The sequence below is a fragment of the Hyperolius riggenbachi genome, chromosome 10 (genome assembly GCF_040937935.1).
Source record: "Hyperolius riggenbachi isolate aHypRig1 chromosome 10, aHypRig1.pri, whole genome shotgun sequence".
NCBI classification, from domain to species: Eukaryota; Metazoa; Chordata; class Amphibia; order Anura; family Hyperoliidae; genus Hyperolius; species Hyperolius riggenbachi.
The window spans coordinates 280479060-280551148 of NC_090655.1; the positions used below are offsets into that span (position 1 = coordinate 280479060).

At 45.8% G+C, this 72089-nt stretch overlaps 1 protein-coding gene and 2 pseudogenes across 2 annotated transcripts; 1 reads left to right on the forward strand and 2 right to left on the reverse strand.

The window, feature by feature from the left end:
* Positions 1–3876: 3876 nt before the first annotated feature.
* On the forward strand, positions 3877–53873 carry LOC137535511 (zinc finger protein 585A-like). 2 transcript variants are annotated; one of them, XM_068257353.1, is made up of 8 exons: positions 3877–3948; positions 4091–4196; positions 4286–4408; positions 4813–4910; positions 5022–5913; positions 17633–19553; positions 47988–47996; positions 51681–53873. In XM_068257353.1, the coding sequence occupies exons 1-8, from the start codon at positions 3904–3906 to the stop codon at positions 53398–53400; spliced, it is 4914 nt and encodes a 1637-aa protein (XP_068113454.1). In that variant the 5' UTR covers positions 3877–3903; the 3' UTR covers positions 53401–53873. The 2 variants fall into 2 exon arrangements, with proteins under 2 accessions (XP_068113454.1, XP_068113453.1); XM_068257352.1 differs by lacking the exons at positions 3877–3948; positions 4091–4196; positions 4286–4408; ... (2 more) ...; positions 17633–19553; positions 47988–47996 and adding exons at positions 36700–36743; positions 36835–36941; positions 37031–37153; positions 37289–37386; positions 37498–37864 and having other exon boundaries at positions 51431–53873.
* On the reverse strand, positions 22511–22623 carry LOC137537374 (U2 spliceosomal RNA; annotated as a pseudogene).
* Positions 53874–63191: 9318 nt separating the features above from the next.
* LOC137537370 (U2 spliceosomal RNA) lies at positions 63192–63308 on the reverse strand (annotated as a pseudogene).
* Positions 63309–72089: the final 8781 nt, after the last annotated feature.

A 72089-nucleotide genomic window follows, 5' to 3' on the forward strand; every position in this document is an offset into this window, starting at 1 on the left:
CAGCCTCCATATAACTCTCTCTTCAGTTGTCCTTTAAATCTTAAACACTCTGGGTCACTATTGTGAAAAAGGACAAAGTGTGTTCCAACTTCCCAGTGGGCTTTTTTCGTTTCAAGGGTATTTATTGAAGTAAACGAATATACAGCATATAAAATAATCATAAAGAGGCCCCACGCAGGGGGATGCTTCTGAAAACTCAAACAAATATTCAAGAAAAATATAGAAATGTTGTTTCCATATAAAATGCCAGGTAGTTAGAGTAAATATATATCACCACATTTTAGTTTTTATGTATAGGGTCTAGAAAGGAAATAGAAATAGAAAAAAGAAGAGGAGATAGTGGGAAGATATAGGGAGAAAGAGGAAGCTGTAATACAAGGAAGGACCATGGGTGGGAGCACCACTTCCTGCCAATGAAACCTACCAGGGGAGAGAAATAGAGGGGGAAAGAATAAGAGAGGAGAAATTAGGGGGGAAAGGGATGACAAGACAGTCAGCAGTTTGAATTACCAGATTACACTCGTCCAGAACATTGTGGCCCCATCACGAAAGCATTAGGTTACAGCCCATAATACTTAAACCATGCCAGTATTTTAGATAAATAGTGTACATCAACGCCTAGAGGTAGTTAAAAGGTATAGAGTGTATATGACAGACCTTCGTGTTGTTGCCACTCTATCCAAGGTGACCAGGTATCATTGAAGGGCTCCAGCCTATCCATTATATGTTCATATAGCATGGTCTCATTCAGATTTTTGAACACCATCTCATGGGACAAAGTAGAGGATCTCCAGTTAGCTGCTAAATGTCTTCTAGCTAAAACCATTGTGTGTTGAATAAGGTTTTTTTTTTCATCTGCTGTGTTGATATTTGTTATGTGTTCTCCTATTCGTTCCTTTAGGACTCTTTTGGTTTTGCCTATGGATTTTAGACCAGAGTTCCCCAACCCTGTCCTGAAAGCCAACCCCCAACCCTGTCCAGAAAACCACAAACCTGCACAGGTAAGGTAATTAGTGTCTCAGCAGAGCTGAGTAACTACCTCTGTGGATTTCCACAAAACATGCACTGTTGGTTGGCCTTGAGGACAGGGTTGGGGAACACTGTTTTAGACCACAGGGACAATAATCATGTATATAACGCCCTCTGAATTGCAATTCACAAAACTTCTGATTTCAAATTGTCTATTGCCCTTGGCTTTTTCAAACTTCTTTGACTTCTCTACCAGTCTACAGTATCTGCATGACCCACATGGGTACATGCCTGTAGGGAAAGGGCCCAAGAAGCCCCTACCTGCATTTTTATCCTGTGTCTTTGAATACACTTCTGCTCTCACTAGTGAGTCTCTCAGATTCGGTGCTCTTCCTGGTGTCATTAATGGATATGGACCAACTATATCCAATAATTCTGGGTCCAATCTCAGAACATGCCAATGACGTTCAAGCACCTCCCTGAGTTGGGACCAGTGAGAACCGTACGTCGTGATGAGTCTCACTTTTCCGTTAACTTTTTTCTTTTTGACTTGCAAACACGTTTCACGTTCTAAACCCGATACTCGCTCCATCACCTCTAGCGATGTGTGGCTAGGTCCCCCATCCCGCTACCCCTCCAGCTAGTTTTGGAAAACTTGTTACAATGTACAGCAGGGAGCCAGGAGCTTACCTTCTACTTCAGTTCACGATCCGTTTTTTTTAATGAATCGATTCAAATGAATTGATTCATTGAAAAGAGCCAAACTTTACATCACTATGTGTCACTTTCTGCAATGCCACCCTCTATACTTCAGAGGGCGGCATTGCAGGCAGTGGCTCCTAGTGATGGGAAGTTTGGCTCTTTTCAATGAATCGATTCATTCGAATCGATTCATTAAAAAGAACCGGATCGTGAACCGAAGGAGTAGTTAAGTAGGTAAGCTCCCGGCTCCCTGCTACAAGGGGGATGACTCTGCTCCCCGCTGACTGCTGCCATCCCCGTCCTGCCTGCTATCACCCTCCAGCATGGCGGCCTCCTCTCCTACCCCTAGGCTGTGACACAGATTTTCCTGTGTATAGGGAAATCCGTTTTCCTAATGCCTGCCATTACCTCTCCGTGTATCCGGGTCCAGATCCGTTGAGTCAGGAATACTTGATAGGAGGGAGTTGGGGGCTGAGAAGTACACTTGTGTGTTATTGGCGGATGAGTGGTATTGAGAACCAAATTAATTTGTTAGGTTGTTGAGACTGTGGATGCAAAAGAGGAGGGGTCCAAGGACAGAGCCCAGGGATATCCCCACAGACAGCAGGTGTACAGAGGAGATAAGGGTCTGAATGAAGGGGGCCATACACTAGCCAACCAACCAACCAATCCACCATCCAATTCAATCATTATAATAGAATTAGATGAAAATTGGTGCTGCCAAGTGCATGTCCGACCGACAAAGCGACCAAGTTCGGGACAGAAATTGGCCGCACAGTCGATCGCGCATGTTGGAAAATGTCAGGCCGAAGTTGGTTGGTCAGGTGCGTGGCGGTACGGCGTTCGAGTTACGAACGAGCGACGAGACGATGAAATCCCCGCTGCTGCCGCCGCCGCAATGTATACATGTATGTACTGTGTGCATTTATACATTACCTGTCCGTTGTCAGCCTCCACGTGGTTTCCGTCCACCTCGCCAGGTTCCGCATACACGACGGCGGCACTATGTCTGACGTCAGACGCTATGCGCCGCCGGCGTATATGCGGCTTACCCGGCGAGATGGACGGACACCGTGCGGAAGCTGCTACAGGACAGGTAATGTATAAATGCACACACTACATACATTTATACATTTTGGGGACAGGGGCGAGGGGGACGCGGCAGCTCAGCCGATTCCCTGATGATTTCATGCTGAAATCGGATAGGAATCGGCCTGTAGTGTATGGGCAGATTTGACTAGACAAATTTATCTCTAATCAGATTCGATTAGAGATAAATTTGTCTCTTGGTCCAATCTGCCCATATTCGTTCTAATGTATGGCCACCTTAAGAGATAGTGAAAGACCTACCAGAGAGATAGGTAGATATCTGCGGTCACACATCTCTCAGTCTACCCCACTATGCTCTGATATGACTCAGAATTGTATTATTCAGCCTTTACGAGGAATATGAATTGGCAATTGTTTAATGGACACAGACAATATGATACGAGGACAGACAGAATAGATACAGTAGAATCCCATTATGGTAAACCTCTGACTATAGTGATCTCTGTCCTCAGCTCTCAACCATGCAGCCGCACCAATATACAATGTATGACCTATTCTGATCAAGGACAGGATAAGTGGAGGAATGAGGAAGCCATGAGACTGATCTACAGGTTCTATATGGACAGGAATATATGAGGACAGAGATGTAAGTCTGCACAGGGATCATCAGATGTGTGAGATGATCGGCTATCCCCCGCTGACGGTTAATTGAGGGGCAACTCCTGGTGATTTTCAGCTCTGGCCCCGCATATTCCAGTCCCTGTAGCCGCACCATTTCCTTATTATTAGTTCGTCATTGAAAAGCCTGTGTACAGTTTTGCAGCATTATCAATTTAGCTGCAGTACCTATATCTGACCACAAGATGGCGGGCTCGCCTCTGCCAGAAACCATAGAGGAGCCGGGCGGAAGTCAGGAAGAGCCACAGACCGGAAGTGGGGCTCCTTGCAGCACGGTAAGGGAAAGAGGAGGCTGGAGTGGGGGGTGATGGGAGAGATTTACCTTTATCCCTCATCCATTATTACCATGTGATCAGTGTGAGCATGTAGCAGCCAGCAGAGACAGTACTGGGGGAGGAGGGGGGATGGGCATTCCTGCTAACTGTCACTATCTGCTTAGGTTTGTCCAGGTGATCCTACAGACCCCAGGAGCACATAGTGGAGGAGGGGAGGGCAGGCATTGGGATGAAGCAGGAGCACATAGTGCAGGAGGGGAGGATTGATATTGGGGTGAGTAAGGAGTCTTTTCACACTATGTGGATATATTATGCCACTTTCTTCTGTCATAGCGATTTAGGGCACAGACCTCACTGGAGAGGTGAGGAGGATTCTGGGAGAGTCACATGACCTTACCTTCAGTCTCTCCATACAGAGTCTCCCTTCTGTGAAGTCTGGTGACCATCACGGTGCCCCCACCTCCCCCCTGATATCTGAGAGACACGAGAAGCCCACAACATCCTCACTGATCTGCTGTCGGGGTGAGTTGAGCATTGCCAGGAATTATGGGGCAGTATCCAGTGACAGCTAGTGATTTGTATGGTGGTGACTGTATCATTCTGTGTGTCAGGTTCCTATAAGGAGGCTCATTGTCTCATCTATTTCTCCATGGAGGAGGGGCAGTATATAGAAGGACAGCAGGACCTCTACAAGGACGCCATGATGGAGAATCAGCCGACCCTCACATCACCGGGTAAGAGGGGACTTTCATTACACCTACAGGAGAGAGCAGTACTTGGGGTACACCTAGATACAGCCCCCCCCCCCCCCCCACATCATCTGATAAACACATAGAGACAATGTATTCAGTCAGTGTGTGTGTTTCCTACAGATGTATCCAGTAACAGAAACCCACCAGAGAGATGTACAGGTCCTCTTTATTCCCGGGATTGTCCATCTAGATCCCCATCATCTGATAAACACATAGAGACAATGTATTCAGTCAGTGTGTATGTTTCCTACAGATGTATCCAGTAACAGAAACCCACCAGAGAGATGTACAGGTCCTCTTTATTCCCAGGATTGCCCACCTAGATCCCCATCATCTGATAAGCACATAGAGACAATGTATTCAGTCTGTGTGTGTGTTTCCTACAGATGTATCCAGTAACAGAAACCCACCACAGAGATGTACAGGTCCTCTTTATTCCCAGGATTGTCCACAAGGAAATGCTACCATCCCCCACCATTATCAGGTAGGTGGGACTGAAGGTCTCCAGAGACTCCAGACTGTGTGAGTTTCCTGTGTAACTTTTAAATATTATTCCTTACTTTGAACATTATTTGCTGTCATTTTGCGCATTTAGGATGAAGATCTGATTGATGTAAAAGTTGAAATTAAAGAGGAAGAAGAAGAGACGTATGTGAGGAGTGATCAGCAGTCTATGGAGGAGGGTGACATGATGAGGACAAGTAAAGAGGAGGAAGAAGAGACGTATGTGAGGAGTGATCAGCAGTCTATGGAGGAGGGTGACATGATGAGGACAAGTAAAGAGGAAGAAGAAGAGATGTATGTGAGGAGTGATCAGCAGTCTATGGAGAAGGGTGACATGATGGGAACATATAAAGAGGAAGAAGAAGAGACGTATGTGAGGAGTGATCAGCAGTCTATGGAGGAGGGAGACATGATGGGGACAAGTAAAGAGGAAGAAGAAGAGACATATGTGAGGAGTGATCAGCAGTCTATGGAGGAGGGTGACATGATGGGGACAAGTAAAGAGGAAGAAGAAGAGACGTATGTGAGGAGTGATCAGCAGTCTATGGAGGAGGGTGACATGATGAGGACAAGTAAAGAGGAAGAAGAAGAGACGTATGTGAGGAGTGATCAGCAGTCTATGGAGGAGGGTGACATGATGAGGACAAGTAAAGAGGAAGAAGAAGAGACATATGTGAAGAGTGATCAGCAGTCTATGGAGGAGGGAGACGTGATGAGGACAAGTAAAGAGGAAGAAGAAGAGACGTATGTGAGGAGTGATCAGCAGTCTATGGAGGAGGGTGACATGATGAGGACAAGTAAAGAGGAAGAAGAAGAGACATATGTGAAGAGTGATCAGCAGTCTATGGAGAAGGGTTACATGATGAGGACATGTAAAGAGGAAGAAGAAGAGATGTATGTGAGGAGTGATCAGCAGTCTATGGATAAGGGTGACATGATGAGGACAAGTAAAGAGGAGGACAATGTTACAGAGGGCAGAACAGGTGAGTAATCAGCAGTAATATAGAATAAATGTGTATGTATATTGCTGGTGTGGCTGGCACTGCTCACAGACTAGGTTGATTCAGGGTTGTGCGATGTACTCATTAGATCTTAACCACTTTACCACCAGCGGTGCGGATATCTGCGTCCCTTTTTCCACCCTGTCAACACCAGGGACAGAGATATCCGCACCTCCCGCTGCTTTCCGCGCTCCCGCTCACTTGTGCACGCCCACGCCTGCTCGCCCGGAGATCAATGAACGGGAAAAACGTTTCTGTTCGTTGATCTAAGCCCCCGCAATGATCGGCTGCTACTATGAGAAGCAGCGCGGTTATTGTAAAAAAAAAAAAGTTTCCCAGCCTCATAACACTTCCTGCAAGCGTACTTCCTACGCTTGCAGGTCGCATAAACGAGTTACTGTGGCCAAATAGTAAAACTACACCCTAAAGCATTTTTCATATACAAATACATCAGTTTTACACTAAAAATTAACTCATTACCTCCCACACTCCTCCAGTGGGGGGACAAAAAAATACAATTAAAAAAAAAACATAAATAGTTACCTTAGGGACTGAACTTTTTAAATATTTATGTCAAGAGGGTATAACACGGCTACTTTATAAACTATGGGCTTGTAATTAGGGATGGACGCAAAACTGAAAAAAATGCATCTTTATTTCCAAATAAAATATTGGCGCCAAACATTGTGATCGGGACATAATTTAAACGGTTTTATAACCGGGACAAATGGGCAAATACATTTCATGGGTTTTAATAACAGTAGCATGCATTATTTAAAGACTAAAATGGCCGAAAACTGAAAAATAATGAATTTTTCCCACATTTTTTCCTATTTTCTCATTAAAACACATTTAGAATAAAATAATTCTTAGCATTATGTCCCACCTAAAGAAAGCCTAATTGGCGGTGAAAAAAAACAAGATATAGTTCATTTCATTGTGATAAGTAATGATAAAGTTATAGACGAATGAATGGAAGGAGCGCTGAAAGGTGAAAATTGCTCTGGTGCTCAAGGGGTAAAACCCCTCAGTTGTGAAGTGGTTAAACTATCATTCTTGGTTGTGAAACAAGGGAGATCTGCACTGATACCCATGCATTGTGCAATGGGCTGACATTTATACAACTGTGATTTTTCCCAAAAGAAAAAGGTCAGAAAGAGCAACTCTGAACATTATTGCAAACGTTATTATGTACACATTGTAAAAACTATATAATACTAGCTGATGGCCCAGCGTTGCCCAGGTATGTATTTGGCTGCTGTTGGCTCCGTCCACGTTTTCTACCCCCCCCAACACACAGTTATTCAACTACTCAATGACCTAGTACCAGATTTGAGGCTTGTGCCATTAACAGTGCAAGAATGGCAGCAATGAAATAGTCCCCTTTGAAAATCAACAGGTGAATTTGGATTGGCTTTTGTAGGCTTCACCCACTTTTCTGAATATTAATCTGTCACCCAGTGACCAACTGTGCAAAGTTTGAGAACCCTGTTATTAACAGTGTAAGAATGGGTGCAGTTTACATTTTCCCAGTGAAATTTGTATTTGTCTCCGCCCACTTTTTTGTTGTGGGGATAAAAAGTATCCTATATGTTATTCCAGGTAATGTACTATGTGTGTGCCAAATTTCATTCAAATGCATTCAGCCATTGTTGCGTGATAACAAACATACACACTTTTGCATTTATAATATTAGTGAGATAATGTATGACTATAATAAGAACACCTAAAAATGCAGTCATTTTATTTAAGATGATGACTATTAGTGTCTGAAGTGTCAGAGAAGTGTTTACATTCCTCACTTGATACAATTAAGTAAACACAAGATAACATTATCTTCAGTTCAGATGCGTCCAGCTTTCCCCGCGGGAAGATAGTATGTCCTGTGTTTAACCCTTTGAATGCTGTTCTAGTAAAACAGTAAATACCACCAACATTCATATGCAGTGTGACAAACAAACATTCCTATATGGAGCAGCTGCTGGAGGAGGTGCAGATGTGGCGGCATACAGGGAAACAACAATACTAAAAATTACACTGCGCTTAGGAATATTAAAACCACACCCTGTAAGACGTGGGTCGCGTTCACACTATTGCTGTGATAAACAATAAATAGATGATCTCTTTACAAATGTCCGCGCTCACAGTTAAAGGTACACAGGTGCTAAAACAACGTCAATTAGACAGACCAAGACAGTCCACAGTTCCTGAAGTGGAATCCAAACTATACTGAAGCCGTCACTCCTTGTGGCCAAAACTGTCACGTCAGGTACATGGAAAAACACAGAGAGAGGGAACATAGCGTAAAACTGCAGACACAGCTGTTGTTTCCAACACCACCTCCCTGTGTATCACTCTCCGTCACCTTAAACCAACTCACAAGTGCCAGGACACCCCCATTGAATGACGAAACGCATAGGGCGGAGCTACGGCGCACGTGACTGCTGAGACGATTACGGAGGACGGAACAAGATAGTGTGGATAACGTGGACTTGTAACGGCGTCTTGCAGAGAGGTTACCCGGGCACCACGTCTGTTTAAGATACGCTTGTTAACCACCTATACTTGTGAGTACAATACTTTTTAATATATTAAATTTGTACGGGTTTACACTACATCAGCGCTCTCTAGTTTCAGTGTTTGCCAATTGGTGGATTCCAAGACAGGTCTGTCTTATGAGTCTTAACCCCCCAATGCTGATATACCTACCTCCGGGATATAGGAGGTTCAGAGGGTGAGTGTGAGCACGTGGGGGGGGGGTGTCCTGGCTCTTGTGAGCTGGTTTAAGGTGGCGGAGAGTGATACACTGTGGCCAATAGTGAGGGGAAAATTTTCCAAATGGAGAGAAAGAAAATTACTCCGGGCACCTTCCGTCCTGTGCTTTATTGCAGATGATGGCAGACACTGTCTGCCATCATCTGCAGTAAAGCACAGGACGGAAGGTGCCCAGAGTCATTTTCTTTTTCTACATTTGGAAAATTGGGACTACACTTTTTATTCACTTACGCAAAAGGTGGATCAGCGCAACACCAGGCCGCCTCCGAATGGCCTCCATCAGAGATGCGCTGAGCCCCCCCAGGAACTACAAACGCACCTTGAACCCAAACAGAAGCTCTGCATATACACCAAAAGCATGGCTGTTAAGTGGGAGCAGCTGACAAAAACGCTTGCTATGTACTTTCTTCACTTAGATCCGTAGAGCACAGGTCCCAGCGGAAGACAGAGGGAAACTACAGATGGTATGGTGAGAATATAGTGCTTTCATTCACTCTGTATATGCTCATATACTGGGGTGTGCCACTCTCCCAAATCCCCCTTTTTCTACCAATTGGCCAATAGTGAGGGGAACCCTAGGATTTTCAGCGCCAGCTGGGAAACCTCGGCAGCTGCCCTGCGCCTATTGCGTCATGACGCATTTTGCCGTTCCTCGCCTTTTTCCGGTTGCCCAGAAACAGTCACCTGTACTAAGAGGCGGCCGCGCTGGGTCAGAAGGGATGGGAGTGTAAGCACGCACGGATTGGCAGCAAGTGTGGGAGGAGTCAGCCTGATGGTGTCGCGTGGAACACCACCGGGAAGATCTATAGTAGCTGTAATGGGGGGTTGCTTGAAAATATTTCATCATATATAGATCATTATTTGCAGCCATGTGTGGTGAGCATGGAGGCCTACACTAGGGATTCCCAGCATGTGCTTGATTTACTTTCTGATTACAGGTGGGAGGATAGCTATTGCTGGGCATCCCTCGATGTGACATCATTATACACGTGTATACGGAGGCGGCAGGTTATTTCCTTGGGGTCTATCAAGACCTCTTACCAGAGCAGATCCATTTTGTTATTGACCTGCTCAGGTTTGCTCTAGCTCACAATTATTTTTCTTTTATGAATTCCATTTATTTACAGACCTGTGGCACGTCCATGGGGGCAGGATTTGCCCCAAGTTTTGCCAATTTATATATGGCATTCTGGGAGAAAACGTATATTTGGGGTGATAATCCGTTCGAAAAGCATGTCGTATTTTACAGGGCTGTGGAATCGGAGTCGGGGCAATTTTGGGCACGCGGAGTCGGAGTCGTTGGTTTCATAAACTGAGGAGTCTGAGTCAGATGATTTTTGTACAAATTCCACAGTCCTGTTAAGTATTATACTAAGGAGTCGGAGTCGGAGCCATTTTGGGTACCCAGAGTCGAAGTTGGAGTCGGAGTCGTGGTTTCATAAACTGAGGAGTCGGAAGATTTTTGTACCGACTCCACAGCCCTGGTATTTTATACTAGATTTATCGACGATATATTGATTATTTGGGATGGTAAGAAGGAAGAGTTCAACAGCTTTGCAGAATACTATAATAATAATAGTTTCAATCTGTTGTTTACCCACATAATAGATAATGGAAATATTGTATTTTTGGATCTTACCTTAATGGCTGATAACTTAAATAAATGTATACAGTCTCTAAGACACACTTTAAGCCAACAGCTGGGAACTCTTACTTGCATGTGTCAAGCTGTCACCATCCGAGATGGATTTATAATGTACCGAAAAGCCAGTTTTGTCGACTGAGAGGAATTGTTCACTGAACAAGGATTTTGACGAACAAAGCAGGGTTCTTGCTAATACGTTTTTGCAGAAGGGATATGAAGGGAAATTTTATTCCAGCGTGATAGATGAGTTTAGGAGTGGAGGTAAAGATAAGAGTCAGGGCTCGTTTCCACTATTGCGGTGTGGAATCGCCTGGATTCCACCGCTGAGGAAATCGCATGCGGATGCGATTCCGCATGCGTTTTTTGCCGCGAATTCGCATGCGAATTCGCATAGGTGAGGGTATATGCGATTTTAACCATGTCACTGCCTGTGTGAATTTACATTGGTACCTATGCGAATTCGCGGCGAAAAACGCATGGGGAAAACGCATGCGATTTCCCTATTAAATACATTGTGTGCGATTCGCCTGCATTCCACACGCAGGCGAATTCTGCAGGGTGTTCCGTGCAGATTTTCTCCGCACAATAAAACGCTCCCGCAGACGCATAAGTGGAAACAGGCCCATTCACTTATATTGTCTATGCCAGTGGTTCCCAACCCATGTGCCGCGACACATACATGTGTCGTGGCTCTCTCGGAGGGGAGCAGCGCAGTGGAGGGAGAGCTGTGGGCAGCGGCGGAGAAGGGGGCCATCTCCCCACCTTCTCTCACCTTAGGGTGCTCTGCCTCCCTCGCTCTCCCCTCCGATACTGAGTGTGGCGGCGCTTGGCCGGAAGTTCTGGTTCTGCAGCCGCTGCTCTGGTCTGGATCAGGCCAGAGTAGTGGCAAATCATCCCGCGGCGGCGACGAGACCAGACGGAGACACGGAAGGTAAGTTCCGCCCCTCTGCCAGCCACCGCACTTCGTTCCGGAGGAGAGAGCGAGGGAGGGAGAGCACCCTGAGGTGCCGCTCTCCTTCCCTCGCTCTCTTCTCCTGGGGGGGGGCACCTGGCTACATATATTGGGCACATATATCCCTGGCTACATATACTGGGCACATATACCTCTGGCTACATATACTGGGGACATATACCGGGGACATATACACCTGCCTACATATACTGGGGACATATACCCCTGCCTACATATACTGGGGACATATACTCCTGCCTACATATACTGGGCACATATACCCCAGCTACATATACTGGGGACATATACCGGGGACATATACACCTGCCTACATATACTGGGGACATATACCCCTGGCTACATATACTGGGCACATATATCCCTGGCTACATATACTGGGCACATATACCCCTGGCTACATATACTGGGCACATATACCTCTGGCTACATATACTGGGCACATATACCTCTGGCTACATATACTGGGAACATATACCCCTTGATACTTAAACTGGGCACATATACCCCTGGCTACATATACTGGGCACATATACCCCTGGCTACATATACTGGGCACATATACCCCTGGCTACATATACTGGGCACATATACCCCTGGCTACATATACTGGGCACATATACCTCTGGCTACATATACTGGGCACATATGCCCCTGGCTACATATAATGGGGACATATACCCCTGGCTACATATACTGGGCACATATACCCCTGGCTACATATACTGGGCACATATACCTCTGGCTACATATACTGGGCACATATACCTCTGGCTACATATACTGGGTACATATACCTCTGGCTACATATACTGGGCACATATACCTCTGGCTACATATACTGGGCTCATATACCCCTGGCTACATATACTGGGGACATATACCCCTGGCTACATATACTGGGGACATATACCCCTGGCTACATATACCCCTGGCTACATATACTGGGCACATATACCTCTGGCTACATATACTGGGCACATATACCCCTGGCTACATATACTGGGCACATATACCCCTGGCTACATATACTGGGCACATATACCCCTGGCTACATATACTGGGCACATATACCCCTGGCTACATATACAGGGCACATATATCCCTGGCTACATATACTGGGGACAACTGGCTGTTTGTCATTATGTGCATTTACTGGTGAAAAGCTGTCTCTTATTATGTGCATTTACTGGTGAAAAGAGGTCTCTTATGTGCATTTACTGGTGAAAAGCTGTCTCTTATTATGTGCATTTACTGGTGAAAAGCTGTCTCTTATTATGTGCATTTACTGGGGAAACGCTGTCTCTCATTACGTGCATTTACTGGTGAAAGGCTGTCTGTCATTACCTGCATTTACAGGTGAAACGCTGTCTCTTATGTGCATTTAGTGGGGAAATGCTGTCTCTCATTACATGCATTTAGTCTACGTTTCACGGAGATCTGAACGTTTGGTTTGATGTGTCACGACTCCAAAAAGGTTGGGAACCACTGGTCTATGCGAATCCGCATACGCAAGACGCATGCGGATTCGCGATAGTGGAAACGAGGCCTAAAGAAAAAAAAAGAATACCTGTCATCTAGTAAGCTCAAAACGTGGAAATAATAAGAGGTCCTTCATTTGTCACTACTTATTACAAAAGTGGAATTAAAATTAAAAATATTGTAAAGAAAAACTGGCATATTGTACTGCAGGACTCATTTTTGAAAGAGGAGCTACCTGACAACCCAGAAGTTATTTTTAAAACGTCTAGATCGATCAAAAATAAACTTGCACCAAGTAATATTAGTAATCGCCAACAAGAAGGATCTACTCTATCTAATCTTTCTTCCTTTTTTCCCACAGTTAGTGGGAAATTTTAGATGTAATAAAAAGCGATGTGGGTGTTGTAGATACATTCAGCGTCGTATCCCAGAAATCTGTGACGGTAATGGAGATACAGTGAAGGTGAAAGAATTTATTAACTGCGGCTCCTCTTCTGTTGTCTATTGTCATGTGGATGTCCGAACAAATTTATGTGGGTAGAACTACAAGGCCCCTGCGGCAAAGACTGGGGGAGCATAGAAGAGAAATAGAGGATGGATGTGTGAAACATACAGTCTCCAGACACTTTCAGGAGGCCCATGAGGGACAGGCTGATAGTCTGAGGGCCCGTTTCCACTTGTGCGGTGCGAATTGCCGCGGTAAAAATTTGCATGCAGATGCGAACTTCGCGTGCGGTTGTATGCGAATTTTCACGCGAATTCTCATGAATGACGTGGTATGCAAATTTAACCATGGCAGTGCCTGTGTGCTTTTTCATTGATTCCATGCGCATGAAAATTCACATACACCCGCATAGCGGTATGCGGTATGCGAATACTGATGGCTCTGCCATGCGAATTTTTACCGCGGACGAAAACGCTCAGAAATCCTGACAAGTGGAAACAGTCCATGCGAATGGACGTATTGGCTATGCGAATTCGCGATAGTGGAAATGGGCCCTGAGATGGGAATAGAGGTGATCCCAAAAAAACCTTAAAGGGCTAAGATTTAAGAAGCTGTGTGAACGTGAATCCTTTGGGATTTTTAAATTTAATTCTCTAACCCCAGTCGGATTGAATGAAGGGCTAGGGGTTGCCACATACATCTAATAGTGAGGCCATACAACATCCAGTCCCTTTCCCCCCCCCCCCCCTTTCCCCCCCTTCCATTTGAGGGCCATATAGTAAGTGCCGCAGTTACAGCCACAGCAGATCCCCTCTCCTCCTTCTTGTTCTGTCCCTTTGGTGACACCCAAATGGGTTCTTGCTGATGGTTGCCACAGATCCTCTGTACCTCCCCTGCTTCTATATTGGTGCCCATATTGTTCCCTGGGCATCAGGAGAGGTGCCCCTTCTGTTTATTGCACCCTGATAGCTCTAGTATAGAGGTTTACCACAAGGGCTTGTGGTTCTCTCCTTTTCCCCAACAATTGCCTGATAGTATACTGATACACCCTCTCTAGCCTTTCCATAGAAGGATGCATTTTAATATAGGTGTTAGAACGCCCCTTTTTTACCTTATTGCAGGAAACTTCTCCAGCAAAGCGTAGAGGTTGTATTGCGTATTTGTACATAAATAAGTGTTTGCTAATTGGATTATCATATTGAATGTATTTTTTTATCTTATTGTTGTTATTTCTTAGTAGTGTTTATTTATTCATGTGTAATAATTTACATGTAAGCTGTGAGCAATAGTACGGGGACCCTGCTTGGCAGTAATGCAGGTCACACATATATACATTTTTATATAATTTTATATATATATTTTTTATATTTTTATACTTGGAGTTATACCACTTTTCCTTTGCCATTCACGGCAGCTACAAGCCTTTATATATATATATATTTTTTGTCCCTTTGCGGCCCTCGTAGTGCTTTTACCCATTGCGCTACTATACGGAACACTACCGCCGCCCTTATAGAAGTGTGGGGAGGACGCTGAAGGTTGCCAAGCGACACCATCGGACTGCCTCCTCCTACACTTGCTGCCAATCCGTGCATGCCTACACTCCCATCCCTTTTGACCTAGCGCAACCGTCTCTTAGTATGGGTGGCTGTTGCTGGGCAACCGGACGCCGATTTATATGCGTCTCCTGCTCCATTGCATCGTCTGACGAAGGCGTGGAATGCCGAAACGCGTCATGACGTAATAGGCACAGGGCAGTTGCCGAGGTTTCCCCGCTGGAGCTGGAAATCCTAGGGTTCCCCTCACTATTGGCCACAATGTGGAGGCGCGCAGAGCGGTGTTAACAACTGAAGTACGCGGTGATGTACACTTTATAGTGTGACGAGCGCACTTTTTTATTTGAACATTGTACGTTTTATTCTACCTTTTAAGAAGAGGCACATTAAAAAGTGAATGCACCAGAGAGCGCTCCTTTTTCAGTTTTCTACAGCGCACTTACTGATATCCCAGAGTAAGATAGGAGCAACACTCTTGGGAAGCTTAACGTGACTTCTATGGAAGGCCCTTTTGATTAGAGCGCAGTGGATTTGGTGTGGAAGGGGGGGGGGGTAATCAGGCTATCTATACGGAAGGGGGGAAAGACTCATCTGGTGGCTTATACTAGAGGGAGGGGGGGGGCATCTATCTAAATTAGAGGGGGGTGATCTGGCCACCTATACTAAAAGGGGGAGGGGCCATCAGGATGCCTATACATGAGGGAAGGGGGATTTTAAGTCTATCTAAACTAGAGGAGAGGGGGGAGGGGTCACCTGGCTATCTATACTGAAGGGAGGGGAGGAGGGTCATCTGGCTACCTATACTGAAGGGAGGGGGTGGGTCATCTGGCTACCTATACTGAAGGGAGGGAGGACATCAGGCTACCTATACTGAAGGGGGAGGGGTCACCTGGTTACCTATATTGAAGGGAGGGGAGGGGTCATCTTGCTACCTATACTGGAGGGGTAATCTGTCTATACTGGAGGGATCATCTGGCTACCTATACTAAAGGGGGAGGGGTCATCTGGCTATCTATACTGGAAGGGTCATCTAGCTATCTATACTGGAGGGTGGGAGGGGTCATCTGGCTATCTATACTGGAAGGGTTATCTGGCTAGCTATTCTGGAGGGGGAGGGGTCATCTGGCTAGTTATAATGGAGGGGGAGGGGTCATCTATCTACCTATACTGGAGGGGGAGGGGTCATCTGGCTACCTATACTGGAGGGGGAGGGGTCATCTGGCTACCTATACTGGAGGGGGGAGGAGTCATCTGGCTAGTTATACTGGAGGGGGAGGGGTCATCTGGCTAGCTATACTGGAGCGGGGAGGGGTCATCTGGCTACCTATACTGGAGGGGGGAGGGGTCATCTGGCTAGTTATACTGGAGGGGGAGGGGTCATCTGGCTAGCTATACTGGAGGGGGAAGGTGTCATCTGGCTACCTATACTGGAGGGGGGAGGAGTCATCTGGCTAGTTATACTGGAGGGGGAGGGGTCATCTTGCTACCTATACTGGAGGGGGAGGGGTCATCTGGCTAGCTATACTGGAGGGGGGAGGAGTCATCTGGGTAGTTATACTGGAGGGGGAGGGGTCATCTGGCTAGCTATACTGGAGGGGGTAGGGGTCATCTGGCTACCTATGCTGGAGGGGGAGGAGTCATCTGGCTAGTTATACTGGAGGGGGAGGGGTTATCTGACTACCTATACTGGAGGGGGAGGGGTCATCTAGCTATCTATACTGGAGGGGGAGGAGTCATCTGGCTACCTATACTGGAGGGGGAGGGGTCATCTGGCTACCTATACTGGAGGGGGGAGGGGTCATCTGGCTACCTATACTGGAGGGGGGAGGAGTCATTTGGCTAGTTATACTGGAGGGGAGGGGTCATCTGACTACCTATACTGGAGGGGAGGGGTCATCTAGCTATCTATACTGGAGGGGGAGGAGTCATCTGGCTACCTATACTGGAGGGGGGAGGGGTCATCTGGCTACCTATACTGGAGGGGGCGGCTGCTGACAGTGGCCTTGGGCTGTAAGGAGTACAATCCGGCCCTGGGCTGGTAACACTTGTTATTTTATCTGACGATGAATGTTAGGATGTCATGAGAAGTGTTTGCACATTGCACGCTGCTATAAGTGACCTGCTTGGCAGGACAGGCACTTCTGTGGAATATTTCCAATCATCAAAACGTTTTTATGCTCAACATTTATGCATGGCACCTTTTTCTCCTATTGTCACTGTAGGGCCCGGGTTTCCTCCTGGTGGTGGGGTGTCTTCCTGGGAATCACTCAGGTGTATCTTTATTCCTGCTCCGCAGTCCATTCACCTGGATATTTATCTAATAGTCATCATCTTAAATAAACTGACTGCATTTTTTAAGTGTTCTTATTATACTCATACATTATATTATATTGTTTTCATGCTGTGTACATAATAACGTTTGCTGTAATGTTCAGTGTCGCTGCTTCTGACCTCTTTCTGTTGGAGAAATCACTGTTGTATCATTCCTGATTGTGTTTGCAGATAATCAGATTTGTCAGGAAATGCATTGGATTGGCTGAATTCCTAGCAGCAGTGAGTTATTGTCCTGTGATTGGCCGCCTGTAATGAGCACAACCTTCTGCAGTTCTCTGTCAGGCTGATAACTAGTGATGGTTAGGGACATGCCAATATCTCAGAGATTGTACAAATTGTATGCTAATTATATGCAAAGCTATGCAACTGCTGTATCTGGTCCATTTCTAATCAGCATTTTTGCATCAACTTTGCATCAACTTGGAATTCTCAGCAGCTCAGTGACCCCCCTCCGAATTCTCTAACAGGAAGTGATGATATTTCTCTATTTGCAGGGCGGAGTCCCGGCATCAGGAACCTCTCAGAGACTCGTCTCTCTGTATCCACAGACTGTACAACGGATGATGATGTCACTGGACAAGAGTCTCCTGCAGATATCCTGGTGACCCCAAATATTCCCCCAGACTCCCTTCACCTCTCTAACCCCGAGGGGCCTCATACCCAGCACAGCTCTCCCCCTGCTGGAGGGCCCTATTCCTGTTCCACGTGTGGGAAATGTTTTGTATGGCAATCACATCTTGTCAGACATGAGAGATCTCACACTGGTGAGAAGCCATATTCATGTGCTGAGTGTGGGAAATGTTTTGGTCTTAAATCAAGTCTTGACGATCATGAAAGATCTCACACTGGTGAGAAGCCCTATTCATGTGCTGAGTGTGGGAAATGTTTTGGTCTTAAATCAAATCTTGTCAGACATGAGAGGTCTCACACTGGTGAGAAGCCCTATTCATGTGCTGAGTGTGGGAAATGTTTTGGTCATAAATCAAGTCTTGACAGTCATGAAAGAACTCACACTGGTGAGAAGCCCTATTCATGTGCTGAGTGTGGGAAATGTTATGTACAGAAATCAAATCTAGTCAGTCATGAGAGATCTCACACTGGTGAGAAGCCCTTTTCATGTGCCGAGTGTGGGAAATGTTTTAGACGGAAAACAGAACTTGTCATGCATGAGAGAGCTCACACTGGTGAGAAGCCCTTTTCATGTGCCGAGTGTGGGAAATGTTTTGGACGGAAAACAGAACTTGTCATACATGAGAGATCTCACACTGGTGAGAAGCCCTATTCGTGTGCTGAGTGTGGGAAATGTTTTGGGTATAAAAAACTGCTTGTCGCACATAAAAAATGTCACACTGGTGAAAAGCCCTATTCATGTGCTGAATGTGGGAAATGTTTTGGGCAAAAAAGAAGCCTGGTCACACATGAGAGATCTCACACTGGTGAGAAGCCCTATGTATGTGCCGAGTGTGGGAAAGGTTTTGTATATAAATCACAGCTTGTCATCCATGAGAGATCTCACACTGGGGAGAAGCCCTATGTATGTGCCGAGTGTGGGAAAGGTTTTGTATATAAATCACAGCTTGTCATCCATGAGAGATCTCACACTGGGGAGAAGCCCTATGTATGTGCCGAGTGTGGGAAATGTTTTGTACAGATAGCACACCTTGTCACTCATAAGAGAACTCACCCTGGTGAGAAGCCCTATTCCTGTGCTGAATGTGGAAAGTGGTTTGTATGGAAATCACATCTTGTTGTTCATGAGAGATCTCACACTGGTGAAAAGCCCTATTCGTGTGCTGAGTGTGGGAAATGTTTTGGGTATAAAAAACTGCTTGTCGCACATAAAAAATGTCACACTGGTGAAAAGCCCTATTCATGTGCTGAGTGTGGGAAATGTTTTGGGCAAAAAAGAAGCCTGGTCATCCATGAGAGATCTCACACTGGTGAGAAGCCCTATGTATGTGCTGACTGTGGGAAAGGTTTTGTATATAAATCACAGCTTGTCATACATGAGAGATCTCACACTGGTGAGAAGCCCTATGTATGTGCCGAGTGTGGGAAATGTTTTGTATGGAAATCACATCTTGTTGTGCATGAGAGATGTCACACTGGTGAGAAGCCCTATTCGTGTGCTGAGTGTGGGAAACGATTTGGAGGGAAAAGAAGCCTTGTCTTACATGAGAGATCTCACACTGGTGAGAAGCCCTATTCATGTGCAGAGTGTGGGAAATGTTTTGGACAGAAAGGAAACCTTGTTGTACATGAGAGGTCTCACAGTGGTGAGAAGCACTATTCCTGTGCTGAGTGTGGGAAATGTTTTCTGTGTAAATCACATCTTGTCAGTCATGAGAGAACTCACACTGGTGAGAAACCCTATTCATGTGCTGAGTGTGGGAAATGTTTCATACAGAAATCACAGCTTGTCGCACATGAAAGATCTCACATTGGTGAGAAGCTCTATTCTTGAGCTGAGTGTGGGAAATGTTTTGAGCATAAATCATAGCTTGTGAGACATTTGTGTTGGGTGTGGGAAATGGTTTAGCCATAGGGATCGTCACTGAGTGCAGTCTTTTTCTGAAACTCCAGATTGTGGTGTTACCTGACGTAGATCTACGGATGTTTGTATACGATGTGCCTCCGAGGAAGCGGCTGCTGCCTGCAAAACACGTGTCAGGCAGTCTATTTATGTGAAGTGGAAGTTTGGTCTTTTTATCTATTTGTCTTGTCCGCGAATTGGAGAGACGACAAAGAAAGAATAAATAGCAAGAATATTGGTTCAAAAAAACGCTGTTCTGTCATTTGCATGCGTTTGTAAGCGTTGGTCCCTAGCGTACGTCAGTCATTTCCCAGGTTGGGGCATTGGCTGGTTGTACGCTCTGCTACCATATAATGGCCTCACTTCACTGAGCTTTATCAAACGTTTGAAAATTTACCTCATGGGTAAAATCTAATTTTGAATTCATTAAAGTGTTATAGATTTATTGAACGTTTTATCGATAAAACATTAGCTAAATCTATAACATCTTAGTGAATTCAAAATTAGATTTTACCCATGAGGTAAATTATCAAACGTTTGGTAAAGTGATAAAGCTTAGTGACATGAGGCCATTGTGTGCCTGTTGGGAGTTTACTTGGCGTTTAATAGAAAGCCAAAGGAACCTTTTTTAACTGTGTTCAGAGTGTGGAGAGTGCTAGAGTGTGTGCTCCTCCCCCCCCCCCCCCTGTAAGCCCCAGACACCATCTCCTCACCTCTGTCATGTTCTTGGCGGGCAGCGATGGTTCTGGCTCCTCCCCCCCCCCCCCCCCCCTGTAAGCCCTAGACACCATCCCCTCACCTCTGTCATGTTCTTGGTGGGCAGTGATGGTTCTGGCTCCTCCCCCCTGTAAGCCCCAGACACCATCTCCTCACCTCTGTCATGTTCTTGGCGGGCAGTGATGGTTCTGGCTCCTCCCCCCCCTGTAAGCCCCAGACACCATCCCCTCACCTCTGTCATGTTCTTGGCGGGCAGCGATGGTTCTGGCTCCTCCCCCCCCTGTAAGCCCCAGACACCATCCCCTCACCCCTGTCATGTTCTTGGCGGGCAGCGATGGTTCTGGCTCCTACCCCCTCCCCCCCCCTGTAAGCCCCAGACACCATCTCCTCACCTCTGTCCTGTTCTTGGCGAGCAGCGATGGTTCTGGCTCCTCCCCCCTGTAAGCCCCAGACACCATCTCCTCACCTCTGTCCTGTTCTTGGCGAGCAGCAATGGTTCTGGCTCCTCCCCCCTGTAAGCCCCAGACACCATCTCCTCACCTCTGTCATGTTCTTGGCGGGCAGCGATGGTTCTGGCTCCTCCCCCCTGTAAGCCCCAGACACCATCCCCTCACCTTTGTCATGTTCTTGGTGGGCAGCGATGGTTCTGGCTCCTCCTCCCTGTAAGCCCCAGACACCATCTCCTCACCTCTGTCATGTTCTTGGCGGGCAGTGATGGTTCTGGCTCCTCCCCCCCCTGTAAGCCCCAGACACTATCCCCTCACCTCTGTCATGTTCTTGGCGGGCAGCGATGGTTCTGGCTCCTCCCCCTCCCCCCTGTAAGTCCCAGACACCATCCCCTCACCCCTGTCATGTTCTTGGCGGGCAGCGATGGTTCTGGCACCCCCCCCCCCCCCTGTAAGCCCCGGACACCATCCACTCACCTCTGTCATGTTCTTGGCGGGAAGCGATGGTTCTGGCTCCTCCCCCCAGGCCCCTGTAAGACCCAGACACCATCCCCTCACCTCTGTCTCTCTATTGGTCCTGTGCTCATAATAATGACTTCTATAGATACTTTGAATAGTAGTAATCATTAACAAGCTGTTCCCCATCCCCTTCTTGCACCTCTGACACTGTAGTTGCCATTGGTAGGTTTTGGTGCACCGTATCAATTGTTATGTATAGAGTGCTTGGGGGGGCCCCATTGTAAAACTTGCATCGGGGCCCCCAGCTCCTTAGCTACACCACAGCAAACATGTGGAACAATTTGACAGTCAGCCTTTGTAGATGGTCAGGGCTGAGGTTTGCAGTGTTCATTACACATATATAGTGAGTGGGAATGCCACATCCTTGCCTGACATGGTGGGAGAGCAGAAAAATGATCATTGAAACTAGAATTATTCTTTAAAGGGAACCAGAGATGAACGATTCACACAAAATAAACATATCCGTTGATAACTTGTAAAGAATAAATGCTCTACCTGATAATTTCGCCACTCTGCTGTGCCTTTTTGACTGTTTTTTATCCATTATTGCTCCAGGAAATATCCAATATGGCCGCCGGCTCATATCTCTTCTGCTTCCAGGTTATAAACTGTTCTGGATGTGCTGCCTAGGCTCTATGAGACTATAGACAAGCAGGGCTGCTGCAGCCTTTCATCTGTCTGCTTTCAACTATTATTCTGGTATGCTGTGTGGCTGCCTGTAGGAAGTGTCTCCCATAGAAATGAAACTGCATACAGTAGATAATGACTGGCTGCACAATGCGCACAGATAAACTTGTCTGTTTCAGAGCTTCTTTCTGGGCAGCAGCAGCCCCTCCCATGTCAACAGCTCTGAGTAGGGGGCCAGAAGGGGGCAGGCTTGGGCTTGAAAAGACTACACAGAAGAGTGACTCAGCTATAATGATTCCAGGTCAAACCTAGACTGAGCCAGTCGGTGGATTCTTATCACAGTTGATAACAGATAGATTAGACTGAGAAGAATAAAACTAAAAGCAGGGTAGGTGTTTACTGTCATGTTCCCACTGATAAATGTAATAAAATACATGAGGGTGCTTCGTCTCTGGTTCTCTTTAACTAGTTTTTTTTTTTTTTTATAAATACATTTGTATTTCTTACTTTGTTATAATAAATAACAAATCTATGCATAACCATAAATAACTTTCAAAATATTTTTTTTCAGTACCCTCCCTTTCACTAAAACTTATCAAAACCGATACTACACTTGATCTCAGCCAAAAAGCCGAGAAGTGTTCCATTGCTTGCGAGTCTCCACTGCGTGGCTCTGCATTGGAGTTGTGTGACTCCACCCCCACCACGAACGGCAAGCAGGACTGCTGCTGCCAGTCTGACACCTGCTCGCTTTCTTTACTTTTTTGAAAATTATCAGTTAGAATTATTTTATTACCTTGAAATCTTTTATAAATAAATTTGTATTTCTTACTTTGTTATAAATAACAAATCTATCCACAAATAACTTTCAAAATATTTTTTTTTTTCAATAACCTACCTTTCCCTGAAACTGATCAAAACAGATACTACAACCTGAGAAGACACAGGTGTTTGTATACAGCACAAGTTCTTTATGGCACCGTACAGGTCCGCTCTCATCAGCAGGTATTAGCTCTGGAATTACCAGTGTTATCAAAGTAACATCAGGAAAAAAAAACTGTAGAATTTTTGATAAATAACTCTTCAATTTTCAATCTATCAAAAAAAAGTATTTTTCAATTTTCATCTTCCTGGCCTGCACTCTCACCGACGTGCGCACGAGCACAGCTATCACTACACAAACATTGCAGCCCAGAGGACTGACATGTTATGTCCTGGGAGTGTCAACTAATGACAATCCTTTGCGAAGGTGCGTTACACAGTGAGTTTGGTCTGTCAGTGTGAAACAGTACACACTTACACTACTTAAGGCTCATACACACATCAGACCATAGTCTTTGGAAAATGAAAGATCACAGACCAATTTGACCCCCTTCCATGTAGTATGAGAGCCATACCTACACAGTCTATTCTATTGAGCTGAACTCCCCATCAGATAAAATCTTTGCAAGATGCTGTACACATTGAAAAGATCAGTATCTGCAAAAGATCCGTTCCTGCAAAAGATCCGTTCCTGCAAAATGCATTCATAGTCTATGAGATCTGCAGATCATCATACACACCTTGTTTAACTGACATTCATCTGCAGATCAGACAATCATCTGCAGATCTGAAAATCCATCCTGGTGGATCTGATCTGCAGATGAATGTCAGTTAAACAAGGTGTGTATGAGGATCTGCAGATCTCATAGACTATGAATGCATTTTGCAGGAACGGATTTTTGGCAGGAACAGATCTTTTGCAGATACTGATCTTTTGTGTCTGTACAGCATCTTTGTGTGCAGCATCTTGCAAAGATTTCTGTCTGATGGGGAGTTCAGCTCCATAGAATAGACTGTGTAGAGTATGGCTCTCATACTACATGGAAGGGGGTAAAATTGGTCTGATATCTTTCATTTTCCAAAGACTATGGTCTGATGTGTGTATGCACCCTTAAAGAGACACTGAAGCGAGAATACATCTCGCTTCAGAGCTCATAGTTAGCGCGTGCTCCTACTAAAACGCAGCTATCCCGCGGCTAAACGGGGGTCCCTTACCCCCGAAATCCGCTCCGTGCAGCCGGGGATCTCTTCCTGATTGAGGCAGGGCTAACCGCCGCTGACCAATTTGGTCGTTGATTTTGCGGGGGGGGGGGGGGGATGAAGGGACCCCCTTTTTAGGGATAGCGGCATTCTATGAGCTCTGAAGCGAGAATTATTCTCGCTTCAGTGTCTCTTTAAACTACCTGCTGATCCATGTCTACACACGCAAGATGTTTTCAAGCACTTTATGCCTCCAATTTAAGGATGCAATGTGATTTCTGCCCTTTAGGGATTATAATCCTACCCTGTGTCAAATCTGTAATTTTCCCCGGGACTTTTGGCGAGTATCCCACTCCGCCATGCCCCCCTCCAGGTGTTAGACCCCTTGAAACATCTTTTCCATCACTTGGCCAAAAACAGTGTTTGTAGTTTTCAAAGTTCGCCTGCCCATTGAAGTCTATTGCGGTTCGCTGGTCCGCAGAATTTTGCGGAAGTTCGTGTCCGTGGTCCGCGAACCCAAAATCTGAGGTTCGAAGCATCTCTAATCACCAGACCTGGCGTTTACTTGGAAACAAAGGCCAGGGGCTCAGGATCAATAGTTTCCTTTAAAGAAAACTTGCTTAACCACTTCTCCTCCATGACGAGTATCTACGCCCCTGAAAAATCCCATAATCCCGCCACGCGTTCACACTCCCTCCGACCCCCCCCCCCCCCCATGTCTTCCCCCCGCACTCATTACCACTGCTAAGTGTTAGCTGGGAGATCAATGAATAGGTTCACACTTCCCAATGATTGATCTAAGTCCCCGTGTGAATGACCACTGCCATCCATGAGACAGCGCCGTCATTCACAAAAGCCAAAACTTGCGTGTCCACGCATTACTTCCTCGTAGTTATATAGTGATTTGCGTAGTGATACTATGCATAGGAAAATTATGCACAAGGACATCTTGTGGCCAAATAGTAAAATTACATCAAAAACTTTTTTTTTTTGCCATTAACAGACTTTTTCTTACATTTAAAATTAACCCCTTACCTCCCACACTCCCCAAAAGTTAAATTTTTTTTGTAAAAAAAAAAATATATATATATATATATATATATATATATATATATATATGTGTGTGTGTGTGTATATATATATATATATATATATATATATATATATATATATATATATATATATATGTATATATATATATATAATAGTTACCTTAGGGCATGAACTCTTTAATATGTTTGGCAAGAGGGTATATTACTGTTACTGTATAAATTATGGGCTTGTAATTAGGGATGGACTCAAAAGTGAAAAAAATGCACCTTTATTTCCAAATAGAAGATTGGCGCCGTACATTGTACTGGGGAATTTTAAACATTGCAATAACTGGGACAAATAAAATGTGTGGGTTTTAATTACAGTAACATTATTTTTAAACTATAATGAATTTTTACCTTTTTTTTCCTAATTTTTCCTTTTAAAACACATTTAGAATAAAATAATTCTTAGCAAAAAGTACCCCCCAAAGAAAGCCTAATTGGTGGTAAAAAAAAAAAGATATAGATTGTTTAGTCGTGATAAGTAGTAATAATGTTATAGGCAAATTAATTAAAGGAGTGAAAATTACTCAATTTTTTTTAAGGACAACCGTAGTGAATGGTATATGGAAGCTGCCATATTTATTTCCTTTATTTCCTTTTAAACAATACCGGTTGCCTGGAAGCCCTGCTGATCTATTTGCCTGCAGCGGGGTCTGAATCACACCTGCAAAGCCCCTCTCATCATTCCAAGATGGGTACTTCAGGCCTCCAGACCCACTTGAGGAGCCACCATGTTAGGGAGTTTGAGAGGCTGAAGGGAGCTGCTGATGGTCAGAGCAGGAGAACCACTGCGCGTCCTTCAGCAGCATCCCGCCCTCCTGCTCATCCAGCAGCAGCACTCAATGCACTGCTCCCTACAGTGCGCCCTCCAGAGCTCCCCCCGAAATTGAGGCTGGTGAGGGCAGCCAGTCCTCAGTGGCCTCCTCTGCTCCCTCCTCAGCTTTCCGTGCAGGAAAGTGGCAGACTCTGCTCAGTGAGAGCTTTCTGGGTGTGACCAAGCCTCTACCTGCTGACCACAGACGCATTTAGATGCTGAACGGGTTGCTTGCCCGGGCCATGTGCTCCCAGCTCCTGCCATACTCCCTTGTGCAGGAGGGGAGTTAAATATGTGCGCTCCTGCAGTATGGGATCCCAGAGTGGCGTATCCACAGCCGCCACTACTTCTGCCGCACGGCACTAGTTTGTGGTGGCAAACGTGACCTGTGCACTTGATCATTAGGTGGGTGAGCAGGTCCATGTCACCATGGACTCTTGAAGCAGCCGGTTTGGGACAGACCACTACCTGTCCTTCACTGCGCACTGGTTCAGCTTGGTGGAAGGGGGTGAGGCCTCAGCAGCAGCATCAAATGGCACAACAGCAGCCCAGTTGGTGATGCCACCCTGCGGGTTCAAGGGAGATGCAGCAGGCTCCTCTGATCCCGTTCCCTCCACTGGCACACCCTGCAAGTGTGCCCGCCTCAGCAGCAGCGCAAAGCCACGCCACTGCCAAGCGCTGCTAGACATGGTCAGCATTGAGAAGCAGAAGCTGATGTCCATCAATGTTCTCTCCACCCTCTGGGAATGGGAGCAGAGGCGGCTGACCCCCTGAGGCCTCAGAGTCAGTGTGGTGGTGTCTGACAATGGTGCAAACCTGCTGACCACCCTCCACAGGGGAGAGTAGACCCACGTCCCCTGTTTGGCCCACATCCTGAACCTGGTGGTGCACCTACTCAGGGATGGAGGATCTTCTGTAAGTAGCATGGAAAACTGCCATTTCTGCTGCTCTGTCACTGCCTCGGTGATCCTGGCTGACCTGAAGCAGCGCGAGGCCACAGCTCCATCTTGTCATTGATGTGCCAACTCGCTGGAACTCCATGTTGGAGTGGCTGTCCCAGCACAGGAGGGCTGTCACCCACTACATCGTTTACAAGAACATCTCCGGCACCACAAACCTGCAGATCATTCCGTCTTCGGGTTGGGGGCAGATGAGGCAGGTGTGCCTGGTGTTGGCTCCCTTCCTCCAGGTAAGCCGGGAGCGAACATCCCTATGCGAGGGGGTGCCCATGGTTTGCCTGCTGGACAGGGCCCTGTTTGGTGTGCTGGAAGCAGCTGGATCAGCTGACAGCTGCACAGTCCACCTCTCAGGAGGAGGAGGAGGAGTACATGCAGGTGGTGGAGGAGGAGTTGGAGGTCCCTAACCTTGCTGCAGAGGGGGAACCGCAGAGTGCTGCTACAGTGATGGGCAGTTGGAGAAGGTCGGATGATACTCAGATTCAGCAGGCAGATGAGGACAGGTCTCAGGGTGGATGACAAAGATGTGGCTAACGTGGCGTACATCTTCCCCATAGCAGCGCACATGCTGCATTATCTGCACAGGCATGGTGATACAGACATCTGGATCACCATGATCCTCGACCCACAGCTGAAAGTGAAGCTGGGGAGTTCATGCAGCGATCATCAGACACTGAAAGTCGAACAAGGGAATTGCAGGAGGCCCTTGTTCAGAGACTAGAGGAAGCCATCCCCAACAATGTCCCTGTCCAGCCAACCCAGCAGCAGGTGATTGCCAGTCGCCCAGGAGATCTGCTGGGTTTCACCAGGCAACTCTACACGGTGGAGCTGCCCAGAGAGGAGTTGCCAGCAGCAGCATCCTCCTCTAGTCACCAATGGTGGTTGACTACATGGGGTCGATTAGTGGCTTGGACACTGTGAGCCCTGAGGACCCCATGGAGTACTTGGTCAAGAGGCTGGACATCTGGAGCGAGCATGCCCAGTACACCCTGGAAGTCCTGTGGTGCCCCCCCTACCTGCGTTCTGTCAGAGAGATGCCTCAATGCTGCCAGTGGCATGGTCACAGAGAAGCTCTCTCGTCTGTCCACCTAGTTGGTGAACAGACTGATGTTCATGAAAATGACAAAATGTCATCAATAACTGGTGCACTGGCCCTTTAAACAGCAAAAGATCACCTCAGGAAACCATTCCTGGGGGAAGGCTGGTTGAAAAACTTCAAATGTGCACACAGATTATGAACAACCCCACTCAACGATCTATTTGCAAAAATACTTTTTATTACTAGAAAAAAGACGTTACCCCCTATCCCACTATAGGACATGAACCCCCTAAAAACAAGATGTGGGCATATTACCTAGGAGTACTCCTGGAATCACGCATGCCAACATTCTCATCACATCCACACTCAGATTATGGTCGGCCGACCTATATACTGCTTGTGTGTGACAAACTGCTGTCAAAGCACCATTTTGCTAAAATCATTGTCACCTCAGGACTAACACAGTCTTAAGGTTTCCAATCGGATTGCAGTGACCAAAAAACAATAGTCCTTGTATTGCTGGTGCAATAAGCACTTTCTTGCGGTTTGTGGGTGGACAGCGTGATCTATATAATCATAGCATTCTGCAGCACAGATTCAACCAGTCTCTTATGCTTCTGCAAACTTTACTGCTCAAAATATCGATTTCCAAATCTTACCAGATGTTTGTATCATTCACCGCGGTGTCCCACGGGTTTAACAGGCTCACCGCCGCCCGGCTCACCACGTGAGTGTTAGCCATGCGTCATGTCTCTGCTCCAGGCCGTTCCTCCAGCTCATCATCTCCAAGCCCCACCCACATACGTTACGCCCACTGTCACGCGGGCTTCCTCAGTGCGATGGTGGCTTGCTGGGATGGGTCTCCCTCCCTTTCAATCTCAGAACCAAGCCTCGTTCTGGGTTCTTTCCACCTTGCTGTGTTTCAGCCTTCTTTGTTTTAGCTCTATCAGAGCCGCGCTGCATATACTTTGTATTTGGGCTTCATTATCTCAAGTTGCTTGCATCTATATCAGTCTTTGTTCCTATTTGTTCCCTCATTCTTTTCAATTTATGTTATTTGACTAAATTCTTAATCTCAACATATATATAAGAGCAGTCCACAGTTTCCAAATGCTTTTCACAGGGGAAGTGTACAGGGAAATCCATTTATTCCAAATAATGATTTTAATTAATTTTGCCCGTTATTTCTTCCACGGTATAAGCTCATAGTAGTCAGGTTTTACTGTAACTTTGCCTCAATTTTGCACTCAATACATTTCAATCTCATGCACCACCATACACACAAGGCCCCATTCACACTAGAGCGTTTTGCCGGCGATTTCAGCAAAACGCGCAAGCGCTAGCACTTTTCAAAGCACTAGTGCTATAATACACTATGCGCCCTTTCTTACTTAGGCAATGTGAGAAAACGCGGAAAAGCCGCCACGTGTGCTGAAAGCAAGGCGGCTGATTCCGCGTGTAACGCGGCGGTTTGCACGCGTAGGCACGCGTCTGGTAGTGTGGCAGAACGCGGAAAAGCCGCCGCATGTTCTAACTGCAGAGCGGCTGTTCCCGCGTCTAAAGTGGCTGGGTCTGTTAGTCTTCATAGATGGATGGAGAGCTACGCGCGCGGGCCAGGAGTCAGAACCTTTATACCAGCAGGGGAAGTGTCAGCTGATCAGGACGATCAGCTGATTCCTGCTGGACACATGATTGGCTGAGTGGCTCGGGCGGGGCAGCTGAGTCCTGCAACTATATATTCTGCTTGCTTGTCAGTTGCTGGTTGTCTGCCATTGCAAACACTTACGTGGAAGCATACAGACCTTAGTCAGATCCTACAGTGTGTTTGAACCAGGAGGACCTGGGAATTCACACTGAGCCAGATTACTTTTGTTTATCACTGTGTTATTCTCTAGCATAGTTCCAGGGTGTTGAGATCACGGCCTCACACCCCAGACTAGGAATACTGTATATCATCTGTGTTATTCTCTAGCATAGTTCCAGGGTGTTGAGATCACGGCCCTCACACCCCAGACTAGGAATACTGTATATCATCTGTGTTATTCTCTAGCATAGTTCCAGGGTGTTGAGATCACGGCCCTCACACCCCAGACTAGGGAACTGTATTATCATTTGTGTTATATTCCAGACTAGTTCCAGGGTGCTGAGAACTCGGACCTTGCACCCAAGACTAGGGAACTGTATTATCATTTGTGTTATATTCCAGACTAGTTCCAGGGTGCTGAGAACACGGACCTCACACCCAAGATTAGGGAACTGTGTTATCATTTGTGTTATACTCCAGACCTGCTTGTGACGCCCATCTTCCAGGGGTCACTATCTACCAGGTCTTCTTGCTATCCAGCTTGGGACTCCGCCCCTTGGACGTCTCAGGCTGCCGCAAGATCTCTGCACTTCCCAAAGGAGGTATTTCTCATACTGCCAAGGACCTCCTGCTCCTCGGGTGGTCCTCTCTCAAAGTATTACTGTTACACCAAACACTCACATATTCAAAGGTGTCCAGAGGTTAGCAATATATCTGATTCTTGGTGATACTGCAGATCACCAATAATCAGATTCTCTCTGCGTGCTGACACCAATCGTTACAGGCAATTTGCGTTATTCACCGGCGATTAACGCAAATCACCAAACGCCTAGCCTGCACCATTTTCAGGCGGTTTCTCGGTGATCGCGTTTCAGTGCTATAGAAGCGCTAAACGCAATCGCGGAAAAATTGCTGTGGTGTCCAGTGATTTTTCCGCCTATAATCGCTTTTAAGTGTGAATGGGCCCTAATGCCCAGATCTTTATTATCCACTATAAAAGCATAAGATATGTGTGTGTGTGTGTGTGTGTGTGTACAGTGTGTGTGTACAGTGTGTGTGTGTGTGTGTGTGTGTGTACAGTGTGTGTACAGTGTGTGTACAGTGTGTGTGTGTGTGTGTACAGTGTGTGTGTGTGTGTGTATGTGTGTGTGTGTACAGTGTGTGTACAGTGTGTGTGTGTGTGTGTGTGTACAGTGTGTGTACAGTGTGTGTGTGTGTGTGTACAGTGTGTGTACAGTGTGTGTGTGTGTGTGTGTGTACAGTGTGTGTACAGTGTGTGTGTGTGTGTGTGTACAGTGTGTGTGTGTGTACTGTGTGTGTGTGTGTGTGTGTATAGTGTGTGTGTACAGTGTGTGTGTACAGTGTGTGTACAGTGTGTGTGTGTGTACAGTGTGTGTGTGTGTGTGTATGTGTGTGTGTGTGTACAGTGTGTGTACAGTGTGTGTGTGTGTGTGTACAGTGTGTGTGTGTGTGTGTGTGTGTGTGTGTACAGTGTGTGTGTGTGTGTGTACAGTGTGTGTGTGTGTGTGTGTGTGTACAGTGTGTGTATAACTAACTTCCACCAGTGAAAAATAACATTGGTGGCCTAGCTATAAACAGACCAGGATCATTCACAATTCCCCTCGGACACCATATGCTTTCTCCAACCATTAATGGTCTTTCAAAAAATGAATCAAATTCAACTCAGTATTTAAACCATTCGGCTTTGGTGTCCCCAAATTATAAATCCATCTATTCTCAATTTGATGCAGGAGTTTTTCGTGATCACCCCCCTTGTTACTTTTTTAGGGCCTAATGATCCCCTTAAAGGGGAACTGAAGTAAGAGGTATACGGAGGCTGCCATATTGATTTCCTTTTAATCAATACCAGTTGCCTGGCAGCCCTGCTGGTCTATTTCTCTGCAGTAGTATCTGAATAACACCAGAAACAAGCATGCAGCTAGTCTTGTCAGATCTGACTTTAAAGTCAGAAACACCTGATCTGCTGCATGCTTGTTCAGGGGCTATGGCTAATAGTATTAGAGGCAGAGGATCAGCAGGGCTGCCAGGCAACTGGTATTGCTTAAAAGGAAATAAACATGACAGCCTCCATATAACTCTCTCTTCAGTTGTCCTTTAAATCTTAAACACTCTGGGTCACTATTGTGAAAAAGGACAAAGTGTGTTCCAACTTCCCAGTGGGCTTTTTTCGTTTAAAGGGTATTTATTGAAGTAAACGAATATACAGCATATAAAATAATCATAAAGAGGCCCCACGCAGGGGGATGCTTCTGAAAACTCAAACAAATATTCAAGAAAAATATAGAAATGTTGTTTCCATATAAAATGCCAGGTAGTTAGAGTAAATATATATCACCACATTTTAGTTTTTATGTATAGGGTCTAGAAAGGAAATAGAAATAGAAAAAAGAAGAGGAGATAGTGGGAAGATATAGGGAGAAAGAGGAAGCTGTAATACAAGGAAGGACCATGGGTGGGAGCACCACTTCCTGCCAATGAAACCTACCAGGGGAGAGAAATAGAGGGGGAAAGAATAAGAGAGGAGAAATTAGGGGGGAAAGGGATGACAAGACAGTCAGCAGTTTGAATTACCAGATTACACTCGTCCAGAACATTGTGGCCCCATCAAGAAAGCATTAGGTTACAGCCCATAATACTTAAACCATGCCAGTATTTTAGATAAATAGTGTGCATCAACGCCTAGAGGTAGTTAAAAGGTATAGAGTGTATATGACAGACCTTCGTGTTGTTGCCACTCTATCCAAGGTGACCAGGTATCATTGAAGGGCTCCAGCCTATCCATTATATGTTCATATAGCATGGTCTCATTCAGATTTTTGAACACCACCTCATGGGACAAAGTAGAGGATCTCCAGTTAGCTGCTAAATGTCTTCTAGCTAAAACCATTGTGTGTTGAATAAGGGTTTTTTTCATCTGCTGTGTTGATATTTGTTATGTGTTCTCCTATTCGTTCCTTTAGGACTCTTTTGGTTTTGCCTATGGATTTTAGACCAGAGTTCCCCAACCCTGTCCTCAAAGCCAACCCCCAACCCTGTCCAGAAAACCACAAACCTGCACAGGTAAGGTAATTAGTGTCTCAGCAGAGCTGAGTAACTACCTCTGTGGATTTCCACAAAACATGCACTGTTGGTTGGCCTTGAGGACAGGGTTGGGGAACACTGTATTAGACCACAGGGACAATTAATCATGTATATAATGCCCTCTGAATTGCAATTCACAAAACTTCTGATTTCAAATTGTCTCTTGCCCTTGGCATTTGCAAACTTCTTTGACTTCTCTACCCGTCTACAGTATCTGCATGACCCACATGGGTACATGCCTGTAGGGAAAGGGCCCAAGAAGCCCCTACCTGCATTTTTATCCTGTGTCTTTGAATACACTTCTGCTCTCACTAGTGAGTCTCTCAGATTCGGTGCTCTTCCTGGTGTCATTAATGGATATGGACCAACTATATCCAATAATTCTGGGTCCAATCTCAGAACATTCCAATGACGTTCAAGCACCTTCCTGAGTTGGGAACAGTGAGAAGCGTACGTCGTGATGAGTCTCACTTTTTCATGAACTTTTTTCTTTTTGACTTGCAAACACGTTTCACGTTCTAAACCCGATACTCGCTCCATCGCCTCTAGCGATGTGTGGCTAGGTCTACACTGGTCCGTTGCAGATCGGATCCGTTTTATACGGATCTGTTTTTCTAAACTTCCCCTTTTTTCCTAAAAATGATATGTTTGCAGCACACGTTTCCATTCTGTAGAAGCATATGCCCAGCCATGGAGGAGAGGCAGCCGCCATGCTGGAGGGGTATAGCCGGCAGGACGGGGGTGGCAGCGGGGGGGGGGGGGGAGGACATCCCCCATCCCACTACCCTTCCAGCTAGTTTTGGAAAACTTGTTACAATGTATAGCAGGGAGCCAGGAGCTTACCTACTTACCTACTCCATCGGTTCACGGTCCGGTTCTTTTTAATGAATCTATTCATTGAAAAGAGCCAAACTTTACATCACTATGTGTCACTGCCTGCAATGCCACCCTCTATACTTCATTGCAGGCAGCGGCTCCTAGTGATGGGAAGATTGTCTCTTTTCAATGAATCAATTCATTCGAATCGATTCATTAAAAAGAACCGGATCGTGAACCGAAGGCGTAGTTAAGTAGGTAAGCTTCCGGCTCCCTGCTATAAGGGGGATGTCCCTGCTCCCCGCTGACTGCTGCCATCCCCGTCCTGCCTGCTATCACCCTCCAGCATGGCGGCCTCCTCTCCCACCCCCTAGGCTGTGACACAGATTTTCCTGTGTATAGGGAAATCCGTTTTCCTAATGCCTGCCATTACCTCTCCGTGTATCCGGGTCCAGTTCCGTTGAGTCAGGAATACTTGATAGGAGGGAGTTGGGGGCTGAGAAGTACACTTGTGTGTCATTGGCAGATGAGTGGTATTGAGAACCAAAATAATTTGTTAGGTTGTTGAGACTGTGGATGCAAAAGAGGAGGGGCCCAAGGACAGAGCCTGGGGTACACCCACAGACAGCAGGTGTACAGAGGAGATAAGGGTCTGAATGAAGGGGGCCATACACTAGCCAACCAACCAACCAATCCACCATCCAATTCAATCATTATAATAGAATTAGATGAAAATTGGTGCTGCCAAGTGCATGTCCGACCGACAAAGCCACCAAGTTCAGGACAGAAATTGGCCGCACAGTCGATCGCGCATGTTGGAAAATGTCAGGCCGAAGTTGGTTGGTCAGGTGCGTGGCGGTACGGCGTCCGAATTACGAACGAGCGACGAGACGATGAAATCCCCGCTGCTGCCGCCGCAATGTATACATGTATGTACTGTGTGTATTTATACATTATCTCTCCGGTGTCAGCCTCCACGTGGTTTCCGTCCACCTCGCCAGGTTCCGCATACACGACGGCGGCACTCTATCTGACGTCAGACGCTATGTGCCCCCAGCGTATATACGGCTTACCCGGCGAGATGGACGGACACCGTGCGGAAGCTGCTACAGGACAGGTAATGTATAAATGCACACACTACATACATTTATAAATTACCTGTCTGGTGTCAGCCTCCACGTAGTTTCTGTCCACCTCGCCAGGTTCCGCATACACGATGGCGGCACTCTGTCTGAAGTCAGACGCTATGCGCCGCCGGCGTATATGCAGCTTACCCGGCGAGATGGACGGACACCGTGCGGAAGCTGCTACAGGACAGGTAATGTATAAATGCACACACTACATACATTTATACATTACCTGTCCGGTGTCAGCCTCCACGTGGTTTCCGTCCATCTCGCCAGGTTCCGCATACACGACGGCGGCACTCTGTCTGACGTCAGACGCTATGTGCCCCCAGCGTATATGCGGCTTACCCGGCGAGATGGACGGACACCGTGCGGAAGCTGCTACAGGACAGGTAATGTATAAATGCACACACTACATACATTTATACATTATCTGTCCGGTGTCAGCCTCCACGTGGTTTCCGTCCATTTCGCCAGGTTCCGCATACACGATGGCGGCACTCTGTCTGACGTCAGACGCTATGCACCCCCAGCGTATATACGGCTTACCCGGCGAGATGGACGGACACCGTGCGGAAGCTGCTACAGGACAGGTAATGTATAAATGCACACACTATATACATTTATACATTTTGGGGACAGCAGCGAGGGGGACGCGGCAGCTCAGCCGATTCCCTGATGATTTAATGCTGAAATCGGATGGGAATCGGCCTGTAGTGTATGGGCAGATTCGACTACACAAATTTATCTCTAATCAGATTCGATTAGAGATCAATTTGTCTCTTGGTCCAATCTGCCCATATTCGTTCTAATGTATGGCCACCTTAAGAGATAGTGAAAGACCTACCAGAGAGATAGGTAGATATCTGCAGTCACACATCTCAGTCTATCCCACTATGCTCTGATATGACTCAGAATTGTTATATTCAGCTTTTACGAGGAATTTGAATTGGCAATTGTTTAATGGACACAGACAATATGATACGAGGACAGACAGAATAGATACAGTAGAATCTCATTATGGTAAACCTCTGACTATAGTGATCTCTGTCCTCTGCTCTCAACCATGCAGCCGCACCAATATACAATGTATGACCTATTCTGATGTAGTAAACTACTTGGCCAGGTCCCTTGGAGGATGAGGGAATTTTACAGTATGTCCAATCATGGAGAGGATTAGTGATGTAATGAGGAAGCCATGAGACTGATCTACAGGTTCTATCTGGACAGGAATATAGGAGGACAGAGATGTAACTCTGCACAGGGATCATCAGATGTGTGAGATGATCAGCTATCCCCAGCTGACGGTTAATTGAAGGGCAGCTTCTGGTGATTTCCAGCTCTGGCCCCGCATATTCCAGGCCCTGTAGCAGCACCATTTCCTTATTATTAGTTCGGCATTGAAAAGACTGTGTACAGTTTTGCAGTATTATCAATTTAGCTGCAGTACCTATATCTGACCACAAGATGGCAGGCTCGCCTCTGCCGGAAACCATAGAGGAGCCGGGCGGAAGTCAGGAAGAGCCACAGGCCGGAAGTCGGGCTCCTTGCAGCACGGTAAGGGAGAGAGGAGGCTGGAGTGAGGGTGATGAGAGAGATGTACCTTTATCCCTCATCCATGTGATCAGTGTGAGCATGTAGCAGCCAGCAGAGACAGTACTGGGGGAGGAGGGGGGATGGGCATTCCTCCCAACTGTCATTATCTGCCTAGGTCTGTCCAGGTGATCCTACAGACCCCAGGAGCACATAGTGGAGGAGGGGAGGGCAGGCATTGGGGTGAGGCAGGAGCACATAGTGGGGGAGGGCAGACATTGGGGTGAGACAGGAGCACATAGTGCAGGAGGGGAGGATAGATATTGGGGAGAGTGAGGAGTCTTTTCACACTATGTGGATATATTATACCACTTTCTTCTATCATAGCGATTTAGGGCACAGACCTCACTGGAGAGGTGAGGATGATTCTGGGAGTGTCACATGACTGGAGAGGTGAGGAGGATTCTGGGAGTGTCACATGACTGGAGAGGTGAGGAGGATTCTGGGAGTGTCACATGACCTTACCTTCAGTCTCTCCATACAGAGTCTCCCTTCTGTGAAGTCTGGTGACCATCGCGGTGCCCCCACCTCACCCCCTGATATCTGAGAGACACGAGAAGCCCACAACATCCTCACTGATCTGCTGTCGGGGTGAGTTGAGCATTGCCAGGAATTATGGGACAGTATCCAGTGACAGCTAGTGATTTGTATGGTGGTGACTGTATCATTCTGTGTGTCAGGTTCCTATAAGGAGGCTCATTGTCTCATCTATTTCTCCATGGAGGAGGGGCAGTATATAGAAGGACAGCAGGACCTCTACAAGGACGCCATGATGGAGAGTCAGCCGCCCCTCACATCACCAGGTAAGAGGAGACTTTCATTACTCGTAAAGGAGTGAGCAGTACTTGGGGTACACCTAGATACAGCCCCCCCCCCCCCATATCATCTGATAAACACATAGAGACAATGTATTCAGTCAGTGTGTGTGTTTCCTACAGATGTATCCAGTAACAGAAACCCACCAGAGAGATGTACAGGTCCTCTTTATTCCTGGAATTGTCCACAGGGAAATGCTACCATCCCCCACCATTATCAGGTAGGTGGGACTGAGGGTCTCCAGAGACTCCAGACTGTGTGATTTTCCTCTGTAACTTTTAATTATTATTCCTTACTTTGAACATTATTTGCTGTCATTTTGCACATTTAGGGCGAAGATCTGACTGATGTAAAAGTTGAAATTAAAGAGGAAGAAGAAGAGACATATGTGAGGATTGATCAAAAGTCTATGGAGAAGGGTGACATGATGGGAACATATAAAGAGGAAGAAGAAGAGACGTATGTGAGGAGTGATCAGCAGTCAACGGAGGTGGGAGACATAATGAGGACAATTAAAGAGGAAGAAGAAGAGACATATGTGAGGAGTGATCAGCAGTCTATGGTGGAGGGTGACATGATGAGGACAATTAAAGAGGAAAAAGAGGAGACCTATGTGAGGAGTGATCAGCAGTCTATGGAGGAGGGTGACATGATGGGGACAATTAAAGAGGAGGACTATGTTACAGAGGGCAGAACAGGTGAGTAATCAGCAGTAATATAGAATAAATGTGTATGTATATTGCTGGTGTGGCTGGCACTCCCCACAAACTAGGTTGATTCAGGGTTGTGCGATGTACTCATTAGATCTTAAAGGGGAACTGAAGAGAGGGCTATATGGAGGCTGTCATGTTTATTTCCTTTTAATCAATACCAGTTGCCTGGCAGCCCTGCTGGTCTATTTCTCTGCAGTAGTATCAGAATAATACCAGAAACAAGCATGCAGCTAGTCTTGTCAGATCTGACTTTAAAGTCTGAACCACTGAAACACCTGATCTGCTGTATGCTTGTTCAGGGCTATGGTTAATAGTATTAGAGGCAGAGGATCAGCAGGGCTGCCAGGCAACTGGTATTGCTTAAAAGGAAATAAACATGACTACCTCTCTCTTCAGTTCCCCTTTAACCACTTTACCACCAGCTGTGTGGATATCTCTGTCCCTTTTTCCACCCTGTCAACACCAGGGACAGAGATATCCGCACCTCCTGCCGCTGTCCACGCTCGTGCACGCCGCCGCCCGCTCGCCCTGAGATCAATAAACGGGAAAAACCGTTTCCGTTCGTTGATCTAAGCCCCCGCAATGATCGGCTGCTACTATGAGAAGCAGCGCGGTCATTGTAAAAAAAAAAAAGTTTCCCAGCCTCATAACACTTCCTGCAAGCGTACTTCCTACGCTTGCAGGTCGCATAAACGAGTTACTGTGGCCAAATAGTAAAACTACACCCTAAAGCATTTTTCATATAAAAATACATTAGTTTTACACTAAAAATTAACTCATTACCTCCCACACTCCCCCAGTGGGGGAAAAAAAAATACATTGAAAAAAAAAAAATTAGTTACCTTAGGGACTGAACTTTTTAAATATTTATCTCAAGAGGGTATAACACGGTTACTTTATAAACTGCGGGCTTGTAATTAGGGATGGACGCAAAACTGAAAAAAATGCATCTTTATTTCCAAATAAAATATTGGCGCCAAACATTGTGATCGGGACATAATTTAAACGGTTTTCTAACCGGGACAAATGGGCAAATACATTTCATGGGTTTTAATAACAGTAGCATGCATTATTTAAAGACTATAATGGCCGAAAACTGAAAAATAATGAATTTTTCCCACATTTTTTCCTATTTTCCCATTAAAACACATTTAGAATAAAATAATTCTTGGCATAATGTCCCACCTAAAGAAAGCCTAATTGGCGGCAAAAAAAACAAGATATAGTTCATTTCATTGTGATAAGTAATGATAACGTTATAGACGAATGAATGAAAGGAGCGCTGAAAGGTGAAAATTGCTCTGGTGCTCAAGGGGTAAAACCCTTCAGTGGTGAAGTGGTTAAACTATCATTCTTGGTTGTGAAACAAGGGAGATCTGCACTGATACCCATGCATTGTGCAATGGACTGACATTTATACAACTGTGATTTTTCCCAAAAGAAAAAGGTCAGAAAGAGCAACTCTGAACATTATTGCAAACGTTATTATGTACACATTGTAAGAACTATATAATACTAGCTGATGGCCCGGCGTTGCCCAGGTATGTATTTGGCTGGTGTTGGCTCCGTCCACGTTTTCTAACCCTAACACACAGTTATTCAACTACTCAATGACCTAGTACCAGATTTGAGGCTTGTGCCATTAACAGTGCAAGAATGGCAGCAATGAAATATTCCCCTTTGAAAATCAACAGGTGAATTTGGATTGGCTTTTGTAGGCTTCACCCACTTTTCTGAATATTAACGTGTTTTGGTTTCTGGACGTAGAAACTACGTCCAGAAACCATGTGCGCTACCGCGCGCCCCCGCGGCCGATCGCGCGCGTGCACGCGCACTCCCGGCCGCGGATTCGGTAGTCACGGAATCAATGTATCGGACTATGAAGTCCGATCACTGATTCCTCTCCCCCGCTGAAAAAGCGACAGCTTCTCTCGGAAGCTGCGCCTTTTCTGGCCATTCACTTCCTGATGCGCCACTCTAAGCGTGTGTTACGCTTAGAGTGACGTCATGTAAACAAACTCATGGCCGCCATCTTGTGGCCAAAAAGTAATACTACACCTGAAAATAAAAATGAATTAAAATCAACACACATTTACATTATAAATCTATTGTTTACCCCCCACCCTCCCAAAACTACCCAAATAAAATGTTTACTATAAATAAAAAAAACCATTACAATTAAAAAAAAAAACAACATGTAAATATTTACCTAAGGGTCTAAACTTTTTAAATATCAATGTAAAGATGAAATATTTCTATATTTTTTTTATTTTAAACTTGTTAATAGTGATGGATGCAAAATGGAAAAAATGCACCTTTATTTCCAAATAAAATATTGTCGCCATACATTGTGATAGGGACATAATTTTAATGGTGTAATAACCGGGACATATGGGCATATACAATACGTGAGTTTTAATTATGGAGGCATGTATTATTTTAAAACTATAATGGCTGAAAACTGAGAAATAATGAATTTTTCCATTTTTTTCTTATTCTTCCTGTTAAAATGCGTTTACAGTAAAGTGGCTCTTAGCAAAATGTACCCCCCAAAGAAAGCCTAATTGGTGGCGGAAAAAACAAGATATAGATCAGTTCATTGTGATAAGTAGTGATAAAGTTATAGGCTAATGAATGGGAGGTGAACATTTCTCTCGTGAAAACCACGGAACCTGAATGGGTTAATCTCAGTCACCCAGTGACCAACTGTGCAAAGTTTGAGAACTCTGCCATTAACAGTGTAAGAATGTCTGCAGTTTATATTTTCCCAGTGAAATTTGTATTTGTCTCCGCCCACTTTTTGGTTATGAGGATAAAAAGTATCCTATATGTTATTCCAGGTAATGTTTTATGTGTGTGCCAAATTTCATTCAAATGCATTCAGCCATTGTTGCGTGATAACAAACATACACACTTTTGCACTTATAATATTAGTGAGATAATGTATGACTATAATAAGAGCACCTAAAAATGCAGTCATTTTATTTAAGATGATGACTATTAGTGTCTGAAGTGTCAGAAAAGTGTTTACATTCCTCACTTGATACAATTAAGTAAACACAAGATAACATTATCTTCAGTTCAGATGCGTCCAGCTTTCCCTGCAGGAAGATAGTATGTCCTGTGTTTAACCCTTTGAATGCTGTTCTAGTAAAACAGTAAATACCACCAACATTCATATGCAGTGTGACAAACAAACATTCCTATATGGAGCAGCTGCTGGAGAAGGTGCAGATGTGGCGGCATACAGGGAAACAACAATACTAAACATTACACTGTGCTTAGGAATATTAAAACCACACCCTGTAAGACGTGGGTCGCGTTCACACTATTTCTGTGATAAACAATAAATAGATAATCTCTTTACAAATGTCCGCGCTCACAGTTAAAGGTGCACAGGTGCTAAAACGACCGCAATTAGACAGACCAAGACAGTCCACAGTTCCTGAAGTGGAATCCAAACTATACTGAAGCCGTCACTCCTTGTGGCCAAAACTCTCACGTCAGGTACATGGAAAAACACAGAGAGAGGGAACATAGCGTAACACTGCAGACACAGCTGTTGTTTCCAACACCACCTCCCTGTGTATCACTCTCCGTCACCATAAACCAACTCACAAGTGCCAGGACACCCCCCCATTGAATGACGAAACGCATAGGGCGGAGCTACGGCGCACGTGACTGCTGAGACAATTACGGAGGACGGAACAAGATAGTGTGGATAACGTGGACTTGTAACGGCGTCTTGCAGAGCGGTTACCCGGGGACCACGTCTGTTTAAGATACGCTTGTTAACCACCTATACTTGTGAGTACAATACTTTTTAATATATTAAATTTGTATGGGTTTACACTGTATCAGCGCTCTCTAGTTTCAGTGTTTGCCAATTGGAGGACTCCAAGATGGGTCTGTCTTATGAGTCTTAACCCCCCAATGCTGATATACCTACCTCCGGGATATAGGAGGTTCCGAGGGTGAGTGCGAGCTCGTGGGGGGGTGTCCTGGCACTTGTGAGCTGGTTTAAGGTGGCGGAGAGTGATACACTGTGGCCAATAGTGAGGGGAAAATTTTCCAAATGGAGAAAAACAAAATGACTCCGGGCACCTTCCGTCCTGTGCTTTATTGCAGATGGTGGGAGACACTGTTTGCCATCATCTGCAGTAAAGCACAGGATGGAAGGTGCCCGGAGTCATTTTCTTTTTCTACATTTGGAAAATTGGGACTACACTTTCTTCACTTAGATCCGTAGAGCACACGTCCCAGCGGAAGACAGAGGGAAACCACAGATGGTATGGTGAGAATATAGTGCTTTCATTCACTCTGTATATGCTCATATACTGGGGTGTGCCACTCTCCCAAATCCCCCTTTTTCTACCAATTGGTCAATAGTGAGGAGAACCCTAGGATATTCAGCGCCAGCTGGGAAACCTCGGCAGCTGCCCTGCGCCTATTGCGTCATGACGCATTTTGCCGTTCCTCGCCTTTTTCCGGTTGCCCAGAAACAGTCACCCGTACTAAGAGGCGGCCGCGCTAGGTCAGAAGGGATGGGAGTGTAAGCACGCACGGATTGGCAGCAAGTGTGGGAGGAGGCAGCCCGATGGTGTCGCGTGGAAGACCACCGGGAAGATCTATAGTAGCTGTAATGGGGGGGTTGCTTGAAAATATTTCATCATATATAGATCATTATTTTCAGCCATGTGTGGTGAGCATGGAGGCCTACACTAGGGATTCCCAGCATGTGCTTAATTTACTTTCTGACTACAGGTGGGAGGATAGCTATTACTGGGTATCCCTCGATGTGACCTCATTATACACGTGTATATGGAGGCGGCAAGTTATTTCCTTGGGGTCTATCAAGACCTCTTACCAGAGCAGATCCATTTTGTTATTGACCTGCTCAGGTTTGCTCTAGCTCACATTTATTTTTCTTTTATGAATTCCATTTATTTACAGACCTGTGGCACGTCCATGGGGGCAGGATTTGCCCCAAGTTTTGCCAATTTATATATGGCATTCTGGGAGAAAACGTATATTTGGGGTGATAATCCGTTCGAAAAGCATGTCGTATTTTACAGGGCTGTGGAATCGGAGTCGGGGCAATTTTGGGCACGCGGAGTCGGAGTCGTTGGTTTCATAAACTGAGGAGTCTGAGTCAGATGATTTTTGTACAAATTCCACAGTCCTGTTAAGTATTATACTAAGGAGTCGGAGTCGGAGCCATTTTGGGTACCCAGAGTCGAAGTTGGAGTCGGAGTCGTGGTTTCATAAACTGAGGAGTCGGAAGATTTTTGTACCGACTCCACAGCCCTGGTATTTTATACTAGATTTATCGACGATATATTGATTATTTGGGATGGTAAGAAGGAAGAGTTCAACAGCTTTGCAGAATACTGTAATAATAATAGTTTCAATCTGTTGTTTACCCACATAATAGATAATGGAAATATTGTATTTTTGGATCTTACCTTAATGGCTGATAACTTAAATAAATGTATACAGTCTCTAAGACACACTTTAAGCCAACAGCTGGGAACTCTTACTTGCATGTGTCAAGCTGTCACCATCCGAGATGGATTTATAACATACCGAAAAGCCAGTTTTGGCGACTGAGCGGAATTGTTCACTGAACAAGGATTTTGACGAACAAAGCAGGGTTCTTGCTAATACGTTTTTGCAGAAGGGATATGAAGGGAAATTTTATTCCAGCGTGATAGATGAGTTTAGGAGTGGAGGTAAAGATAAGAGTCAGGGCTCGTTTCCACTATTGCGGTGTGGAATCGCCTGGATTCCACCGCTGAGGAAATCGCATGCGGATGCGATTCCGCATGCGTTTTTTGCCGCGAATTCGCATGCGAATTCGCATAGGTGAGGGTATATGCGATTTTAACCATGTCACTGCCTGTGTGAATTTACATTGGTACCTATGCGAATTCGCGGCGAAAACCGCATGGGGAAAACGCATGCGATTTCCCTATTAAATACATTGTGTGCGATTCACCTGCATTCCACACGCAGGCGAATTCTGCAGGGTGTTCCGTGCAGATTTTCTCCGCACAATAAAACGCTCCCGCAGACGCATAAGTGGAAACAGGCCCATTCACTTATATTGTCTATGCCAGTGGTTCCCAACCCATGTGCCGCGACACATACATGTGTCGCGGCAGCTTCGGGTATGTGCCGTGGCTCTCTCTTGGAGGGGAGCAGCGCAGTGGAGGGAGAGCTGTGGGCAGCGGCGGAGAAGGGGGCCATCTCCCCACCTTCTCTCACCTTAGGGTGCTCTGCCTCCCTCGCTCTCCCCTCCGATACTGAGTGTGGCGGCGCTTGGCCGGAAGTTCTGGTTCTGCAGCCGCTGCTCTGGTCTGGATCAGGCCAGAGTAGTGGCAAATCATCCCGCGGCGGCGACGAGACCAGACAGAGACACGGAAGGTAAGTTCCGCCCCTCTGCCAGCCACCGCACTTCGTTCCGGAGGAGAGAGCGAGCGAGGGAGGGAGAGCACCCTGAGGTGCCGCTCTCCTTCCCTCGCTCTCTTCTCCTGGGGGGGGGGGGGCACCTGGCTACATATATTGGGCACATATATCCCTGGCTACATATACTGGGCACATATACCTCTGGCTACATATACTGGGGACATATACCGGGGACATATACACCTGCCTACATATACTGGGGACATATACCCCTGCCTACATATACTGGGGACATATACTCCTGCCTACATATACTGGGCACATATACCCCAGCTACATATACTGGGGACATATACCGGGGACATATACCCCTGGCTACATATAATGGGGACATATACCCCTGGCTACATATACTGGGCACATATACCCCTGGCTACATATACTGGGCACATATACCCCTGGCTACATATACTGGGCACATATACCCCTGGCTACATATACTGGGCACATATACCTCTGGCTACATATACTGGGCACATATACCTCTGGCTACATATACTGGGTACATATACCTCTGGCTACATATACTGGGCACATATACCTCTGGCTACATATACTGGGCTCATATACCCCTGGCTACATATACTGGGGACATATACCCCTGGCTACATATACTGGGGACATATACCCCTGGCTACATATACCCCTGGCTACATATACTGGGCACATATACCTCTGGCTACATATACTGGGCACATATACCCCTGGCTACATATACTGGGCACATATACCCCTGGCTACATATATACTGGGCACATATATCCCTGGCTACATATACTGGGCACATATATCCCTGGCTACATATACTGGGGACAACTGGCTGTTTGTCATTATGTGCATTTACTGGTGAAAAGCTGTCTCTTATTATGTGCATTTACTGGTGAAAAGAGGTCTCTTATTATGTGCATTTACTGGTGAAAAGCTGTCTCTTATGTGCATTTACTGGTGAAAAGCTGTCTCTTATTATGTGCATTTACTGGTGAAAAGCTGTCTCTTATTATGTGCATTTACTGGGGAAACGCTGTCTCTCATTACGTGCATTTACTGGTGAAAGGCTGTCTGTCATTACCTGCATTTACAGGTGAAACGCTGTCTCTTATGTGCATTTAGTGGGGAAATGCTGTCTCTCATTACATGCATTTAGTCTACGTTTCACGGAGATCTGAACGTTTGGTTTGATGTGTCACGACTCCAAAAAGGTTGGGAACCACTGGTCTATGCGAATCCGCATACGCAAGACGCATGCAGATTCGCGATAGTGGAAACGAGGCCTAAAGAAAGAAAAAAGAATACCTGTCATCTAGTAAGCTCAAAACGTGGAAATAATAAGAGGTCCTTCATTTGTCACTACTTATTACAAAAGTGCAATTAAAATTAAAAATATTGTAAAGAAAAACTGGCATATTGTACTGCAGGACTCATTTTTGAAAGAGGAGCTACCTGACAACCCAGAAGTTATTTGTAAAACCTCTAGATCGTTCAAAAATAAACTTGCACCAAGTAATATTAGTAATCGCCAACAAGAAGGATCTACTCTATCTAATCTTTCTTCCTTTTTTCCCACAGTTAGTGGGAAATTTTAGATGTAATAAAAAGCGATGTGGGTGTTGTAGATACATTCAGCGTCGTATCCCAGAAATCTGTGACGGTAATGGAGATACAGTGAAGGTGAAAGAATTTATTAACTGCGGCTCCTCTTCTGTTGTCTATTGTCATGTGGATGTCCGAACAAATTTATGTGGGTAGAACTACAAGGCCCCTGCGGCAAAGACTGGGGGAGCATAGAAGAGAAATAGAGGATGGATGTGTGAAACATACAGTCTCCAGACACTTTCAGGAGGCCCATGAGGGACAGGCTGATAGTCTGAGGGCCCGTTTCCACTTGTGCGGTGCGAATTGCCGCGGTAAAAATTTGCATGCAGATGCGAACTTCGCGTGCGGTTGTATGCGAATTTTCACGCGAATTCTCATGAATGACGTGGTATGCAAATTTAACCATGGCAGTGCCTGTGTGCTTTTTAATTGATTCCATGCGCATGAAAATTCACATACACCCGCATAGCGGTATGCGGTATGCGAATACTGATGGCTCTGCCATGCTAATTTTTACCGCGGACGAAAACGCTCAGAAATCCTGACAAGTGGAAACAGTCCATGCGAATGGACGTATTGGCTATGCGAATTCGCGATAGTGGAAATGGGCCCTGAGATGGGAATAGAGGTGATCCCAAAAAAACCTTAAAGGGCTAAGATTTAAGAAGCTGTGTGAACGTGAATCCTTTGGGATTTTTAAATTTAATTCTCTAACCCCAGTCGGATTGAATGAAGGGCTAGGGGTTGCCACATACATCTAATAGTGAGGCCATACAACATCCAGTCCCTTTCCCCCCCCTCCCCTTTCCCCCCCTTCCATTTGAGGGCCATATAGTAAGTGCCGCAGTTACAGCCACAGCAGATCCCCTCTCCTCCTTCTTGTTCTGTCCCTTTGGTGACACCCAAATAGTTTCTTGCTGATGGTTGCCACAGATCCTCTGTACCTCCCCTGCTTCTATATTGGTGCCCATATTGTTCCCTGGGCATCAGGAGAGGTGCCCCTTCTGTTTATTGCACCCTGATAGCTCTAGTATAGAGGTTTACCACAGGGGCTTGTGGTTCTCTCCTTTTCCCCAACAGTGGCCTGATAGTATACTGATACACCCTCTCTAGCCTTTCCATAGAAGGATGCATTTTAATATAGGTGTTAGAACGCCCCTTTTTTACCTTATTGCAGGAAACTTCTCCAGCAAAGCGTAGAGGTTGTATTGCGTATTTGTACATAAATAAGTGTTTGCTAATTGGATTATCATATTGAATGCATTTTTTTATTTTATTGTTGTTATTTCTTAACAGTGTTTACTTATTAACCACTTCACCACTGAGGGGTTTTACCCCCTGACCACCAGAGCAATTTTCACCTTTCAGCGCTCCGTCCATTCATTCGTCTATAACTTTATCATTACTTATCGCAATGAAATGAACTATATCTTGTTTTTTCCGCCACCAATTAGGCTTTCTTTAGGTGGGACATTATGCCAAGAATTATTTTATTCTAAATGTGTTTTAATGGGAAAATAGGAAAAATGTGGGGGAAAAAAAATTATTTTTCAGTTTTCGGCCATTATAGTTTTTAAATAATGCATGCTACTGTAATTAAAACCCATGAAATTTATGTGCCCTTTTGTCCCGGTTATAAAACCGTTTAAATTATGTCCCTATCACAATGTTTGGCGCCAATATTTCATTTGGAAATAAAGGTGCATTTTTTTCAGTTTTGCGTCCATCCCTAATTACAAGCCCATAGTTTATAAAGTAACAGTGTTATACCCTCTTGACTTAAATATTTAAAAAGTTCAGTCCCTAAGGTAACTAATTATGTATTTTTTTTAATTGTAAATTTTTTAATTTTTTTTTAATTACAAAAAAAAAAAAAATGGGGAGTGTGGGAGGTAATGAGTTAATTTTTTGTGTAAAAGTCATTTATTTGTATGTGAAAAATGTGTAGGGTGTAGTTTACTATTTGGCCACAAGATGGCCACAGTAACTTTTTGCTTTATTGCGACCTCCAAGCCTCCTTCCGGAAGCTTGGAGGAAGAATAAGGAGGCTGGACACGTGAGTTTCTTCTCACAATGATCGCGCTGCCCATAGGAGAGCAGCGGGTCATTATGGGGCTTAGATCAACGAACGGGAATGGATTTTCCCGTTCATTGATCTCTGGGCGAGCGGGCGGCGGCGGTTTTACTAGCGGCGGGCGGCGTGTTTACGAGCGGGAGCGCGGACAGCGTCGGGAACGCGGAAAGTACGTGTTTCTCCGTCCCTGGTTTTTAAAGGATGGAAAAAGGGGCGGAGAAATACGTACGCGCGGGGGTAAAGTGGTTAATGTGTAATAAATTACATGTAAACTGTGAGCAATAGTACGGGGACCCTGCTTGGCAGTAATGCAGGTCACACATATATACATTTTTATATAATTTTATATATATATTTTTTATATTTTTATACTTGGAGTTATACCACTTTTCCTTTGCCATTCACGGCAGCTACAAGCCTTTATATATATATATATATATTTTTTGTCCCTTTGCGGCCCTCGTAGTGCTTTTACCCATTGCATTACTATACGGAACACTACCGCCGCCCTTATAGGAGTGTGGGGAGGACGCTGAAGGTTGCCAAGCAACACCATCGGACTGCCTCCTCCTACACTTGCTGCCAATCCGTGCATGCCTACACTCCCATCCCTTTTGACCTAGCGCAACCGTCTCTTAGTATGGGTGGCTGTTGCTGGGCAACCGGACGCCGATTTATATGCGTCTCCTGCTCCATTGCATCATCTGACGAAGGCGTGGAATGCCGAAACGCGTCATGACGTAATAGGCACAGGGCAGCTGCCGAAGTTTCCCCGCTGGAGCTGGAAATCCTAGGGTTCCCCTCACTATTGGCCACAATGTGGAGGCGCGCAGAGCGGTGTTAACAACTGAAGTACGCGGTGATGTACACTTTATAGTGTGACGAGCGCACTTTTTTATTTGAACATTGTACGTTTTATTCTACCTTTTAAGAAGAGGCACATTAAAAAGTGAATGCACCAGAGAGCGCTCCTTTTTCAGTTTTCTACAGCGCACTTACTGATATCCCAGAGTAAGATAGGAGCAACACTCTTGGGAAGCTTAACGTGACTTCTATGGAAGGCCCTTTTGATTAGAGCGCAGTGGATTTGGTGTGGAAGGGGGGGGGGGGGGTAATCAGGCTATCTATACGGAAGGGGGGAAAGACTCATCTGGTGGCTTATACTAGAGGGAGGGGGGGGCATCTATCTAAATTAGAGGGGGGTGATCTGGCCACCTATACTAAAAGGGGGAGGGGCCATCAGGATGCCTATACATGAGGGAAGGGGGATTTTAAGTCTATCTAAACTAGAGGAGAGGGGGGAGGGGTCACCTGGCTATCTATACTGAAGGGAGGGGAGGAGGGTCATCTGGCTACCTATACTGAAGGGAGGGGGTGGGTCATCTAGCTACCTATACTGAAGGGAGGGAGGACATCAGGCTACCTATACTGAAGGGGGAGGGGTCACCTGGTTACCTATATTGAAGGGAGGGGAGGGGTCATCTTGCTACCTATACTGGAGGGGTAATCTGTCTATACTGGAGGGATCATCTGGCTACCTATACTAAAGGGGGAGGGGTCATCTGGCTATCTATACTGGAAGGGTCATCTAGCTATCTATACTGGAGGGTGGGAGGGGTCATCTGGCTATCTATACTGGAAGGGTTATCTGGCTAGCTATTCTGGAGGGGGAGGGGTCATCTGGCTAGTTATAATGGAGGGGGGAGGGGTCATCTATCTACCTATACTGGAGGGGGAGGGGTCATCTGGCTACCTATACTGGAGGGGGAGGGGTCATCTGGCTACCTATACTGGAGGGGGGAGGAGTCATCTGGCTAGTTATACTGGAGGGGGAGGGGTCATCTGGCTAGCTATACTGGAGGGGGGAGGGGTCATCTGGCTAGCTATACTGGAGCGGGGAGGGGTCATCTGGCTACCTATACTGGAGGGGGGAGGGGTCATCTGGCTAGTTATACTGGAGGGGGAGGGGTCATCTGGCTAGCTATACTGGAGGGGGAAGGGGTCATCTGGCTACCTATACTGGAGGGGGGAGGAGTCATCTGGCTAGTTATACTGGAGGGGGAGGGGTCATCTTGCTACCTATACTGGAGGGGGAGGGGTCATCTGGCTAGCTATACTGGAGGGGGAAGGAGTCATCTGGGTAGTTATACTGGAGGGGGAGGGGTCATCTGGCTAGCTATACTGGAGGGGGTAGGGGTCATCTGGCTACCTATGCTGGAGGGGGGAGGAGTCATCTGGCTAGTTATACTGGAGGGGGAGGGGTTATCTGACTACCTATACTGGAGGGGGAGGGGTCATCTAGCTATCTATACTGGAGGGGGAGGAGTCATCTGGCTACCTATACTGGAGGGGGAGGGGTCATCTGGCTACCTATACTGGAGGGGGGAGGGGTCATCTGGCTACCTATACTGGAGGGGGGAGGAGTCATTTGGCTAGTTATACTGGAGGGGGAGGGGTCATCTGACTACCTATACTGGAGGGGAGGGGTCATCTAGCTATCTATACTGGAGGGGGAGGAGTCATCTGGCTACCTATACTGGAGGGGGGAGGAGTCATCTGGCTACCTATACTGGAGGGGCGGCGGCTGCTGACAGTGGCCTTGGGCTGTAAGGAGTACAATCCGGCCCTGGGCTGGTAACACTTGTTATTTTATCTGACGATGAATGTTAGGATTTCATGAGAAGTGTTTGCACATTGCACGCTGCTATAAGTGACCTGCTTGGCAGGACAGGCACTTCTGTGGAATATTTCCAATCATCAAAACGTTTTTATGCTCAACATTTATGCATGGCACCTTTTTCTCCTATTGTCACTGTAGGGCCTGGGTTTCCTCCTGGTGGTGGGGTGTCTTCCTGGGAATCACTCAGGTGTATCTTTATTCCTGCTCCGCAGTCCATTCACCTGGATATTTATCTAATAGTCATCATCTTAAATAAACTGACTGCATTTTTTAAGTGTTCTTATTATACTCATACATTATATTATATTGTTTTCATGCTGTGTACATAATAACGTTTGCTGTAATGTTCAGTGTCGCTGCTTCTGACCTCTTTCTGTTGGAGAAATCACTGTTGTATCATTCCTGATTGTGTTTGCAGATAATCAGATTTGTCAGGAAATGCATTGGATTGGCTGAATTCCTAGCAGCAGTGAGTTATTGTCATGTGATTGGCCGCCTGTAATGAGCACAACCTTCTGCAGTTCTCTGTCAGGCTGATAACTAGTGATGGTTAGGGACATGCCAATATCTCAGAGATTGTACAAATTGTATGCTAATTATATGCAAAGCTATGCAACTGCTGTATCTGGTCCATTTCTAATCAGCATAAACTTTGCATCAACTTGGAATTCTCAGCAGCTCAGTGACCCCCCTCCGAATTCTCTAACAGGAAGTGATGATATTTCTCTATTTGCAGGGCGGAGTCCCGGCATCAGGAACCTCTCAGAGACTCGTCTCTCTGTATCCACAGACTGTACAACGGATAATGATGTCACTGGACAAGAGTCTCCTGCAGATATCCTGGTGACCCCAAATATTCCCCCAGACTCCCTTCACCTCTCTAACCCCGAGGGGCCTCATACCCAGCACAGCTCTCCCCCTGCTGGAGGGCCCTATTCCTGTTCCATGTGTGGGAAATGTTTTGTATGGCAATCACATCTTGTCAGACATGAGAGATCTCACACTGGTGAGAAGCCCTATTCATGTGCTGAGTGTGGGAAATGTTTTGGTCTTAAATCAAGTCTTGACGATCATGAAAGATCTCACACTGGTGAGAAGCCCTATTCATGTGCTGAGTGTGGGAAATGTTTTGGTCTTAAATCAAATCTTGTCAGACATGAGAGATCTCACACTGGTGAGAAGCCCTATTCATGTGCTGAGTGTGGGAAATGTTTTGGTCATAAATCAAGTCTTGACAGTCATGAAAGAACTCACACTGGTGAGAAGCCCTATTCATGTGCTGAGTGTGGGAAATGTTATGTACAGAAATCAAATCTAGTCAGTCATGAGAGATCTCACACTGGTGAGAAGCCCTTTTCATGTGCCGAGTGTGGGAAATGTTTTAGACGGAAAACAGAACTTGTCATGCATGAGAGAGCTCACACTGGTGAGAAGCCCTTTTCATGTGCCGAGTGTGGGAAATGTTTTGGACGGAAAACAGAACTTGTCATACATGAGAGATCTCACACTGGTGAGAAGCCCTATTCGTGTGCTGAGTGTGGGAAATGTTTTGGGTATAAAAAACTGCTTGTCGCACATAAAATATGTCACACTGGTGAAAAGCCCTATTCATGTGCTGAATGTGGGAAATGTTTTGGGCAAAAAAGAAGCCTGGTCACACATGAGAGATCTCACACTGGTGAGAAGCCCTATGTATGTGCCGAGTGTGGGAAAGGTTTTGTATATAAATCACAGCTTGTCATCCATGAGAGATCTCACACTGGGGAGAAGCCCTATGTATGTGCCGAGTGTGGGAAAGGTTTTGTATATAAATCACAGCTTGTCATCCATGAGAGATCTCACACTGGGGAGAAGCCCTATGTATGTGCCGAGTGTGGGAAATGTTTTGTACAGATAGCACACCTTGTCACTCATAAGAGAACTCACCCTGGTGAGAAGCCCTATTCCTGTGCTGAATGTGGAAAGTGGTTTGTATGGAAATCACATCTTGTTGTTCATGAGAGATCTCACACTGGTGAAAAGCCCTATTCGTGTGCTGAGTGTGGGAAATGTTTTGGGTATAAAAAACTGCTTGTCGCACATAAAAAATGTCACACTGGTGAAAAGCCCTATTCATGTGCTGAGTGTGGGAAATGTTTTGGGCAAAAAAGAAGCCTGGTCATCCATGAGAGATCTCACACTGGTGAGAAGCCCTATGTATGTGCTGACTGTGGGAAAGGTTTTGTATATAAATCACAGCTTGTCATACATGAGAGATCTCACACTGGTGAGAAGCCCTATGTATGTGCCGAGTGTGGGAAATGTTTTGTATGGAAATCACATCTTGTTGTGCATGAGAGATGTCACACTGGTGAGAAGCCCTATTCGTGTGCTGAGTGTGGGAAACGATTTGGAGGGAAAAGAAGCCTTGTCTTACATGAGAGATCTCACACTGGTGAGAAGCCCTATTCATGTGCAGAGTGTGGGAAATGTTTTGGACAGAAAGGAAACCTTGTTGTACATGAGAGGTCTCACAGTGGTGAGAAGCACTATTCCTGTGCTGAGTGTGGGAAATGTTTTCTGTGTAAATCACATCTTGTCAGTCATGAGAGAACTCACACTGGTGAGAAACCCTATTCATGTGCTGAGTGTGGGAAATGTTTCATACAGAAATCACAGCTTGTCGCACATGAAAGATCTCACACTGGTGAGAAGCTCTATTCTTGAGCTGAGTGTGGGAAATGTTTTGAGCATAAATCATAGCTTGTGAGACATTAGTGTTGGGTGTGGGAAAGGGTTTGGCCATAGGGATCGTCACTGAGTGCAGTCTTTTTCTGAAACTCCAGATTGTGGTGTTACCTGACGTAGATCTACGGATGTTTGTATACGATGTGCCTCCGAGGAAGCAGCTGCTGCCTGCAAAACACGTGTCAGGCAGTCTATTTATGTGAAGTGGAAGTTTGGTCTTTATATCTATATGTCTTGTCCGCGAATTGGAGAGACGGCAAAGAAAGAATAAATAGCAAGAATATTGGTTCCAAAAAACGCTGTTCTGTCTGTTTGAAATAGTTGCATGCATTTGCAAGCGTTGGTCCCTAGCGTACGTCAGTCATTTCCCAGGTTGGGGCATTGGCTGGTTGTACGCTCTGCTACCATATAATGGCCTCACTTCACTGAGCTTTATCAAACGTTTGAAAATTTACCTCATGGGTAAAATCTAATTTCGAATTCATTAAAGTGTTATAGATTTATTGAACGTTTTATCGATAAAACATTAGCTAAATCTATAACATCTTAGTGAATTCAAAATTAGATTTTACCCATGAGGTAAATTATCAAACTTTTGGTAAAGTGATAAAGCTTAGTGACATGAGGCCATTGTGTGCTTGTTGGGAGTTTACTTGGTGTTTAATAGAAAGCCAAAGGAACCTTTTTTAACTGTGTTCAGAGGGTGGAGAGTGCTAGAGTGTGTGCTCCCCCCCCCCCCCCCTGTAAGCCCCAGACACCATCTCCTCACCTCTGTCATGTTCTTGGCGAGTAGCGATGGTTCTGGCTCCTCCCTCTCTGTAAGCCCCAGACAATATCCCCTCACCTCTGTCATGTTCTTGGCGGGCAGCGATGGTTCTGGCTCCTCCCCCTGTAAGGCCCAGACACCATCTCCTCACCTCTGTCATGTTCTTGGCGGGCAGCGATGGTTCTGGCTCCCCCCCCCCCCCCCCTGTAAGCCCCAGACACCATCCCCTCACCTCTGTCATGTTCTTGGCGGGCAGCGATGGTTCTGGCTCCTCCCCTGTAAGCCCCAGACACCATCCCCTCACCTCTGTCATGTTCTTGGCGGGCAGCGATGGTTCTGGCTCCCCCCAGGCCCCTGTAAGCCCCAGACACCATCCCCTCACCTCTGTCATGTTCTTGGCGGGCAGCGATGGTTCTGGCTCCCCCCAGGCCCCTGTAAGCCCCAGACACCATCTCCTCACCTCTGTCATGTTCTTGGCGGGCAGCGATGGTTCTGGCTCCCCCCCCCCCCTGTAAGCCCCAGACACCATCCCCTCACCTCTGTCATGTTCTTGGCGGGCAGCGATGGTTCTGGCTCCTCCCACCCTGTAAGCCCCAGACACCATCTCCTCGCCTCTGTCATGTTCTTGGCGGGCAGCGATGGTTCTTGCTCCTCCCCCCTGTAAGCCCCAGACACCATCTCCTCACCTCTGTCATGTTCTTGGCGGGCAGCGATGGTTCTGGCTCCCCCCCCCCCCCTGTAAGCCCCAGACACCATCTCCTCACCTCTGTCATGTTCTTGGCGGGCAGCGATGGTTCTGGCTCCCCCCCCCCCCCTGTAAGCCCCAGACACCATCTCCTCACCTCTGTCATGTTCTTGGTGGGCAGCAATGGTTCTGGCTCCCCCCAGGCCCCTGTAAGCCCCAGACACCATCTCCTCACCTCTGTCATGTTCTTGGCGGGCAGCGATGGTTCTTGCTCCTCCCCCCTGTAAGCCCCAGACACCATCCCCTCACCTCTGTCATGTTCTTGGTGGGCAGCGATGGTTCTGGCTCCTCCCCCTATAAGCCCCAGACACCATCTCCTCACCTCTGTCATGTTCTTGGCGGGCAGCGATGGTTCTGGCTCCTACCCCCCCCCCTGTAAGCCCCAGACACCATCTCCTCGCCTCTGTCATGTTCTTGGCGGGCAGCGATGGTTCTGGCTCCTCCCCCTGTAAGCCCCAGACACCATCTCCTCACCTCTGTCATGTTCTTGGCGGGCAGCGATGGTTCGGGCTCCTCCCCTTGTAAGCCCCAGACACTATCCCCTCACCTCTGTCATGTTCTTGGAGGGCAGCGATGGTTCTAGCTCCTCCCTCTCTGTAAGCCCCAGACACCATCTCCTCACCTCTGTCATGTTCTTGGTGGGCGGCAATGGTTCTGGCTGGCAGTATGGGTCACCTGACACTGCAGCAGGGATCGCAGCAACACGCTTCTGTGTGCTCAGGAGGGCAGCTGGTGCAATGGCTGATCTGATGGCAGTGCAGAGCAAATGAACAGACGGCAGTATCGGGGGCGGAAGTTGCGGCTTCCCTGGAAAGTACTCGCGGCACACAGTTTGAGAACCACTGGAGTAAACGGTTTTGTTAGATTCAATTACCTCCTTTTGTTCTCAGTATCTGTATCTTATCCATAGGAAGCTCTCTGTTATTTGCATGCTTAGATAAGCTTGATATGTAGCTATGAAAACATCTTCACACAATCCCGCTGGCACTGCACAGTTCATCAAAGCTAGGCAACGGCACCCAAACCAGTTAAGTATATTCACCACCTGTACCTTAATAATCATTGTAAAGCGTGGTCTCAAATGGTAGTGGAATTTCCCCTTCATAGACACTCCCGCTTCGGGTACTTTTGCCTCAGTACAGTAGCCCAATGTGTGGGGGTGCTTACCATAAGAGAATTTATGCGTGCTCAAACACCAAGTTTAATCCTAACATCTGGCTTTGCAAATCTGGCCTAATTGGCTTATCATGAGGCATTGCTCATGCAAATATGCATTTGCTTTCGCATGCCAAATTATGCAGGGTCAAAAACCAATACCGCAAACCGTTAGTTCATGCTACATTAGCACTATCCAGGCACTATCCAGGAGCGCCACGGGAAGGCTTCCCAATGCCCCCATACAACCGGGGGGGGGGGGGGGGCTGCGGGGCCCCAAGCTCTCTCACTGCTTGGGAACCACAGCGGCACTCTGGAGGGGGAGCCTTGGTGGCGCAGGCGACCCCCCCCCCAAGCTGTCTGCGCCTGTCCTCTCCCCCCTTCTGGAGTGTTGTGTGAAGCCAGCCCTGAGCTCCAAAGCTCGGGGTGACCCATGCTTCATTCCTTTCTCATGTGGTGCCCCCAAGTTAATGCGCATGTAGCAGAACGCAATGGACGTTAAGGTAAGTGCCTGTTTTTAATGTTGGGAGGTGGGTGCGGACGGCCCTCCCCGGCGCTGGCCACGCTTGGGGGGGGGGTCCTCTGCACCACCCAGCCTCTCCCTCCGGGGTGCCGCTGTGGTTTTTGACCCTGCATTTGGCATGCGAAAGAAAATGCATATTTGCATGAGCAATGCCTCATGATAAGCCAATTAGGCCAGATTTGCAAAGCCAGATTTGTTAGGGTTAAACTTGGTGTTTGAGCACGCATACATTCTCTTGTGGTAAGCCAATGTGGGGGGGGGGGGGGGGGGGGGGGGAGGTGACTGCTGACCTGGTCCCGGCTCTGTGGAAAGCTTGGCTGCTATGTAAGGAAATGGAAGGCCTTATATCCAGGTTCTGCTCCAATCTCGCTGACTATGAATATGCTCATAGACTAGCTAAGACTGGGGCATGATGGGAGGGATGGGGAGGAGTGGACTGACTTTGAGGACACACATATGAAGATAGTAATTTGCTTTCAAGATAAGTTGGTTCAACTGTGGTGGTCTTATCAGATATACTTTACTCCTGTTAAAATATCCATATTCTGGGGGGTTTGAGTGATGTTTGTCGGAAGTTGGTCATAGCTCGGGTAGCTTTAAGCATGTGACTTGGGATTGGCCACTCATCCAAGCATTCTGGGACAAAATATTGACCTTCATGAAAGATAAACTGAGTCTTCCTGTAGTGTCCTCTTATAAGTATTGTCTGTTGGGATTGATAGAGGAATGGTCCTTGAATAAGAATAAAAATCATTTAGTTAGACTGTTGTTCTTTTATGCCAAATAGTCCTTCGCTCTAGATTGGAAAAAACACCTGAAGCCCGTCTTCCTTTACGGATGCATCTAATTAACCATTTCGGTACCGTCAGTGAAAGCAGCTCTCAGTACCGGAGCATTTTTTTTTGCCTTTGGGAGTGTTACATTTTCACAGTTTATAAATCTTCTCTACTTTTTACGAAATAGACAATCTTAGTATTGTTTTTTTTCCTGAATGGATAGGGCTTTATTCTAATGTTAAACATATAAGCCCACACATTACAACAAAACAAGTAATCTATAAAAAAACAACACAACATTTTGAAAAAAAATCATATTTGTATGTAGAACAGAGGCGCCAGCAGGATAAAAGTCAATAAAAATTTTTAAAAATTGCTTGGAGGAAGTGGTGGGCTTGCCTCACTGAGGCGCTACACCTGCTATTGCTGAAATTCTGTTTTGTCCCCACGTTTATTGCCTGATGAAGCGGGCTGGGCCTGCGAAACGCGTTGCACTGTTTTTGGGGTACCGTATAATAAATGTATTGATTTATATGAAGACAGGATCTCGTGTCTGCTTTTGGGAGGCAAGCCCACCACTTCCTCCAAGCAATTTTTAAAAATTGTATTGACTTTTATCCTGCTGGCGCCTCTGTTTTACATACAAATACCCTGTGTCCACTCCTGGTGGAGGGGAGTGCTACCCCCTTTCTTGTTTCTTTACTACAGAGAGCGACTTCTTAATCCAGAGTGAGGACAGGTCTAATCTCCTCACCTGCCTATTGAGTGGTTGCTTGAATGGTAACCCATGTTTGTGAGTATAAATTCTCTCACTAAACCACTTACCAATTGTCTTTAACATACTACACCATATTGGGCTCTCGGTTTTTTTTTATTTTATTTGAAAAAAAAAACATGTTTTTTCACTTTCACGCTTCAAAAAATATTTTAAAAGGGAAGTTAAAATGTATTTTTTTTGGGTTATGCCCAGAATTGGAACTTATGATGCCAATCCTGTATGTTCTCCATGCTATTGAATGACTGTATGTCTATTATGTACTTGACTTTGTCTAATCCTTTATGTCTCTGTGATATGGCCTGATGTAACCTAAATATGTCTTGCACTGTCACTGGGTTGTTTTCTGTTGCTGTTGTGTTTTTTGATAAACAATAGAAAGTTTAAAAAAAACAGCGGACACACACCGCGTTTGACCCGCCTCCTATACCTCGTCATTGGGCTAAACTTTGACCCTCTACATCACAGTCAGCAGACACATGGCAGCCAATCAGGCTGCACTCACCCACGGATCCCCGCCCTCCCCTCCCCTATAAAAACGCTGCAGCATCGGCCATTTTCTCAGTCTGCTGATCTTGCTAAAGTGAGAGGAAGGGAGAGACATTTGGAGATAGGGAAAGCGTTAGTTAGGCTGTTGTTAGCTTGCTCCTCGCTCCATCTTTTTGCTGAAAGCACCCCACTAAAAGCTCTGTTCAGAGCTAATATTCTTCTGAGCTGTGTGTGTGTGTGTGTGTGTGTGTGTGTGTGTGTGTGTGTGTGTGTGTGTGTGTGTGTGTGTGTGTGTGTGTGTGTGTGTGTGTGTATGTGTGACCACCACAGACAGTCATAGATACAGCACAACCCAATCTCTGCGTGGGGAACAGCTCTGCAGGTCTCTGAATGCCTGTATCTCTGCCGGTGCTCAGTCCCAGCCGGATTGCTCTAACGGCTTCACAGATATTCAAACCAAAGAAAGAGACGGCACACCACTGGCTGCAAATTACTTGCTTGTATTCAGCGAACACGAACACTACATGTTACGGATGTAGACCATCCTTCATCAGGTGTATAACAGCATTGAAGCGTACATCACAAGTTTAAATACACATACAAGTATGGGCAACCCCACCCTTCATTGCTCCGCCCTTGGAACAATTAACCCTTAAGTCCAAAGTCCCAAACAAATACAGTTAACAGGCACTCCAACTTGGCTACCAATATCAACATATATTTGACTGACCGTCATCCTGGCACTTCCCATGAGGACTGCCACAGAACCACCTGTAAATCAAACATGTGGTTATAACGATTGCAGGTACCCACATTCATAATAAATAAACACAACGGCATTGTAGAAAACCACGGTGTAATATAAACTGACCCTATCAAAATTGTGAAAAATTGTAAAAAACATTATAAAAAACATTTTAAAGGTAATCGCTCGTTCATGCCCCTAGGGGTAACAACGTCCAATGAATAAATCCATCGAGCCTCCTTTTGTTTTAACAATTTCTCCAGATTGTCATAGATACAGCCCTGTCGCAGCTGGGCCTAGTTGCTGTATTGTGCCAGGCCCAGCACACTCTGTATTACCATTGCATATCTTTTCTCTGTATTTGTGATTTAACTTACTAAAGCATAGCTGTCTTTGTGAGTGACACTGTATATAGATACAGCCCACAGACAGTTGCCAGCCAGGCCAGCTGGGGTTTGTAGTCCCACTACTGGCAGCACACTATTATACCAGTGCATACCTTTCCACTGTACCTGTGTGGCAGCACACTCTATTATACCAGTGCATACCTTTCCACTTTATCTGTGAATGAACATACTATACCATAGCTACCTTTGTGGTGACACTGCATACACTGCCCACAGAGAGACAGGCACAGTTAGTTAGGCTGTTCATTATTGCTGAGACCACCCCAATGCAAAAACCATTTTGAGGGCTCATATTCTAGTGCGTGCGTGCGTGTGCGTTCGTGTGTGTGTGTTCGTGTGTGTGTGTGTGTGCGTTCGTGTGTATGTGTGTGTGTGAGAGAGAGAGAGAGAGAGAGAGAGACAGTCGCTACATACAGGGCAGACCACAGTCATTGCTGGGCCATGCACTTCTACTATCGTTTGCTATCTATTACAAGCCAGCGCACTGTCTATCAACATAAGCTGTGCTTAGCTTCCAACTGTATCTGTTATTGATATTTGTGTGGGTTACACACTGCATACAGGCTACAGTCAGTTGCTGGCCCTGGTAGTTCTACTATACTCTTCTAACTATTGCAAGCAAGCCAGCACACTGTCTATCATAAGCAGTGCTTAGCTTGCAACTGTATTTGTGATTGAAAGTACTATATAGGATATCTGTGTGTGTGTGTGTGTGTGTGTGTGTGTGTGTGTGTGTGTGTGTTAAAGTACACAGCTCAGTGACACACACACACACACACACACACACTGTATTTGACACTGATTGTGTGCCTCTTTGTGATTACACACACTGTCTACCATGATTGAATATTGTTAGTAGTACTGCATACCCCCAATAAAGGAAAAATAACAGGCAGAGGCAGGCCACCCCGCAGGTATTTTCAAGGTCATGCTGGCGTGATTTTGTGCGGCCCTCGACCAAAGTACAGTGTTCAGAAGGCACCTACCCGCCTCAACCCCCAAAATTCTGAGGACGTGGTTGACTGGCTTATACAGCGCACCCCATCTTCTACAGCTTCCGCACCATCCTCCTCCTGCTCAGCTTCTGGTTTCACACAAAAACTTAACACTGCTACCACTAGCAACCCAGCTGCTCCACTTGATGTGTCAGAGGAGTTATTCACACATGATGCATTTAGTGATACACTTGGGGTCATTCAGCCAACACGCCCTTCAAGGCCTGCTGCTGCCACCACCCAAACGCCGACATTCCAAGGCTCAGCCGGTGTGGCATTATTTTGTTTGTGTGCCTCTGATACCAGCAATGCCATCTGCAACCTCTGCCAAAAGAAACTGAGTTGTGGGAAGCCCAACACCCAACTAGGGACAACTGCTTTGCGAAGGCACCTGATCGCAACACACAAACACCAGTGGTATGCACACATTAAGAAAAGCAGCACACAAATATAAAACAATATTCATAGCAAGATTATTTGGGGGGCGATGGGCAAAAAATGATGCCCGCTGTCGCCAACACTTAAAGAAAGATAAGCTTGTCACACAGCTGAATGGAAGGCTCATAGTGAAGGAACCGCCCGGACAGGAAAGCCAGCTTGTGGTGGGCATATTTGCAGGGTGCTGCCACTGGGATGGTCCCAGGAATTATTTATTACCTTTCATTTTTGTTTTACTTAGTATTTCTAAATTGTTATAAATAACACAAACATGCAGGGGCGTAGCAGTAAGGGTTGCAGAGGTTGCAAACGCATCAGGGCCCTTGGGCCAGAGGGGCCTCCGTAGGGCCCTCCCTCATCTTCAGTATTAGCTCTCTATTGGTCCTGTGCTCATACATAATCACTTCTATAGATACTTTGAACACTGGTAATCATTAACAAACTGTTCCCTATCCCCTTCTTGTACCTCTGACACTGTAGTTGCCATTGGCAGGGATTGCTATGTATAGAGTGCTTGGGGGTAATCAGTAACAAGCTGCTCCCCACCCCCTTCTTGCTCCTCTGACACTGTAGTTGCCATTGGCAGGGATTGCTATGTATAGAGTGCTTGGGGGTAATCAGTAACAAGCTGCTCCCCATCCCCTTCTTGCTCCTCTGACACTGTAGTTGCCATTGGCAGGGATTGCTATGTATAGAGTGCTTGGGGGTAATCAGTAACAAGCTGCTCCCCACCCCCTTCTTGCTCCTCTGACACTGTAGTTGCCATTGGCAGGGATTGCTATGTATAGAGTGCTTGGGGGTAATCAGTAACAAGCTGCTCCCCATCCCCTTCTTGCACCTCTGACACTGTAGTTGCCATTGGCAGGGATTGCTATGTATAGAGTGCTTGGGGGTAATCAGTAACAAGCTGTTCCCCATCCCCTTCTTGCACCTCTGACACTGTAGTTGCCATTGGTAGGTTTTGGTATGTTGTATTAATTGTTATGTATAGAGTGCTTGGGGGGGGGGGGGGGGGGGTCCCATTGTAAAACTTGCATTGGGGCCCCCAGCTCCTTAGCTACGCCACTGCAAACATGGAACAATTTGACAGTCAACCGTTGTAGATGGTCAGGGCTGAGGTTTGCAGTGTTCATTACACATATATAGTGAGTGGGAATGCCACATCCTTGCCTGACATGGTGGGAGAGCAGAAAAATTACCATTGAAACTAGAATTATTATTTAAAGGGAACCACAGATTAAAGATTCACACAAAATAAACATATCAGTTGATAGCTTGTAAAGAATAAATGCTCTATCTGATAATTTCGCCACTCTGGTGTGCATTTTTGAGTGTTTTTTATCCATTATTGCTCCAGGAAATATCCAATATGGCCGCCGGCTCATATCTCTTCTGCTTCCAGGTTATAAACTGTTCTGGATGTGCTGTCTAGGCTATATGAGACTATAGACAAGCAGGGCTGCTGCAGCCTTTCATCTGTCTGCTTTCAACTATTATTCTGGTATGCTGTGTGGCTGCCTGTAGGAAGTGTCTCTCATAGAAATGAAACTGCATACAGTAGATAATGACTGGCTGCACAATGCGCACAGATAAACTTGTCTGTTTCAGAGCTTCTTTCTGGGCAGCAGCAGCCCCTCCCATGTCAACAGCTCTGAGTAGGGGGCCAGGAGGGGGCAGGCTTGGGCTTGAAAAGACTACACAGAAGAGTGACTCAGCTATAATGATTCCAGGTCAAACCTAGACTGAGCCAGTCGGTGGATTCTTATCACAGTTGATAACAGATAGATTAGACTGAGAAGAATAAAACTAAAAGCAGGGTAGGTGTTTACTGTCATGTTCCCACTGATAAATGTAATAAAATACATGAGGGTGCTTCGTCTCTGGTTCTCTTTAACTATTTTTTTGTTATTTTTTATAAATACATTTGTATTTCTTACTTTGTTATAATAAATAACAAATCTATGCATAACCATAAATAACTTTCAAAATATTTTTTTTCAGTACCCTCCCTTTCACTGAAACTTATCAAAACCGATACTACACTTGATCTCAGCCAAAAAGCCGAGAAGCGTTCCATTGCTTGCGAGTCTCCACTGCGTGGCTCTGCATTGGAGTTGGGTGACTCCACCCCCACCACGAACGGCAAGCAGGACTGCTGCTGCCAGTCTGACACCTGCTCGCTTTCTTTACTTTTTTGAAAATTATCAGTTAGAATTATTTTATTACCTTGAAATCTTTTATAAATAAATTTGTATTTCTTACTTTGTTATAAATAACAAATCTATCCACAAATAACTTTCAAAATACTTTTTTTTTTCAATATCCTACCTTTCCCTGAAACTGATCAAAACCGATACTACAACTTGAGAAGACACAGGTGTTTGTATACAGCACAAGTTCTTTATGGCACCGTACAGGTCCGCTCTCATCAGCAGGTATTAGCTGTGGAATTACCAGTGTTATCAAAGTAACATCAGGAAAAAAAACAGTGTAGAATTTTTGATAAATAACTCTTCAATTTTCAATCTATCAAAAAAAAAGTATTTTTCAATTTTCATCTTCCTGGCCTGCACTCTCACCGACGTGCGCACGAGCACAGCTATCACTACACAAACATTGCAGCCCAGAGGACTGACAGTGTATGTCCTGGGAGTGTCAACTAATGACAATCCTTTGCGAAGGTGCGTTACACAGTGAGTTTGGTCTGTCAGTGTGAAACAGTACATACTTACACTACTTACATTACCTGCTCATCCATGTATACACAAACAAGGGGCCTGATTCACAAAGCAGTGCTAACAGTTAGCACGCTGGTGAAAAGCCCTTTATCACACCTAAACTCAGTTTAGGCATGATAAGTTTAGGTGTGATAAGTTTAGGTGTGATAAGTTTAGGTGGGATAACTATAGCACCGCAGTGCACAGCTGATCAAAAGTTTTGCGCTAGCAAAGTCTGGTGCACTTCGCATAGAGTTTAATGGCGCTGCTTTGCGTGCAGGACTTTGCGCGCGATCTAAACTTATCACGCCTAAACTGACTTTTCACCAGAGTGGTGCAATAGTTATCACGCCTTAAGTCTCTAACTGGGTTAGCACCGCATTGTGAATTGAGCCCAAGATGTTTTCAAGCACTTTATGCCTCCAATTTAGGAACTGCCCTTTAGGGATTATAATCCTACTCTGTGTCAAATCTGTAATTTTCCCCGGGACTTTTGGCGTTTATCCCACTCCGCCATGCCCCCCTCCAGGTGTTAGACCCCTTGAAACATCTTTTCCATCAGTTTTTTTGGCCAGAAACAGTGTTTTTGTAGTTTTTAAAGTTCGCCTGCCCATTAAAGTCTATTGCGGTTCGCCGGTCCGCAGAATTTTGCGGAAGTTCGTGTCTGTGGTCCTCGAACCCAAAATCTGAGGTTCGAACCATCTCTAATCACCAGACCTGGCGAATGCTTGGAAACAAAGGACAGGGGCTCAGGATCAATAGTTTCCTTTAAAAAAAAACTTGCTTAACCACTTCCCTTCCCCGTGATGAGTGTATACGCCCCTGAAAAATCCCATAATCCCGCCACGCGTTCACACTCCCTCCCCCGTGTCTTCCCCCCGCGCTCATTACCACTGCTAAGTGTTAGCTGGGAGATCAATGAATAGGTTCACAGTTCCCATTCATTAATCTAAGTCCCCGTGTGAATGACCACTTCCATCCATGAGATGGCGCCGTCATTCACAAAAGCCAACACTTGCGTGTCCACGCATTACTTCCTCGTAGTTATATAGTGATTTGCGTAGTGATACTATGCATAGGAAAATTATGCACAAGGAAATCTTGTGGCCAAATAGTAAAATTACATCATAAACCTTTTTTTTTTTTTTTTTTTTGCCATTAACAGACTTTTTTTTTACATTTAAAATTAACCCTTACCTCCCACACTCCCCAAAAGTTAAATTAGTTATATATATATATATATATATATATATATATATATATATATATATATATAGTTACCTTAGGGAATGAACTCTTTAATATGTTTGTCAAGAGGGTATATTACTGTTACTGTATAAATTATGGGCTTGTAATTAGGGATGGACTCAAAAGTGAAAAAAATGCACCTTTATTTCCAAATAGAAGATTGGCGCCATACATTGTACTGTGGAATTTTAAACATTGCAATAACTGGGACAAATAAAATGTGTGGGTTTTAATTACAGTAACATTATTTTTAAACTATAATGAATCTTTACCTTTTTTTCCTAATTTTTCCTTTTAAAACACATTTAGAATAAAATAATTCTTAGCAAAAAGTACTCCCCAAAGAAAGCCTAATTGGTGGTAAAAAAAAAAAAAAAATATAGATTGTTTAGTCATGATAAGTAGTAATAATGTTATAGGCAAATTAATTGAAGGAGTGAAAATTACTCAGTTTTTTTTTTTAAGGACAACCGTAGTGAATGGTATATGGAAGCTGCCATATTTATTTTCTTTTAAACAATACCGGTTGCCTGGAAGCCTTGCTGATCTATTTGCCTGCAGCGGGGTCTGAATCACACCTGCAAAGCCCCTCTCATCAGAGGTCGGGATCCTTCCAAGATGGGTACTTCAGGCCTCCAGACCCACTTGAGGAGCCACCATGTTAGGGAGTTTGAGAGGCTGAAGGGAGCTGCTGATGGTCAGAGCAGGAGAAACACTGCGCATCCCTTCAGCAGCGTCCCGCCCTCCTGCTCATCCAGCAGCAGCACTCAATGCACTGTTCCCTACAGTGCGCCCTCCAGAGCTCCCCCCAAAATTGAGCCTGGTGAGGGCAGCCAGTCCTCAGTGGCCTCCTCTGCTCCCTCCTCAGCTTTCCGTGCAGGAAAGTGGCAGACTCTGCTCAGTGACAGCTTTCCGGGTGTGACCAAGCCTCTACCTGCTGACCACAGACGCATTTAGATGCTGAACGGGTTGCTTGCCCGGGCCATGTGCTCCCAGCTCCTGCCATACTCCCTTGTGCAGGAGGGGAGTTAAATACATGCACTCCTGCAGTGGCGTATCCACAGCCGCCACTACTTCTCCCGCATGGCACCAGTTTGTGGTGGCAAACGTGACCTGTGCACTTGATCACTAGGTGGGTGAGCGGGTCCATGTCACCATGGACTCTTGAAGCAGCCGGTTTGGGACAGACCACTACCTGTCCTTCACTGCGCACTGGGTCAGCTTGGTGGAGGGGGGGGGGGAGGTCTTAGCAGCAGCATCAAGTGGCACAACAGCAGCCCAGTTGGAGATGCCACCCTGCGGGTTCAAGGGAGATGCAGCAGGCTCCTCTGATCCTGTTCCCTCCACTGGCACACCCTGCAAGTGTGCCCGCCTCAGCAGCAGCATAAAGCCACTGCCAAGCGCTGCTAGACATGGTCAGCATTGAGAAGCAGAAGCTGATGGCCATCAATGTTCTCTCCACCCTCTGGGAATGGGAGCAGAGGCAGCTGACCCCTAGAGGCCTCAGAATCAGTGTGGTGGTGTCTGACAATGGTGCAAACCTGCTGACCGCCCTCCACAGGGGAGAGTAGACCCACGTCCCCTGTTTGGCCCACATCCTGAACCTGGTGGTGCACCTACTCAGGGATGGAGGATCTTCTGTAAGTGACGTGGAAAACTGCCATTTCTGCTGCTCTGTCACTGCCTCGGTGACCCTGGCTGACCTGAAGCAGCGCGAGGCCTCAGCTCCATCTTGTCATTGATGTGCCAACTCGCTGGAACTCCATGTTGGAGTGGCTGTCCCAGCACAGGAGGGCTGTCACCCACTACATCGTTTACAAGAACATCTCTGGCACCACAAACCTGCAGATCATTCTGTCTGCGGATTGGGGGCAGATGAGGCAGGTGTGCCTGGTGTTGGCTCCCTTCCTCCAGGTAAGCCGGGAGCGAGCATCCCTATGCGAGGGGGTGCCCATGGTTTGCCTGCTGGATAGGGCCCTGTTTGGTCTGCTGGAAGCAGCTGGATCATCAGACAGCTGCACAGTCCACCTCTCAGGAGGAGGAGGAGGAGTACATGCAGGTGGTAGAGGAGGAGTTGGAGGTCCCTAACCTTGCTGAGGAGGGGAACCGCAAAGTGCTGCTTCAATGGTGGGCAGTTGGAGAAGGCCGGATGATACTCAGATTCAGCAGGCAGATGAGGACAGGTCTCAGGGTGGATGACAAAGATGTGGCTTACCTCTTCCCCATAGCAGCGCACATGCTGCATTATCTGCACAGGCGTGGTGATCCAGACGTCTGGATCACCATGATCCTCGACCCACAGCTGAAATTGAAGCTGGGGAGGTTCATGCAGCGATCATCAGACACTAAAGGTTGAACAAGGGAATTGCAGGAGGCCCTTGTTCAGAGACTAGAGGAAGCCATCCCCAACAATGTCCCTGTCCAGCCAACCCAGCAGCAGGTGATTGCCAGTCGCCCAGGAGATCTGCTGGGTTTCACCAGGCAACTCTACACGGTGGAGCTGCCCAGAGAGAAGTTGCCAGCAGCAGCAGCAGCAGCATCCTCCTCTAGTCACCAATGGTGGTTGACTACATGGGGTCCTTTAGTGGCTTGGACACTGTGAGCCCTGAGGACTCCATGGAGTACTTGGTCAAGAGGCTGAACATCTGGAGCGAGCATGCCCAGTACGCCCTTGAAGTCCTGTCCTGCCCCTCCTACCTGCGTTCTGTCAGAGAGATGCCTCAATGCTGCCAGTGGCATGGTCACAGAGAAGCGTTCTCGCTCGTGTGTCCACTCAGTTGGTGGACAGACTGACGTTCATGAAAATGACAACATTTCATGAATAACTGGTGCATTGGCCCTTTAAACAGCGAAAGATCACCTCAGGAAACCATTCCTGGGGAAAGCAGGTTGAAAAACTTCAAATGTGCACACAGATTATGAACAACCCCACTCAATGATGTATTTGCAAAAATACTTTTTATTACTAGAAAAAGACGTGACCCCCTATCCCACTATAGAACATGAACCCCCTAAAAACAAGATGTGGGCATATTACCTAGGAGTACTCCTGGAAACACGCATGCCAACATTCTCATCACATCCACACTCAGATTATGGTCGGCCGACCTATATAATGCTTGTGTGTGACAACCTGCTGTCAAAGCACCATTTTGCAAAAATCATTGTCACCTCAGGACTAACACAGTCTTAAAGAGAATCTGTACTCTGAAATTCTTACAATAAAAAGCATACCATTCTATTCATTATGTGCTCCTGGTCCCCTCTGTGCTGTTTCTGCCATTCTCTGCTGCAAACCTGGCTTGTAATTGCCAGTTTTAGGCAGTGTTTACAAACAAACTAACCAGCTTCTAATAGGCTCAGCTAAGCAGAGTGTGTTAGTCACACAGAGCCTGCAGGGGGTGTGTACAGCTTCTAGCTAATCACAAGCAGCCCTGCACATTCCAGTCTGACTGCCTCAGCCTGACTGTGCCGACTATAGAGAGAAGATTAGATCATATAACAGAGATAACACAGCTACTGTGCAATTAGGAAAAGCTGCAGTAAGCCAGACCACATTAGAAAAGGCATAGGAACTTATAGCATAGAAGAAATAAAGATAAACAATTTGTTACAGAGTCTCTTTAAGATTTCCAATCGGATTGCAGTGACCAAAAAACAATAGTCCTTGTATTGCTGGTGCAATAAGCACTTTCTTGTGGTTTGTGGCTGGACAGCGTGATCTATATAATCATAGCATTCTGCAGCACAGATTCAACCAGTCTCTTATGCCTCCGCAAACTATACCACTCAAAATATCGATTTCCAAATCTCACCAGATGTTTTTATCCATCATCGCGGTATCCCACGGGTTTAACAGGCTCACCGCCGCCCGGCTCACCACGTGAGTGTTAGCCATGCGTCATGTCTCTGCTCCAGGCCATCATCTCCAAGCCCCGTCCACATACGTTACGCCCACTGTCACGTGGGCTTCCTCAGTGTGATGCTGCGATGGTGGCTTGCAGGGACGGGTCTCCCTCCCTTTCAATCTCAGAACCAAGCCTCGTTCTGGGTTCTTTCCACCTTGCTGTGTTTCAGCCTTCTTTGTTTTAGCTCTATCAGAGCCGCGCTGCATATACTTTGTATTTGCGCTTCATTATCTCACGTTCCTTGCATCTATATCAGTCTTTGTTCCTATTTGTTCCCTCATTCTTTTCAATTTATGTTATTTGACTAAATTCTTAATCTCACCATATATATAAGAGCAGTCCACCGTTTCCAAATGCTTTTCACATGGGAAGTGTACAGGGAAATCCATTTATTCCAAATAATGATTTTGATTAATTTTGCCTGTTATTTCTCCCCCAGTATAAGCTCATAGTAGTCAGGTTTTACTGTAACTTTGCCTCAATTTTGCACTCAATACATTTCAATCTCATGCACCACCATACACACAAGGCCCCATTCACACTAGAGCGCTTTGCCGGCGATTTCAGCAAAACACTCAAGCGCTAGCACATTTTAAAGCACTAGTGCTATAATACACTATGCGCCCTTTCTTACTTAGGCAATTTGCTTTAATCGCCGGCGATTAACGCAAATCACCAAACGCAAACGCGTAGCCTGCACCATTTTCAGGCGGTTACTCGGTGATCGCGTTTCAGTGCTATAGAAGCGCTAAACGCAATTGCAGAAAAATTGCTGTGGTGTCCAGTGATTTTTTCCGCCTATAATCGCTTTTAAGTGTGAATGGGCCCTAATGCCCAGATCTTTTTTATCCACTATAAAAGCATAAGATATGTGTGTGTATAACTAACTTCCATCAGTGAAAAATAACATTGGTGGCCTAGCTATAAACAGACCAGGATCATTCACAATTCCCCTTGGACACCATATGCTATCTCCAACCATTAATGGTCTTTCAAAAAATGAATCAAATTCAACTCAGTATTTAAACCATTCGGCATTGGTGTCCCCAAATTATAAATCCATCTATTCTCAATTTGATGCAGCAGTTTTTCGTGATCACCCCCCTTGTTACTTTTTTGGGCCTAATGATCCCCTTAAAGAGACACTGAAGTGGAAAAAAAATGATATTATGATTTGTATGTGTAGCACAGCTAAGAAATAAAACATTAAAGAGTAACTGTCAGGCTGCAGAAGCTAATTTAAACCTCTATTCTCCTGTGTTAAACAGTTTAGAAGGAAGCCCAAAAGCCATTAGTGAAGATAAAAATCTCAGTTACCTTTGATGTGTGCTTATCAGCAAACTGTTAGACCTAAGCAGGACGCAAGCCGCATACTATACTGCAAAGCATTCTGGGGCCCTCCCCTCAGCTGCTAATGAGACGTTACAGGAGCTTGTAATCAGTCCAGCGCGTAGCACTGATAAATCTCCGGGCAGAGTACACTGCAGGAGTCAGCTATTGTTCCTAGCCACATGGCTCATTAATATTCACTGCACACTGTGTTATTTAGTACGAGCTTTTCTGTGATCAGGAAGCAGGCAGGACATGACGACACATTTGGCAGACAAACATGGAGCCTGCCATGAGCTGTCAGGAGCATCTATCTCTGCATATACTATATACAAATTCTGTGAAATCCAAACGTGGACAGTGAAATGCATATGTAATGTAAGTACAGCCAATCTTTAGCTACTGATATATGTGTTTATTTTCTCTGAGACCTCATACCTAACAGCTCCTCTTTAAGATCAGATACATCAGTCTAATTGTTTCCAGTACAGGAAGAGTTGAGAAACTCCAGTTGTTATCTCTATGCATAAAAGCAATTAAGCTCTCTGACTTAAGGTGCGTACACACATGCGACTATAGTCGTTTGTAACGATCGTTCCCCGATTTTTACCAACGACGATCGTTACAAAAAACGAACCAACGACTATTAAGGCAAACGACGAAGGAGGCAAATCGCTACAAAACAAAGTTCTGTCTTGGCGGATTTTTACCACCGACGATCGTTAGCAAAAGTGGTACATCGTTGGAAACGATCGTTCGTACCAGGCTGGACATGCGTATTTCACTTTTTCTCCAAGGAACTTTACAATTTTATGCGCAGGCGCATTAAGTGCTTTTACGTGGTGTAACGTTCGTTCTAACGATGTGATCGTTACACACTTTTTACAACTAACTTTACTTCGGTCGTTCTTTCGTCAATTAAAAGTTCGTTCGTCGTCCACAACGAACGATCGTTGTCGCATGTGTGTACGTAGCATAAGTTAGTCGTGGAGAGGGCTGTTATCTGACTTTTATTATCTCAACTGTAAGTAAACCGTTTACTTTTTCTCTGCTAGAGGAGAGTTCATTACTTCACAGACTGCTCTGAAAGACTCATTTTGAATGCTGAGTGTTGTGTAATCTGCACATATTAGAGAATGATGCAATGTTAGAAAAAACACTATATACCTGAAAATAAAAGTATGAGAATATTTTCTTTGCTGCTAATCTTCTAGTAATTATTCATAGTACACAACCAATTCACTATATCATATATTTTGTTTCGCTTCAGTGTCTCTTTAAGTCTTAAACACTCCGGGTCACTATTGTGAAAAGGACAAAGTGTGTTCCAACTTCCCAGTGGGCTTTTTTTGTTTCAAGGGTATTTATTGAAGGAAACGAATATACAGCATATAAAATAATCATAATGAGGCCCCACGCAGGGGGATGCTTCTGAAAACTCAAACAAATATTCAAGAAAAATATCACCACATTTTAATGTTTATGTATAGGGTCTAGAAAGGAGATTAAAATAGAAAAAAGAAGAGGAGATAGTGGGAAAGATATAGGGAGAAAGAGGAAGCTGTAATACGAGGAAGGACCATGGGTGGGAGCACCACTTCCTGCCAATGGAACCTACCAGGGGAGAGAAATAGAGGGGGAAAGAATAAGAG

Excerpts from the sequence above, each read along its gene's own strand:
- LOC137535511 (XM_068257353.1), top strand. The coding sequence starts at position 3,904 with ATGAAGCAGGAGCACATAGTGCAGGAGGGGAGGATTGATATTGGG. Across the intron at positions 3,949-4,090 it reads AGGGGAGGATTGATATTGGG|AGTCTCCCTTCTGTGAAGTC; the intron begins GTGAGTAAGGAG and ends CTCTCCATACAG. Across the intron at positions 4,197-4,285 it reads CTCACTGATCTGCTGTCGGG|GTTCCTATAAGGAGGCTCAT; the intron begins GTGAGTTGAGCA and ends TCTGTGTGTCAG.